The following is a 72089-nucleotide window of genomic DNA, read 5'->3' as shown; positions in this document are numbered from 1 at the left end:
TCTGGGGACAGAAAGCTGCTGAAACTAGCAAAAAAGTATAGCCAATATTAGTGTGTCACAGAAAGTATCAGAGAGCAGCATCAAAGCCTGGTACAGAGTAAGTAAAAGAACCTGAGGGGGAGTAACAGACCCTGGGGGGAAAAACAACACCAGAGCACAGAACTAGAAAGTAGCAGAAGAATATCAGACAGAGCTAGACCTGGAACTGCCAAACCCAGGGATATCGAGCAGCCTCTCAGCCTGGCGCATGAAGAGTCTGTACTATGGACTGACCGCTCTTGAGACAAAAAGTAGTAGAGTTTGGGACAGGCAATAACCAAAGCTGGGGCAGCGAGTTCAGCTACAGCCGCGTCACGCATGCTGAAGTAAACATACCGCCGCCACAGACTCATAGCCGATTTCAAAAGTCTGCATAAGAGAAAAATTTCTCATAAATCTATGGTGACGAGGCTCTTCTCTCAGAATCTAGATGTGTGAGAAAAGTTTCTCTAATTATGCAGACTTTTGAAATCTTCCAGACGGTCACCTCAAAATTTGCTTGCGGTCCACTGGTAGACCGAGATCTACCTCTTGCCCACCCCTGCCTTAGAACATCAGACCCCTGGTGAGCCAGTCTCTTAAAATTGCATGCTCTGTCTGAACCATGAAAGTTTACTTCTGACTTCTACACCCCATAGAGCCATGCACAAAACACTTAATTTAGCTATTCTAATTCTAAAACTTCCACATTGCCTATTTTAATAAATAAAAAAAATAAAAAAGGCAGGTTTCAAGTCTATATACACATCAGTAGTTCTCAACTTAAGTTTCCTCAAGGCCCAATAAGTTTTAGCCAGACCTGTCCAGGGCCCGGTAAGCATTGGGAGTGGGTTGGAAGAAATATATATACATACATACACACACACTGCAATTAACGATTATTTTCATAATCTATTAAATCAGCCGATTATTTTTTTTCGACTAATCGGATAAAAAATAAATAAAATCATTTTTTCCTATATTTAAAATAAAAATACACATACTGAGTGTTATAAATATAAACTTCAGACTACAAATTTACATTAACACAACTGTTGGTCCAATGTTTAAGCAGCAGAACACATTTTTATAATTAAGCAAAACACAAACTGTTTGAAAAGTGGTAGAACTAGTAAGAGATAAACCACCACTGTTTATAACATTCTGTTATTCACTCTTTCAGAAACTTTGCATTGAAATGCAAAAATGTCAACATGACCACATGGTCCTGGCTGAGGCTGGCTCACTTTTGCAGCTATTTTGCCTGCAGCAGAGAAGAGGCTCAGATGGTGTTGAGGTGCCCGAGATGCATGAGGAAGGGTTTTGCCAATTTCACCAAGGTGGGCTATTTATGTTTGTTAGCTCTCCACCAATGCAAGGGGCCTCTTAACAATGAAAGCCTGGACTTCATTCTGACATAAAAATATCTTGAATATCTATATGCAATAGCAAACAACCAGCTATAAGGTTAGGGGAAAAAATATCTAGTCCACTCTTAAAGTAACAGATATATACTTACAGAGGTTGAATTGGGTATATATTCCAATTAATTAAAAATATAAAAAAAACAAAAAAGGAAAAAGGGCTAAAGACTAAATATCAGTAACAGGACACAGACTTACACATTTATCTATAGAATACATATAATCAGCAATAGCAAGCAATCCACAAAAAACTGTGCAAACAGGTAATAGTGGCAAATTCATATAACAAATGCCATCAATCTAGGGTTAGGTGTAAATAACAAGCTTGGTACTATATCATGCAAAGCATAGTCCCAAATCAACCGATTTAATATCAACAATCCAAATTATGACTCCAATTTTATTTCTGGGTTGCACATAAGCCAGGAATAGTTGTAAACTTAAAAAGAAACTTACACTAGGGATGCGACGAAATTTCGGCCGCTGAAACGTTTCGGCCGAAAATGGCATTTTTGGCTATTTCGGTTTTCGGTTTTTTTGCCTGTTATTTTCTGTAAAATTATTGTGTAGCATATTTCAAATTTGATGCTATCCTAGAGCTGGTGTTTGAGTTCATTTCTTCACTTACTGTTTCTCATATAATAATAGTTTTCTAGGACTATACTTTATTTGGCTAATTGTTAAAAAAAAAAAATACTGTTAAATCTGATTCTGTGACACACAACTAAATACAGAATAATACAGTATATTGATATTTAATATTGTTTTAAGTAAGGATGCACCAAAATTTGTTTGCAGAAACATTTTGGCTGAAAATGACATTATCGTTTTTTTGTTCTTGGTAAGATTATTGTGTAGCCCATTATTGTTTTAAGATATTTTCGTCCAATTTTAGTGTGTTGCTTTCAATAAAAGTGTGGTTATTTTATTTTACTTTATTGGCTTGCAGGTTTTGAATTCAGATTCATTCATAAAATAGTCTAATTATGCAAAAAAACTAAAAAAAAAAATATTTTAAAATAATTTGAAAAAAAAAAAAAAAAAAGAAATATTTGGCTAAGTGCATCCTGGATTTTCGGATTCAGTTTCGGTCCAGAATTTCAATTTCGGTACATCACTAACTTACACTGTCCTGAAAAAGTGAAAAGTAAAAATGTCTGTAGACATCCTTTAGGCTAAGGGCATAACCATAAAACACAATACCATGTGCAGGAGCTCACTGGAATAAAGCAGCTGGTGCTGCACACAGACAACTAATTGCGAACCAACTAATTAATTATGAGATTCGTTGACAACTATTTTCATAATCGATTATGCCGATTAGTTGTTGCAGCTCTATATATATATATCTGTATGTGTCTGGAGGCTATGTCAGGTCGCGGCCTAACAGCAGGCCCGGCTGTTGAGAAACACTGATATACATTGAATTTACATGTTCTAATAAACACCCACATATGGCAGTCAATTAATCTGTGTAGTCAAGTCAGGCCAGTAAAACTATAAACAATAAGAGAAGCAATCTGCCAGAACAAACAGATCAGTGTTTTTTTCTATGGCCCGGTTACTACCTAGGAGTAGCTTCGTTTTGCCCAATTGTACTATTTACAGAGGAGAACTTTAATGAAATATATCAGTTTAATCCCGCCTAATAAGCTCAGTCAAACCGCAAAATACCTGGCAATACTCCACTGAACAAGGGAAATGGCAACCCCAGACAATACTTTCGGCTTCCTTTGGTCCTAGTCAGTGAGGTGCAGCCATATCCCTCTAAGCACATTGGGCAAGAAGTCCGTGCCTGGTTTCCCTCAGGGTCATAATACAAATACCTACAGAAAGAAGAAATCCGCCAGGAAACAACAACAGTTCAGTGACTTGTTCTATGGCCCGGTTAGCACCTGGGAGTAGCTTCTTTTAGCCCAATAGAGCTTTTCAAAGAGGAGAACTTTCCTAAAATATATGTCTGATTCCGCCTAACAAGGCCAGTCCAGCACTAAAATACTAGGAAATTCTCCTCTGTATAAGCTTGTTCTGTATGTATTTGAAATATGACCCTTGGGAAGTCTGAGGGAAACCAGACATTAACTCAGTGCCCAATGCCCTAGGAGGAATATGGCTGCACCTCACTGACAATGCTCCAATGAAGGCCGAAATTATTGTCTGGGGTTGTGATGTTCCTTATTCAGAGATGGTTTGCATGGTATTTGAGGCTAGACTGACCTTGTTTGGCGGGAACAGACGGATATACTTCAAGAAGTCTCTTTACTGTGAAAAGTATTACTGGGCTTAAAAGAGGCTTCTCCCAGGTGGTAAATCGCCATAGAACAAGCTAACACATTATTGAGCTGGTGTTCGTTCCTGAGAGAGAGCTTCTCTTTCTGTATGTAGCGGTAATGAAAACTATGTTTCAGCCACTTCTCAAAACAAAGAGTGAATAAATAACATTTATCAAAATAACTGTACCATCAATATAATTCCAGACCAACAAACCATATTAGAATAAACCGAAATATATCAAGTACCTGGCAGGTTATAACAAAGTTCAAACGTTATAAAGTTTACAGTGATGCAGTTTTTGAAATCAGCAAGCCTTAAATAAACGTGAAACACACTTTTTATTTCATGTATCAGAACATGCAATTTTAAACAACTCTCCAATTTACTTCTATTATCTAAAGTTGAGTTGTTTTCTTGGTATCCTTTGTTGAAAAGGATACCTAGGTAGTATCTGGAGCTGCTGATTGGTGGTTGCACATATATGCCTCATGCTATTGGCTCACCCATATGCATTGCTGCTTCTTACACAAAGGATACCAGGAGAATGAAGCAAATTAAACAATAGAAGTACATTGGAAAGTAGTTAAACATATCTTTCATTATTCAGATAGAGCATACAATTTTAGAGTTTCATGTCCCTTTAATAAAGTTCAATTTGTTTCATGTATTTGCCGGGGGTAAAAAAAAAAAAGTTAGTGTGATGTTAGTTTATATCCTGAACTCATAACTTTCGGAAGAGTTTTAATTTTGATAATTGAAGAAAACGTGTCTAGTTTCCTTAATGTAATAAAAAAGGAGCATCTGGTTTGGTGGCTCTCAGATTTTAAATACATTTAACCCCTACTCTACCATGTAAAATTTATTTAACTACCAAGGGCTCGATTTATCATTCATATTCTCCTAAAAGTTGTCATGAGAAATAATTCTCCTATTTATCATTCAAAGATGTGCCTAAAATTGAGCAAGTTCGACTGTAAAATTCTCCTACTCTGTTCTCACTCTTCTTGGAGAACATGTTCTCAAAAAAAGGGTTAAATTAGATATTTTTAGTCTTATTTCATGGGCTCCATTTATCATTCAAATTCTCCTATTTTTTCTCCTAAAAGTTCTCTTGAGAAATAATTCCCCTATTTTTCATTCAAAAATACTCCTAAAATTGGGCAAGTTCGACTGTAAAATTATCCTACTCTGTTCTTACTCTCTTTGGAGAACATGTTTTCCAAAAAAAGGGTTAAATTAGATACTTTTAGTTGTATTTCATATAGTTCTCCTCATAATTCTCCTAGTTACAAATTTATCATTTATATTCTCCTGTGGAGGACTGAACGTTCTCCTGCAAGTTCCTGCATTTAAGTTCTCCATAGCTATAGTGGAGAACAGCATTAGAAATCTATTCTCTACCAGTTGTAGAAGCAGTTACACAAAAAGATAATTTATGTAAGAACTTACCTGATAAATTAATTTCTTTCATATTGGCAAAAGTCCATGAGCTAGTGACATATGGGATATACAATCCTACCAGGAGGGGCAAATTTTCCCAAACCTCAAAATGCCTATAAATACACCCCTCACCACACCCACAATTCAGTGGGGTGATAAAGAAAGGAGTAGAAAGCATCAACAAAGGAAATTTGGAAATATTGTGCTTTATACAAAAAATCATAACCACCATAAAAAGGGTGGGCCTCGTGGACTCTTCCCAATATGAAAGAAATGAATTTATCAGGTAAGTTCTTACATAAATTATGTTTTCTTTCATGTAATTAGCAAGAGTCCATGAGCTAGTGACATATGGGATATCAATACCCAAGATGTGGAGTCTTCCACTCAAGAGTCACTAGAGAGGGAGGGAATAAAATAAAAACAGCCATATTCCGCTGAAAAAATTAATCCACAACCCAAAACAAAAATAAGTTTATTTCATTTTTGAAAGAAAAAACTAAAATCAAAAGCAGAAGAATCAAACTGAAACAGCTGCCTGATGAACTTTTCTACCAAAAACTGCTTCCGAAGAAGCAAATACATAAAAACGGTAGAATTTAGTAAATGTGTGCAAAGAGGACCAAGTCGCCGCTTTGCAAATCTGATCAACTGAAGCTTCATTCTTAAAAGCCCACGAAGTGGAGACTGATCTAGTAGAATGAGCTGTAATTCTCTGAGGCGGGGCCTGACCCAACTCCAAATAAGCTTGATGAATCAAAAGTTTCAACCAAGAAGCCAAGGAAATAGAAGAAGCCTTCTGACCTTTCCTAGGACCAGAAAATAAAACAAAGACTGAAAGTCTTCCTGAAATCTTTAGTAGCTTCCACATAATATTTCAAAGCTCTTACCACATCCAAAGAATGTAAGGATCTCTCCAAAGAATTCTTAGGATTAGGACATAAGGAAGGGACAACAATTTCTCTACTAATGTTAGAATTCACAACCTTAGGTAAAAATTGAAAAGAAGTCCGCAAAACTGCCTTATCCTGATGAAAAATCAGAAACGGAGACTCACAAGAAAGAGCAGATAACTCAGAAACTCTTCTAGCAGAAGAGATAGCCAAAAAGGAACAACACTTTCCAAGAAAGTAGTTCAATGTCCAAAGAATGGATAGGCTCAAATGGAGGAGCCTGTAAAGCCTTCAGAACCAAATTAAGACTCCAAGGAGGAGAAATTGATTTAATGACAGGCTTAAAACAAACTAAAGCCTGTACAAAACAGTGAATATCAGGAATTATAGCAATCTTTCAGTGAAATAAAACAGAAAGAGTGGAGATTTGTCCTTTCAAGGAACTTGCAGACAAACCCTTATCCAAACCATCCTGAAGAAACTGTAAAATTCTAGGAATTCTAAAAGAATGCCAGGAGAATTTATGAGAAGAACGCTATGAAATGTAAGTCTTCCAAACTCTATAATAAATCTTTATAGAGACAGATTTACGAGCTTGTAACATAGTTATTAATCACTGAGTCAGAGAAACCACTATGATTTAGTACTAAGCGTTCAATTTCCATACCTTCAAATTTAATGATTTGAGATCCTGATGGAAAAACGGACCTTGAGATAGTAGGTTCTGCCGTAACGGAAGTGGCCAAGACGGACAACTGGACATCCGAACCAGATCCGCATATTAAAACCTGTGTGGCCATGCTGGAGCCACCAGCAACACAAAAGACTGTTCCATAATGATTTTGGAGATCACTCTTGGAAGGAGAACTAGAGGCGGGAAGATGTAAGCAGGATGATAACACCAAGGAAGTGTCAGTGCATCCACTGCTTCCGCCTGAACATCCCTGGACCTGGACAGGTATCTGGGAAGTTTCTTGTTTAGATGAGAGGCCATGAGATCTATCTCTGGAAGACCCCACATCTGAACAATCTGAGAAAACACATCAGGATGGAGAGACCACTCCCCTGGATGTAAAGTCTGGCGGCTGAGATAATCCGCCTCCCAATTGTATACACCTGGGATATGCACCGCAGAGATTAGACAGGAGCTGGAATCCACCCAAGCAAGTATCCGAGATACTTCTTTCATAGCTTGGGGACTGTGAGTCCCACCCTGATGATTGACATAAGCCACAGTTGTGATATTGTCTGTCTGAAAACAAATGAACTGTTCTCTCTTTAGCAGAGGCCAGAACTGAAGAGCCCTGAGAATTGAACGGAGTTCTAAAATATTTATTGGTAATCTCGCCTCTTGAGATTTCCAAACCCCTTGTGCTGTCAGAGATCCCCAAACAGATCCCCAAACAGCTCCCCAACCTGAAAGACTCGCATCTGTTGAGATCACAGTCCTGGCCGAACAAAAGAAGCCCCTTGAACCAAACGATGGTGATCTATCCACCATGTCAGAGAGTGTCGTACATTGGGATTCAAGGATATTAATTGTGATATCTTTGTATAATCCCTGCACCATTGATTCAGTATGCAAAGCTGTAGAGGTCTCATGTGAAAACGAGCAAAGGGGATCCCGTCCGATGCTGCAGTCATGAGACCTAAAACTTCCATGCACATAGCCACTGAAGGGAATGACTGAGACTGAAGGTGCCGGCATGCTGCGACCAATTTTAAACGTCTCTTGTCTGTTAGAGACAGAGTCATGGACACTGAATCTATCTGGAAGCCTAAAAAGGTGACCCTTGTCTGAGGAATCAAGAAACTTTTTGGTAAATTGATCCTCCAACCATGTTTCCGAAGAAACAACACTAGTTGATTTGTGTGAGATTCTGCAGAATGTAAAGACTGAGCTAGTACCAAGATATCGTCCAAATAAGGAAACACAGCAATACCCTGTTCTCTGATTACAGATAGTAGGGCACCCAGAACCTTTGAAAAGATTCTTAGAGCTGTTGTTAGGCCAAATGGAAGAGCAACAAATTGGTAATGCTGGTCTAGAAAAGAGAATCTCAGAAACTGATAATGTTCTGGATGAATCGGAATATGAAGGTATGCATCCTGCAAGTCTATTGTGGACATATAATGTCCTCGCTGAACAAAAGGCAGAATAGTCCTTATAGTCACCATCTTGAAAGTTGGTACTCTTACATAACGATTCACAATTTTCAGATCCAGAACTGGTCTGAATAAATTTTCTCTCTTTAGTTAGGTTTGAATAAAACCCCAAACCTTGTTCCTGAGGAGGAACTGGCATGATTACCCCTGAAGACTCCAGGTCTGAAACACACTTCAGAAAAGCCTGAGCTTTTACTGGATTTACAGGGATACAAGAGAAAAAAATATCTCACAGGAGGTCTTACTTTGAATCCTATTCGATACCCCTGAGAGACAATGCTCTGAATCCAATGTTTTTGGACAGATGTTATCCAAAAATCCTTGAAAAACCTTAATCTGCCCCCTACCAGCTGAGCTGGAATGAGGGCCGCACCTTCATGTGGACTTATGGGCAGACTTTGGTTTCCTAAATGGCTTGGATTTATTCCAATTTGAGGAAGTCTTCCAATTGGAAGCAGATTCCTTGGGAGGAGGATTGAGTTTTTGTTCCTTATTCTGACGAAAGGAATGAAAACGGTTAGAAGCCTTAGATTTACCCTTAGGTTTTTTATAATGAGGCAGAAAAACTCATTTTCCTCCAGTGATAGTTGAAATAATAGAATCCAACTGAGAAACAAATAAATTATTACCTTGGAAAGAAAGAGATAGTAATCTAGATTTAGACGTCATATCAGCATTCCAAGATTTAAGCCACAAAGCTCTTCTAGCTAATACAGCTAAAGACATGGATCTAACATCAATTTTGATAATATCAAAAATGGCATCACAAATAAAATGATTAGCATGTTGCAGTAAGCTAATAATGCTAAATATGTCAGGATCCAATTCTCGTTGCGCTAAATTCTCCAACCAAAAAGTTGAGGAAGCCGCAACATCAGCCAAAGAAATAGCAGGTCTGAGAAGATGACCTGAATATAAATAGGCCTTCCTTAGATAAGATTCAAGCTTCCTATCTAAAGGATCCTTAAATGAAGTACTATCTTCCATAGGAATAGTGGTACGTTTAGCAAGAGTAGAAATAGCCCCATCAACTTTGGGGATTTTTTCCCCAAAACTCTATAGATTTTGCTGGTAAAGGATACAATTTTTTAAATCTTGAAGAAGGAATAAAAGAAGTACCTGGCTTATTCCATTCCCTAGAAATCATATCAGAAATAGCCTCAGGAATGGGAAAAACCCCTGGGGAAACCACAGGAGGTTTAAAAACAGCATTTAAACGTTTATTAGACTGAACGTCAATAGGACTGGTTACCTCAATATCTAAAGTAATTAACACTTCTTTTAATAAAGAACGCATATACTCTATGTCAGGATAGGTTAAGTCCAGAGTTAGACCCAAATGCTAGAATGAAGTTAGAATAATACTCTAGCACTGTGAGTATATTCCAGGACCTGACCCTGCGACAGCTGCAATAATATACTCACAGAAATAAACTGGAAGATGGTACAGCAGGGTCAGGAGAAGAAACTTCGGGTAGTTAAGGGTTAACCAAAAGAGTAATCCATAAAGCAATAACCGGCAACTTGAAATCAGGCAGGAAGGGGTTAACCAGAAGGATTTGTCAAACAAGCAAAGTCCAGCAACGTGTTATCAGGCAGATTGGGGTTAAACAGTAGAATTGTCTATCAAGCAAAGTTCCAGCAACGTGTAATCCGGCAGTTTGGGGGTTAAACAGAAGAATGGTCAAAGAAGCAAAGTCCAGCAACGTGTTATCAGGCAGATTGGGGTTAAACAGTAGAAAAGTCTAACAGGCAAAGTCCAGCAACGTGTTAACAAGCAGTTTGGGTTTAAACAGTGAAATGTTCAAACAAGCAATAGTCCAGATAACAGGAATCAGGCAGGAAGGGTTAAGCAGGTTAGGAGTCAAACAAGCCAGCAATTCTTAATCAAGCAAGGGATTCAGAAAGTACTCACAAGCCAGGAATATGAACAAACAGGCCCCGAGGAGAGGAGACGCCGGAATAAGAAGGCCTTCTGACGTCAGCAGAAGGGGCCAACAAGAACAGGGTTGCTAAGCAACCAAGAAAGCGCTACCGCGCTGACACAGGGAAGAAGGAAGCGATCAGCAGCTGAGCAATCGCGACACTCTATTTTAAATAAAACATAATTTATGTAAGAACTTACCTGATAAATTCATTTCTTTCATATTAGCAAGAGTCCATGAGCTAGTGACGTATGGGATATACATTCCTACCAGGAGGGGCAAAGTTTCCCAAACCTCAAAATGCCTATAAATACACCCCTCACCACACCCACAATTCAGTTTAACGAATAGCCAAGAAGTGGGGTGATAAAAAAGTGCGAAAGCATATAAAATAAGGAATTGGAATAATTGTGCTTTATACAAAATCATAACCACCACAAAAAAAGGGCGGGCCTCATGGACTCTTGCTAATATAAAAGAAATGAATTTATCAGGTAAGTTCTTACATAAATTATGTTTTCTTTCATGTAATTAGCAAGAGTCCATGAGCTAGTGACGTATGGGATAATGACTACCCAAGATGTGGATCTTTCCACACAAGAGTCACTAGAGAGGGAGGGATAAAATAAAGATAGCCAATTCCTGCTGAAAATAATCCACACCCAAAATAAAGTTTAACGAAAAACATAAGCAGAAGATTCAAACTGAAACAGCTGCCTGAAGTACTTTTCTACCAAAAACTGCTTCAGAAGAAGAAAATACATCAAAATGGTAGAATTTAGTAAAAGTATGCAAAGAGGACCAAGTTGCTGCTTTGCAGATCTGGTCAACCGAAGCTTCATTCCTAAACGCCCAGGAAGTAGAAACTGACCTAGTAGAATGAGCTGTAATTCTCTGAGGCGGAGTTTTACCCGACTCAACATAGGCAAGATGAATTAAAGATTTCAACCAAGATGCCAAAGAAATGGCAGAAGCTTTCTGGCCTTTTCTAGAACCGGAAAAGATAACAAATAGACTAGAAGTCTTACGAAAAGATTTCGTAGCTTCAACATAATATTTCAAAGCTCTAACAACATCCAAAGAATGCAACGATTTCTCCTTAGAATTCTTAGGATTAGGACATAATGAAGGAACCACAATTTCTCTACTAATGTTGTTGGAATTCACAACTTTAGGTAAAAATTCAAAAGTTCGCAACACCGCCTTATCCTGATGAAAAATCAGAAAAGGAGACTCACAAGAAAGAGCAGATAATTCAGAAACTCTTCTGGCAGAAGAGATGGCCAAAAGGAACAAAAAACTTTCCAAGAAAGTAATTTAATGTCCAATGAATGCATAGGTTCAAACAGAGGAGCTTGAAGAGCTCCCAGAACCAAATTCAAACTCCAAGGAGGAGAAATTGACTTAATGACAGGTTTTATACGAACCAAAGCTTGTACAAAACAATGAATATCAGGAAGAATAGCAATCTTTCTGTGAAAAAGAACAGAAAGAGCAGAGATTTGTCCTTTCAAAGAACTTGCGGACAAACCCTTATCTAAACCATCCTGAAGGAACTGTAAAATTCTCGGTATTCTAAAAGAATGCCAGGAAAAATGATGAGAAAGACACCAAGAAATATAAGTCTTCCAGACTCTATAATATATCTCTCGAGATACAGATTTACGAGCCTGTAACATAGTATTAATCACAGAGTCAGAAAAACCTCTTTGACCAAGAATCAAGCGTTCAATCTCCATACCTTTAAATTTAAGGATTTCAGATCCTGATGGAAAAAAGGACCTTGTGACAGAAGGTCTGGTCTTAACGGAAGAGTCCACGGTTGGCAAGAGGCCATCCGGACAAGATCCGCATACCAAAACCTGTGAGGCCATGCCGGAGCTACCAGCAGAACAAACGAGCATTCCTTCAGAATCTTGGAGATTACTCTTGGAAGAAGAACTAGAGGCGGAAAGATATAGGCAGGATGATACTTCCAAGGAAGTGATAATGCATCCACTGCCTCCGCCTGAGGATCCCGGGATCTGGACAGATACCTGGGAAGTTTCTTGTTTAGATGGGACGCCATCAGATCTATTTCTGGAAGTTCCCACATTTGAACAATCTGAAGAAATACCTCTGGGTGAAGAGACCATTCGCCCGGATGCAACGTTTGGCGACTGAGATAATCCGCTTCCCAATTGTCTACACCTGGGATATGAACCGCAGAGATTAGACAGGAGCTGGATTCCGCCCAAACCAAAATTTGAGATACTTCTTTCATAGCCAGAGGACTGTGAGTCCCTCCTTGATGATTGATGTATGCCACAGTTGTGACATTGTCTGTCTGAAAACAAATGAACGATTCTCTCTTCAGAAGAGGCCAAAACTGAAGAGCTCTGAAAATTGCACGGAGTTCCAAAATATTGATCGGTAATCTCACCTCCTGAGATTCCCAAACTCCTTGTGCCGTCAGAGATCCCCACACAGCTCCCCAACCTGTGAGACTTGCATCTGTTGAAATTACAGTCCAGGTCGGAAGCACAAAAGAAGCCCCCTGAATTAAACGATGGTGATCTGTCCACCATGTTAGAGAGTGTCGAACAATCGGTTTTAAAGATATTAATTGAGATATCTTTGTGTAATCCTTGCACCATTGCTTCAGCATACAGAGCTGAAGAGGTCGCATGTGAAAACGAGCAAAGGGGATCGCGTCCGATGCAGCAGTCATAAGACCTAGAATTTCCATGCATAAGGCTACCGAAGGGAATGATTGTGACTGAAGGTTTCGACAAGCTGTAATCAACTTTAGACGTCTCTTGTCTGTTAAAGACAGAGTCATGGACACTGAATCCATCTGGAAACCCAGAAAGGTTACCCTTGTCTGAGGAATCAAAGAACTTTTTGGTAAATTGATCCTCCAACCATGATCTTGAAGAAACAACACAAGTCGATTCGTATGAGATTCTGCTAAATGTAAAGACTGAGCAAGTACCAAGATATCGTCCAAATAAGGAAATACCACAATACCCTGTTCTCTGATTACAGACAGCAGGGCACCGAGAACCTTTGTAAAAATTCTTGGAGCTGTAGCTAGGCCAAACGGCAGAGCCACAAACTGGTAATGCTTGTCCAGAAACGAGAATCTCAGGAACTGATAATGATCTGGATGAATCGGAATATGCAGATATGCATCCTGTAAATCTATTGTGGACATATAATTCCCTTGCTGAACAAAAGGTAAGATAGTCCTTACAGTTACCATCTTGAACGTTGGTATCCTTACATAACGATTCAATATTTTTAGATCCAGAACTGGTCTGAAAGAATTCTCCTTCTTTGGTACAATGAAGAGATTTGAATAAAACCCCATCCCCTGTTCCGGAACTGGAACTGGCATAATTACTCCAGTCAACTCTAGATCTGAAACACATTTCAGAAATGCTTGAGCTTTTACTGGATTTACTGGGACACGGGAAAGAAAAAATCTCTTTGCAGGAGGTCTCATCTTGAAACCAATTCTGTACCCTTCTGAAACAATGCTCTGAATCCAAAGATTGTGAACAGAATTGATCCAAATTTCCTTGAAAAAACGTAACCTGCCCCCTACCAGCTGAGCTGGAATGAGGGCCGCACCTTCATGTGGACTTAGAAGCAGGCTTTGCCTTTCTAGCTGGCTTGGATTTATTCCAGACTGGAGATGGTCTCCAAACTGAAACTGCTCCTGAGGATGAAGGATCAGGCTTTTGTTCTTTGTTGAAACGAAAGGAACGAAAACGATTATTAGCCCTGTTTTAACCTTTAGATTTTTTATCCTGTGGTAAAAAAGTTCCTTTCCCACCAGTAACAGTTGAAATAATGGAATCCAACTGAGAACCAAATAATTTGTTACCCTGGAAAGAAATGGAAAGTAAAGTTGATTTAGAAGCCATATCAGCATTCCAAGTTTTAAGCCATAAAGCTCTTCTAGCTAAAATAGCTAGAGACATAAACCTGACATCAACTCTGATAATATCAAAAATGGCATCACAGATAAAATTATTAGCATGCTGAAGAAGAATAATAATATCATGAGAATCACGATGTGTTACTTGTTGCGCTAAAGTTTCCAACCAAAAAGTTGAAGCTGCAGCAACATCAGCCAAAGATATAGCAGGTCTAAGAAGATTACCTGAACACAGATAAGCTTTTCTTAGAAAGGACTCAATTTTCCTATCTAGAGGATCCTTAAACGAAGTACCATCTGACGTAGGAATAGTAGTACGTTTAGCAAGGGTAGAAATAGCCCCATCAACTTTAGGGATCTTGTCCCAAAATTCTAATCTGTCAGACGGCACAGGATATAATTGCTTAAAACGTTTAGAAGGAGTAAATGAATCACCCAAATTATCCCATTCTTTGGAAATTACTGCAGAAATAGCATTAGGAACAGGAAAAACTTCTGGAATAACCACAGGAGCTTTAAATACCTTATCTAAACGTTTAGAATTAGTATCAAGAGGACCAGAATCCTCTATTTCTAAAGCAATTAGTACTTCTTTAAGTAAAGAACGAATAAATTCAATTTTAAATAAATATGAAGATTTATCAGCATCAACCTCTGAGACAGAATCCTCTGAACCAGAGGAATCATCAGAATCAGAATGATGATGTTCATTTAAAAATTCATCTGTAGGGAGAGAAGTTTTAAAAGATTTTTTACGTTTACTAGAAGGAGAAATAACAGACATAGCCTTCTTTATGGATTCAGAAACAAAATCTCTTATATTATCAGGAACATTCTGCACCTTAGATGTTGAAGGAACTGCAACAGGCAATGGTACTTTACTAAAGGAAATATTATCTGCTTTAACAAGTTTGTCATGACAATCAATACAAACAACAGCTGGAGGAATAGCTACCAAAAGTTTACAGCAGATACACTTAGCTTTGGTAGATTCAGCACTTGACAGCGATTTTCCTGTAGTATCTTCTGACTCAGATGCAACGTGAGACATCTTGCAATATGTAAGAGAAAAACAACATATATATATAAAGCAAAATTGATCAAATTCCTTAAATGACAGTTTCAGGAATGGGAAAAAATGCCAAAGAACAAGCTTCTAGCAACCAGAAGCAATAAAAAATGAGACTTAAATAATGTGGAGACAAAAGTGACGCCCATATTTTTTCGCGCCAAATAAGACGCCCACATTATTTGGCGCCTAAATGCTTTTTGGCGCCAAAAATGACGCCACATCCGGAACGCCGACATTTTTGGCGCAAAATAACGTCAAAAAATGACGCAACTTCCGGCGACACGTATGACGCCGGAAACGGAAATAGAATTTTTGCTCCAAAAAAGTCCGCGCCAAGAATGACGCAATAAAATGAAGCATTTTCAGCCCCCGCGAGCCTAACAGCCCACAGGGAAAAAGTCAAATTTTAAGGTAAGAAAAATGTTAAATTAAAATGCATTATCCCAAATATGAAACTGACTGTCTGAAAATAAGGAAAGTTGAACATTCTGAGTCAAGGCAAATAAATGTTTGAATACATATATTTAGAACTTTATAAACTAAGTGCCCAACCATAGCTAGGAGTGTCACAGAAAATAAGACTTACTTACCCCAGGACACTCATCTACATATAGCAGATAGCCAAACCAGTACTGAAACGAGAATCAGCAGAGGTAATGGTATATATAAGAGTATATCGTCGATCTGAAAAGGGAGGTAAGAGATGAATCTCTACGACCGATAACAGAGAACCTATGAAATAGACCCCTTAGAAGGAGATCACTGCATTCAAATAGGCAATACTCTCCTCACATCCCTCTGACATTCACTGCACGCTGAGAGGAAAACCGGGCTCCAACTTGCTGCGGAGCGCATATCAACGTAGAATCTAGCACAAACTTACTTCACCACCTCCATCGGAGGCAAAGTTTGTAAAACTGAATTGTGGGTGTGGTGAGGGGTGTATTTATAGGCATTTTGAGGTTTGGGAAACTTTGCCCCTCCTGGTAGGAATGTATATCCCATACGTCACTAGCTCATGGACTCTTGCTAATTACATGAAAGAAATAAGTAGATTTGTCAGTGTCAATGTCTGAGGAAGGATAAATTATTATGTTGTTGGTCATTTGAAATTTCATCAGCTAAATGAGAAGTTTTAAAAGACCTTTTACGTTTATTAGAAGGTGGAAATGCAGAAAAAGCCTTCAGAATAGAATCAGAAACAAATTCTTTAAAATTTACAGGTATATCATGTACATTAGAAGTTGAAGGAACTGCAACTGGCAATGTACTATTACTGATGGAAACACTATCTGCATGTAAAAGTTTATCATGACAACTATTACAAATGACATTTGGTGGAATAATTTCTACACTTTTACAACAAATGCACTTAGCTTTGTTAGAACCGATGTCAGGCAGCAATGTTCCAGCAGAAACTTCTGAGGCAGGATCAGATTGGGACATCTTGCTCAATGTAAGAGAGAAAACAACATATAAAGCAAAATTATCTATTTCCTTATATGACAGTTTCAGGAATGGGAAAAAATGCAAAAGCATAGGCCTCTGATAGAGAAAAAAGTAAGAGGCAAACATCAATGGGGTACTGAAATAATGAAAAAGATTTGGCGCCAAGTATGACGCACAACGTAACGTAAACTTTTTTTGGCACCAAAAATAACCGGAAATGACACACTTGCGTCACTAATGACGCCGACGTGTGAAAGGTATCGGCGTCACGTATGACGCCTGAAATGACGAAGTTGCGTCATAAACGTATTTTTTCGCGCCAAGAATGACGCAATAAAGTTTCGCATTTGACGCACCCGCGGGACTAATACCCGCATAGCAAGAAGAAGTCAATTGAAAAAAAAGACTAAACCCCAGGTAAGAAATACATTTCTTAAAATGTTTAAATTACCCAAATATGAAACTGACAGTCTGCTGAATGAAATATATTTGCCATGAGTCAGGTTCATGTAAGTACAATACATATATTTAGAACTTTATATAAATGCATAAAGTGCCAAACCATAGCTGAGGTGTCTTAAGTAATAAAAAACATACTTACCAAAAGACCCATCCACATATAGCAGATAGCCAAACCAGTACTAAAACAGTTATTAGTAGAGGTAATGGTAAACTGAGAGTATATCGTCGATCTGAAAAAGGAGGTAGGAGATGAATCTCTATGACCGATAACAGAGAACCCATGAAATAGACCCCCGTTAGGGAAATCATCGTATTTAATAAGTGATACTCCCTTCACGTCCCTCTGACATTCGCTGTACTCTGAGAGGAATCGGGCTTCAACAATGCTGAGAAGCGCATATCAACGTAGAAACCTTAGCACAAAATTACTTCACCACCTCCATAGGAGACAACGTTTGTAAAACTGAATTGTGGGTGTGGTGAGGGGTGTATTTATAGGCACTTTGAGGTTTGGGAAACTTTGCCCATCCTGGTAGGATTGTATATCCCATATGTCACTAGCTCATGGACTCTTGCCAATTACATGAAAGAAAAAGGGCTCTAAAAGGTTCAAAAATGATCTATAACAAAGCACAATAATAATGGTTATTGGAGCGCAATAATTAATTTATGATGGAGTGAAAAATATATATAATGGAGCGCCAAAATAATATATAACAGAACACAAAAATGATATGTATTGGGGCATAAAAATAAGATATACAAAAGCGCTAAAATTGAAGCACAAAAACAATGAAAATGTAGATCTAATTTCTTATATGAAAGTTTGCTGAAGAGGGGCGTTAGAGCTACTATGAAGGCTGTATAAATATTTCTATTGGTTTATAAATGATTGACATGGAGAATAATTGCTTATTTTTTGTGATAAATAAGGAGAAAATACTAATCCAACTGGAGAAATTTATCATGATTTCTCCTCAGCTCTCCTAAGGAGAATAAGCTACTTTTTTGTGATAAATGCGAGCGCAGATGTGAAAAATTCCCCAAATGATTGATAAATCGAGCCCCAAATATAGGACACAGTCTTTTTTATCTAGCTTGCTCCAAAAAGTACCTCTCTCCTTTACTTGGACTCAAAATATACACCTATAAAAAACACACTGCAAAAAAAAAAAAAATTGTACAGCTGACCACAAAAAAATTTTCTCATTATTAAAAGGGATAGGAAAGTCAAAATTAAACTTACATGATTCAGATAGAACATGTGATTTTAAGACACTTTTAAATTCACTTATATTTTCAAATGTGCTTTGTTCTTTTGGTATTCCTTGTTGAGAAAAAAAAAAAAAAAACGCACTAATCCTACACCAGTGGGAGCTACTGCTAATTGATGCCTGCACACATTTGTCTCTTGTGATTGGGTAACTAGATGTGTTCATCTAGCTGCCAGTAATGCAATGATGTTCCTTCAGCAAAGGATAACAAAAGAACAAAGCAAATTTGATAATGGAAGTAAATTGCAAAGTTGTTTAAAATTGTATTGTCTATCCAAACCATGAAAGAAAATGTTGGCGTTTCCTGCCACTTTAAGGTAAAGCATACAATTTTAAACAACTTTCCAATTAACTTCTATTATCAAATTTGCTTCATTCTCTTTGTATCATTTGTCAAAAGAGCAGAAACGCACTACTGCTTTCTAAATAAACACATGGGTGAGCCAATGACAATCAGTATATATATATATATATATATATATATATATATATATATATATATATATATATATATAAAAATATATATATATACACCAATTAGCAACTAAAATCTAGGTTGCTGCACCTGGGATTACCTATATAAAACTTTCAACAAAGGATAACAAGAGAAGAAAGCAAATTAAATAATATAAGTAAATTGGAAGGTTGTTTAAAATAATTGTATACTCTGTCTAAATCATGAACGTCTAATTATGACTTTACTGTCCCTTTAAGTTCCAAAAACATTTGTAAACCCTTGTTCAAGTGTCAAAACAAAACGGACACAACATTGACGCAATTAAAAAAAGGCATACACAGGTATCCACCAATTGACAGTAAAATCCACAAAACCATATATGTTGCATATTTATGACTATGGTTAAACAATAAAAAATTTGGTGTAGACAGTGCCTTTAATACTACTACAAAAAAAATCAATAAAATAAAAGGCAAAATATCAGGATTTATAAATTCAGCGTGTCACAGCACCTCAAATGTTGCTTGAGGGTTATACCTTTATGCTATACATTACATGCTTCAACGACACACAGTCAACAGGCCCCCGTCCTTCATTACCTGTATACATAGGCTTATATCAGGAGGCTTAATTTAAGTCTATATTTACTACGTAGTATGCTGCGGAAATATCTATATTAAGGCAGTGATTCCATAAACAAGCATTATATAACATCTACCCCATGTGTGTGCTCTCCCTGTGTTTACATACACAATACACGTCCAGGTTCACACTCTAACGGCCGAGCAATGTTCCCACCTGATCGGACATGTTGGCAACTCTCCTCCGGTGACTATCAGCTACGTGAGGTAGTTACCCGCTTCCCTGCAACCGGGCACAATAACAGCACAGTAGAATCAGACTGGAAGGGAGTTCCGGTTCTAGGGAATTACATCACTTCCCGTATGTGTAGGCCGAATCTACCGGAAGGTGATTGATATTCTGCCATCTAAAGGTTATGTGTGTTATTGCAGCCACGGTTCCTACTACTAGAATAGTATACTAGCGGCATTTATCAATGTTTATAAGAAGCTGCTCTTATGCCAGGTTATAATTGTGAATTTTGGCTGCATATGCTAGAAAGCTAAATATAGTAGACATTTGCATGCGAGCATTTACATAGAAAACACCAGAATGCATTCTACTAAATGCTGATGCAGTAAGAAAGGCTCGCGCAATTTGTACTAGCTCATTTTTTTTCTTAGTAACATTTAGGAAAAAACAACGTTGAGAGCTGCCATGTCATTTATTACACTCACTGCCCACCCTTTTTAATTCACAATCAGGTTGATTACGAATTATGCACGCTATAGGGAATTATTTCACACTCTATAGCGCAGCCAAGTTTTGAAACAGCCAGCTTGTGCATGTGATATATGGTTGCGTTGAGCTCCATACCGCACAAAATACAAGTGCTGTCCCCATAGACATCAATGGGGAGAGCGAGTTAGAAAAAAACCTAACCACCTGCGATTGCGGAATGAAAAGCTCCGTAACACAGCCCCATTGATGTCAATGGGGATAAAAATGTTACGTTTAAACCTAACATAAACCCTAAGTCTAAACACCCGTAATCTGCTGCCCCCAACATCGCCAACACCTACATAATGTTATTAACCCCTAATCTGCCGCTCCCGATATCGCCGCCACCCCTATTAACCCCTAATCTGCCGCTCCCAATATCGCTGCCACTATACTAAAGTTTTTTTAACCACTTTTCCCTTGCACCCCAACATCACCCACACTATAATAAATCTATTAACCCCTATTTCACCGCTCCCCGATATCGCCACCACTAAATAAAGCTATTCACCCCTAAACCTCTGGCCTCCCACATCACCACCACTAAATAAACCTATTAACCCCTAAACCGCCAGCCCCCCATATCGCAACAACCTAAATTAAAGTATTAATCCCTAAACCTAACCGTAACCCTAAACCTAACACCCCCTAACTTTAACATAATTAAAATAGAGCTAAATTAAAGTTACAATTATTAACTAAATGATACCTATTTAAAACTAAATTCGGATTATCCTAAATTATGAAGGTATAATCTAGATTTTATTAAAGACACAGAGACAAGTATTTTGCATTCTCTTTCTTTACTACTTAAATGCAGTTTTTTAAAGTATACATAAAAATACAACAAACTGTCAAAAATTTTTAAAATGAGACAGTAAAACAAATAACAGATCAGTGACCAATAAAATTAGAGAACTGATTAAACTAAAACCACATAGCCAATCAGGTTACTAATGAGTCCTATAAACTGTCCAATATACAGTAAGACATCCTCTTTCTTATAGCTCCAGATGAGAAGATAGCAGACACCCATGAAGAGAAGAAATTTGAAGAGAAGAATCATCCATGAAGAAAATTCCGTCTTATCAGGAAGGAATGAAAAACCAGAGGAAGACTGTACAAGATGAGGAAAACTTGCTTGAAGTTTCGTCTTTCCACAGAGATGTGATGGAGCAAAACCACTTAGGAAAATATCTTTATTATTGGTTGGTAACTGAAATAAATATACAAGTCATGTTAGTAATATGATAAAACAAATACGGGTGGGAACAAATATATAATAATATAAAACAGAGGAGGGAAAATACTCGTCTCTGTGTCTTTAATATAATCTAGATTATACCTTCATAATTTAGGATAATCCGAATTTTATTACAAGACCAGAGACTCATATTTTGCTAGTTTAAAGCAACTAACAAAATAAATTAAGCGAGGCGTGTTCAATGGGTTTAAAATAAAATTGTTTAAAAATAGAATCACAAGACCAGTCAGCTGCATCCAAAATTTGTTGAAGGATGGCAGCTTTCAAAAATGCTTTAGAAGCGGCTGATCCTCTAACAGAGTGAGCGGAAAAAGATACATCAATACCTGCTTCACTCATAACCCATTTAACCCACCTGGCTATAGAAGTAGAGGATACAGGATAATGAGGAGGAATAAAAGATAACAAAAGTTGATTGGAAGCAGGAATACGAAAAGAAGAAGTTCTGCGTTCATACTCCTTGAGACATACAACCACACAAAGAAGAGGTTCAGAAGGTAAGTAAGGATAGAATATTGAGGTTGAAAAATATTTAGTTCTCTTAGATATGAAGAAAGTAACACCTTCAGGGGTAAAACATTTAGAATTAAAATCTAAAGCTCTGACATCAGAAACTCTACGAAAAGAAATTAAACACAAAAGGGTAGCCAATTTAGCAGTAAGTTGTTTCAAGGATAAAAATTCATTAGAAGGCCAAGATTTAAAAAGGGAAAAAATAAGATCAACATCCCAAAAAGAAGAATATTTAGGAGTCGGAGGTCTTTAAAGTTTAATTGCTTTCATTAATTTACAAATTAAAGGATGTTGTCCCACAGGGAAATTATTTATAAAAGAATGTTTATCCGAAATGGCAGATCTAGAAACATTGATGGTTCTGTAAGCTAATCCTGAATCAAAAAGCGATGTGAGGAAATTAATTATGTAAATTATATCCACTGAAAGGGGATCCAAACTTCTTTCCACGCACCAGCCAGACCATCTGGTCCATGCGGAAAAGTAGCATTTTTTGGTCCCGGGGGCCAATGAGTCTGCAAGGAGTTCCTGAGCTTGTTGTGATAAACCTTGGAGAGATGAAGATTGCCCGAAATTGACCATGCTATGAGACGAAGAGATCCTTGAAGGATAAGATCGTGAGGATGACCTTCTGGATCTGACAAGAGTAGAGGGAAAACCGGAAGAAGAACAGGATGGTTGACAGACAATTCTAGAAGAGATGCGTACCAGGGTTGAGATGGCCAAAGTGGAGTGATTAGGAGAATTGAGAGGAGATCCTGACAGACTACTGATATGGTTCTCTGAATCATAGAGAATGGGGGGAAAGCATAAGCTGTCTGAAGAGGCCAGGGGTGGAGAAATGCATCGATTGCCAAAGCTTCCGGATCTGGACGCCAACTGAAATAAGGACAAATCTGGTGATTCAGTCTCGAAGCGAACAGATCCATCGAAAAGGGACCTCTGAGAGATTGAAGCGAATGAAAAACTTGATGATGAAGTTTCCAATCGCTGGAATCTGTCAGATATCGAGATCCCCAATCCGCCGCGACATTGGATAAACCTGGAATGTATTCCGCTTTGACGGAAATATTTCTGTCCAAGCAAAGATGAATAAATTCTTTCGTAATAATTGACAAATCTCTCGATTTTGTACCACCGAGGCGATTCAAATAGCGAACTGCAGAAATATTGTCCATTCTGAGTATAATGGACACAGGAAAAGAACTTTTGACAAAACTCTTGACTGCAAAAGAGCCTGCCAAAAGTTCTAAGCAATTGATATGAAAACGCTTTTCTTCTGAAGACCATTTTCCTCCTGTGATTGAAGGACCACAACGAGCGCCCCAACCCGAACGACTGGCATCGGATTCTATGATTAGATCCGGAGATTTTCCGAAAATGGCTCTCCCGTTCCAAGCTTCTATATGGGATAGCCACCATGAGAGTTCCTCTTTGGCTTCTGAAGAAAGAGGGATTAAGTGGGAATATGAAAGACCTTTCTGAAGATGAAAAATTTTTAAACGTTGAAGTTCCCTGTAATGAAGAGGAGCAGGGAAAATAGCCTGAATAGAGGATGAAAGTAACCCAACTATTCTGGCTATAGTCCTGATGGGAACCAATGATAAAGAGTTTTTGAAATCTCTTTCTTGATATTCACAATTTTGTCTCTGGGAAGGCTTAGTGTAGATTTCGAAGTGTCTATTTGGAAACCTAAAAAGGTTAGAGATTTGGTTGGAAAAAGAACAGACTTCTCTTTGTTGACCAAGAAACCTAAATTTTCTAGAATGAAAATAGTAAGTTGGAGTTGAGACTTTAACATGACAGGGTTTTGATTCATAATCAAAATATCGTCTAAATAGATGATGAGACGAACACCTCGAAGACGAAGCCAAGTAATTATAGGTTTCATTAGTTTGGTGAAAATCCAAGGAGCTGAAGATAGACCGAAAGGCATGCAAGTGAAACTCCAATACTTTTCCTCCCAAACAAAAGTTAGAAATTTCCTGTGTTCTTGAGCTACAGGAACTGTAAGATAAGCATCTGTCAGATCTAATCTGACTAGATAATCGTTGTCTAGAAGGCAATCTCTGAGAAGATGAATACCTTCCATTTTGAAATGTTGATAAACAACGAAGGCGTTTAAAGATCTTAGATTTATAACTGGACGAAATTGGCCATTTTTCTTTTTTACGAGAAAAAGATTGCTGAGAAAACAATTTTGAGGATTTAAAACTGGTTCTATTGCTTGTTTTAATAAAAGGTTTGAAATTTTGTTTTGAACCAAATTTCTGTCTGAAACTGAAAACTTTATTGGAAGGGGAAGAAAATTTTGAAATGGAGGAGAAATAAAATCTATGAAAAGACCTGAAACAGTGTGAAGAACCCATTGATCTGAAGTGATCATGTTCCAATTGTGTGTGAAAAGAGATAATCTGCCTCCTATTATGTTTTGGGAAGAAATCTGAGAAGGAAGAAAAGAAAGATTTACCTTGAGGTGTGCGGGATCTTTGCCTCGAATGCTTAATTCTTGGGTTCCAGAATCTTCCTCTAGATGGAAAGAAGCCTGAGGAGACTGGATTCTGATATTGTCTGGTTATGGAATTGTTGAAAGGCAAATTGAGACCTGTTTGGGAATGAAGCACGGCCGGGAAAGCGGCCTCTACCTTTCCCAGCCTGTTCAGAAAAACAATCCTGGTGAAAGATCTTTTTCATTGATATTCTCACTTTATTAAGATTGGAGAACGTATTTACGTAACTGTTTAATTCCTTTATAAAAGTATCTCCAAACAAAAGGCCATTTGTATCGGTATGAATTTCATTAATTGCAAAATCACACACCCTGGGGTCAATTCTTCTAAGAATATTACGTCTGCGTTCAGTGTATATAGCAGAATTGGCATTCCCTAAAAATGAGAGCATTCTCTGAAGCCATTCTCTGGCAATGACCGGGTCTAAAAGGGTATTATCATATACAGCTTGTTCCGATAAATCAAAAAGTTTTGCTAAAGGACCAATTGTGTCAAGCATTTTATCCTGACAAATTTTCCAGGCCCTGTCCACTCCTTTCTTTAATTTGAAACCTGGAGACCGTATAAATTTTAAAATTTTTGGATCTACTTCAGGGGTATTGCTTGCATTGTTTGGGAGAATTGGTCTAGGACTTTCAGCCCTCATTTTATTCCTAGAATCCCTTTTTAAGGGTTGGCGAAGCTGGTAATCAATAAAATCTGCAATATCAGATGAAGGGCACCACTCTGCAGATTTAGGATGATGCAAATCATCCGCATTAAACCTAGGATTACCTAGGCAATCAAAAAACTCAACTTTTTTAGTATCCAGATGTTTAGATTTTTTAAGAGATTTTTTGAATTTTTTAATCTTCGGAGAAGCCGAAGAATTTTCAGATGAGGAATGAGATAAATAATCCTCAGATTTAACCGAATCCAGGGAAGAATCTGAATTAATTTCTGTATCAGAACAAATCTCACAATTATCATCATTGGCCAAAGCCTCTCCCATTAGTGACCTCTTGGGAGTAGAGGAAATAGCAGGTGTTTTTCTTCCTTTCCTGCAAGGAACGGCAGAACCAGCAACAAGTTGACAAGATTTTTTAACTAATTTTTTACTAGTTTTAATACCACTGGAAATAGTTATTTTTCTTTTTAAATCCTTTTTTGAGGATTTATTTATTAAAATGGTTATCTTTTCCAACATAGAATTCATTGAATTATCAATCATCTTTTGAACGCCTTCAGCACTAAGTGAAGGGTTCAAATCAGATGATTGAGACATAGTGAACATAAAAATATAATATTATAAAATACAGGTAGGCCTCAGTTTACGCCGGGGTTAGGTTCCAGAAGGAATGGTTTGTAAATCGAAACCGTTGTAAATTGAAATCCAGTTTATAATGTAAGTCAATGGGAAGTGAGGGAGTTAGGTTCCAGGCCCCTCTCAAAATTCTCATAAGTAACAACTAATACATTATTTTTAAAGATTTGAAATGAAGACTTTAAATGCTAAACAGCATTATAAACCTAATAAATAATCACACAACACAGAATATATAATTAAACTAAGTTAAATGAACAAAAACATTTGCTAAACAGCATTATAAACCTAACAAAATAATCACACAACACAGACTTCACTTGCATTTTTCTGCAAACAGTTCTTTCTATGCATTTCAATTTGGACTGATTTATAGACAGGAATATCTTGTGCCTTTGAAATCTGCTCAATAGCTCAGGTCTGGTTAAACTGATTAATTTCAGCTTGCTTGGCTTTGCTGCAACACAAGCAGACAGCTCCACCTACTGTCTATTTTAATAAATGCACTGCTTCTCAATGCTTTTCAATAGCAGTCACATGACTGGAAAAAAAGGTTGTTATTCTGAAACGGTGTAAATTGAACCGTTGTAAAACGAGGGCCACCTGTACAATAAAACTATTATATATAATATAATATTATAAAACTAAAGTGAATAAAACACTAATTAATATTAACTAATTAAAATAAACTGACATATATGTAATATATAAACTGAGAATTGACCCCAAAGAATATGAGCAAATAAATAAATATTGTATATTAAAAACTAAAAGTGATAACAAATGTGGCCATAAGATGGAGACATAGACCAGTACATTAACGGAATGAATAAACAATGAGAAAACACTCTTTACAAAACGTAAGGGCTCTGAATTGCGACAAAGTTACAACAGCGAAGACGGCAGCAGTTGTTTGAGGGCGGGAAACAAACTGAAACTGCGCAATGAGAAGGAGGAAAACTGCGCATGCGCACTGAAACCGACAAGCACAAGATGGACGTCGGAACAGAGCAGCACAGCGCAACAGGAGAAAAACTAGACAGGTAAGAAGATTAAAAAATAAAGCGAAACTAAAAACGGAAGTAAATAGAAGAAAAAATAAAGACAAATAAATAAATATAAACCAACGAAAAAAGTAACAAAATAAAACGGACAATAAATAAATTTAACAACGATCAAATACACTAAAACAATGAAAAACTGTAATAAATTACTTGAATAATAAAAGAAATGAATAATAATAACAAGAAAAACCTTATTATTTATTAACACTATTAGAACAATACTTATCTTTCTGAGCAGTAAAAGAAAGAGGATGTCTTACTGTATATTGGCCGGTTTATAGGACTCATTAGTAACCTGATTGGCTATTTGGTTTTAGTTTAATCAGTTCTCTAATTTATTTATTTTTTGTAAAGATTTTTATTGAGGCAATTGCAAACAAATTACAGGCAGTATAGAATGCTTCATCTCAATACGACATATACAAACAATTTGGCATCCATATGACATTTATAAACAATCAAATAAAAGAATCAAGGACCTATCAAGCCCAGTCCCAAAAATAAACATTACAATAATCCTGTCTAAACAACCTATAAAATATTTATATTATAATATCACATCACAATTGTTGACTTTACTCATATAGTTGCCATAATTTGGGGGAAGGAGCTTATAGAAACAATACCTCATTTTAAATATTAGGGGGGTATATCAATAGCTTCTATGAATAAACACATTTAATTTCAATTCAGGGAGATACATATGGGGTCTGTGCCCCTAAGCCTAACCAGTAAGCTGAAGGGGGAGGCGGAGCTAATGTTAGAAGAGCCTCAAATGTAAACTGATAGATCTAGGTTACTAGGTGCTATGAATTTATAGGTGGGACTTTTGGTTGGCAGTGAGAGTGGGGTATGCTTAACTGGAAGCCAGGGGACTATAACTCTAACAGAACCATAACATATGTACATGTGTGGTACATCTCATTGGTGTCTAGAGTACATTATACTATGGTGTAACAGATACATTGCAGGGTATAGACAAATACATAGCCAATGTCCTAGACCAGGAATAGCAACTGGGACAGGAGTACTCATCTAAATACCTCTATAGGAGTTGCCTTCATTTTTATGCTTAACTAAACAGACTTCCACAGAGATATCTATTATGGAGATAGACTGCAAAACCTGTTTAATTAAACCTTTGTACCATATACCATCTCATATAATTGTACTATACCCCTAACCAACTTTAGGTAATTAAATCATCTAAACATTATAATGTCACACAAAACGTACATCTAAATATATAACCAGTTCTAGCGTATAATATATAGTAAAATGTAAAGAGTAAGATAAATGGTATTTTAGTAACATATACAACATATACATGGCAAAGAACTATCCATAGCCAATAACAAACCCAACAAGTTATTGTGAGACTATCATAGGTGCGGCCAAGCCAAGGGCCTAGAATCCCATCTGTCAGCAGTCAAAAAGATATGTATTTGAAACCTTAGCCAGCAATGTTGTTTAGAAAATTTCCATCTCATAAGGATTATAAAATAGCACAGTCTAAACCGTTAACACAGCATGAGGGGGGAAATGATTGTTATATATCTGGTATCACACTCATAAGCCTCTATACACACATATATAAAATATAAACAAAAACAAATATTGTTAGCAGCCAATCTCCCTTTCAGGAGTGTATACTTAAGACATCTATGAGAACAATCGAATGCTATGGGGAAAAAAAAAAAGTATTGTTGAGGTGAGCCTGTTACGTCTAACTAAATGAAACCATACACTGTTAACACATCAAAATATGGGAGTAAAGTGTGCTGCCTCAACTTTAAACATACTGTATAGCTAGCATTAACTGTAAAAAAAAAAACGTCTTAATGATATCTGGGTAGACAAACATAAATGCTCTGTTTAATCTATATTATGAGATGATAGTTAAATTCAAGTCTAGTACAGACTTAGTCCCCAGCCACATGGTAGAAAGTCTGTGTGGTTGCAAATGTTCCGGTACACTGTAAAGAGCCCCCAGCTCATCCCAGTAAGTCAAGTATATATATTGATGGCTAGCCCACACCGGTTCTCAGGGCAATGTTATGGGGTGCAGAGTATACAGGGCCGCAGTAGATCTCTGAATAAACTTACCTGCATGACAGCCTGCAGCCTGCATCCTGTTTTGATAGAAGAGTTCGGTTCACTGGACCAGGGGAGGCAGAGGAAGATAGTACTGCAGGGCTGCATATCTGTTGCTACAACGGCTTCGGAGTAAAACAGCCACGGTAGGGTTAGAGGATCTCCGCTCATCTGTATATACGAGCGCCCGACACTCCCCCCTCTCCAGGGCAGCCCAACAAAAGAGTAAGGTGTCAATATCAGGCAGTCAGGGCCCCTCTCTCCCCACCATAGCCCGTCAGGCAGGGTATGAAAACGATCCCGGTGTTGCTCTGTATGAGTATTAAACTGTCACATGTATAAGCCAATTGGGGTATCTCCCGTATCTCCGGGTCTGCCGCTTTCCCCGTGGCCAAGCTGTCCCACAACATCTCACCACATTCGGGATCCCACTCCCGCTGCTCTGCGATCAATGGTGCATCTGTAGGTACTTGACTATGATCCGGGGATTGCACCACATTGGGTTTAGTAATCTTTCCAAGCCGCTCCAGCTGCCTCCCCAGCTCCACCTTGAAATCTGCAAAGAGGGCCTGCAGCACTTGCTGGATATCCTCCATGCTAGGCAGCAGCAAAATCCAAGTAAAGTTCTCTCAATAGGTCCTGAATATAGCGCAAGGGCTTAGAATAACGATAGTATCTGTGTACTTTCAAACCTTAATCAGGTATATAGGGGGGGTAGATGAAGGTCTAGGCCGCGGGAGGGCCTCCGCTGTATACCTCCTCTAGTATGGTCTGCTGGGCTGAATTGTCGTAGGAAAAAAATATATAAGTTCGTTCCTCAGGTGTTTAAATAAACTATTCCCCTCAGGGATGCTGTAAATTGTGTGGTAGTTAGGCAATAACCAGCGGATTGAATTGCACTAAATAACAGCCCAAGTTTTAAGCAGCCATCTTGGGCGATGGTCAGGCACGCCCCCCAGTTCTCTAATTTTATTGGTCACTGATCTGTTATTTGTTTTACTGTCTCATTTTCAAAATTTTTGACAGTTTGTTGTATTTTTATGTATACTTTAAAAAACTGCATTTAAGTAGTAAAGAAAGAGAATGCAAAATATGAGTCTCTGGTCTTGTAATAAAATACAAACTTACCTGTGAAATAAAACCTAAGTTAGCTGCAATATAACTAATAGTTATATTGTAGCAAGCTTAGGTTTTATTTTTATTTCACAGGTAAGTTTGTATTTATTTTAACTAGGTAGACTATTTAGTAAATAGTTATTAACTATTTACTAACTACCTAGTTAAAATAAATACAAACTTACCTGTGAAATAAAACCTAAGATGCCTTACACTAATTACAAAAAATAAAAAACACTAAAATTACAAAAAATAAAAAAACCTACCATTACAAAAAATAACAAACAAAATTATCCAAAATAATACAAATTATTCCTATTTTAATAACCTTTCAAAAAAATAGAAATCCGACCCCAAAATAAAAAACCCTAATCTATAATAAACTACCAAAGGAACTTAAAAGGGCCTTTTTGTGGGCCCTTAAAAGGGCCTATTGTAGGGCATTGCCCTAAAGATAACAGCTCTTTTCCTACAAAAGAAAAACAAACACCCCCTAACAGTATACAAACCCACACCCCCCAAACACACAAAATAAAAATAAAGTTAAACCTCATCTACCTATTGCCCTGAAAAGGGCATTTGTATGGGCATTGTTCTTAAAAGGGCATTCAACTCTTTTTCCTGCCATTAAAAGGGCATTCAGCTCTTTTATGATATGCCCAACCCCTAATCTAAAAATAAAAACCCACCCCAAAACGAAAAAAAAATTACACAAAATAACAAACGAATTAGCCAAAATAATAAAAATGTATTCCTATTCTAATACCCATTTTAAAAAAAAAACCTCCAAAATAAAAGAAACCTAATCTAATAGGGCGGAATAGGGGTTAATATCTTTATTATAGTGTGGGCGATGTTGGGGTGTGGGGGAATAGGGGTTAATAACTTTAGTATAGTGGCGGCGATGTCGGGGAGCAGCGGAATAGGGGTTAATAAATTTTTTTAGTGGCGGCGATGTCGGGTGCGGCAGATTAGGGTTTAATAAGTTTAATATAGTGTTTGCTATGCGGGAGGGCCTCGGTTTAGGGGTTAATAGGTAGTTTATGGGTGTTAGTGTATTTTGTAACACTTTAGTTATGAGTTTTATGTAACAGTTTTGTTGCGTAAAACTTATAACTACTGCTCTCAGATTGCGAAACAGATCTTGTCGGTATAGGGTGTAACGCAAGCTTTTTAGCATCACCGCAAAACTCGTAATGGCTGCGCTATGGAAGTCCTATGAAAAAACGTAATTTTTATGAGTGCGGGACTGACGTTGCGTTACAGGCTAAATGGCTTGCGGTACAGCTATACGGACAAGACTTGTCATGGCTGCAGTGCTGTTTTAACACTGAAATTACCAGTTTTTCAGCGCTAAAACCCGAACGCAAAACTTGTAATCTAGGTGAGAGAAAATAATGTTGGGGGATATAAGAGGGCAGTTAGGACAAAGCCTATATAATCAAATATTATTTTCACTTAGGGGAACATGTTCTAAGTATTTTCAAATAGATATATATATATATATATTCATATATATATATATATATATTGGTATATATATATATATATATATATATATATATATATATATATATATATATATTGGTATATATATATATATATATATATATATATAGGTATTAATACATATTTGACCAAAAATCATCAGATATCTATAGAAATATTTAAGAATAAATAGAACATATTCTTCTATGTGAGGAACATTGCAATGTGAAATATTCATAATTCATGCCGGGTTTAGCACACTTGTATAAATGTGATCAGTTTTAGTGTGCGAGCATGGGTGGTAGTTTTGGGGCGGTTGCAGTTTCCAGGCTCTATTGAAGATTATGGGAGAATATGTTAACTCAGTCGTGATATTCTGAGTTACACTTTTTACATACGTTTTACTTTAAACTTGTAATATGAGCACAACCCAATGTGCGCAAAAAGCCTCCATCTAGTGAAGATAACGTCTGAGCGGCAGCACAAAATAGCACTCTACTCATAATCTAGCCCTAAATAGCAAAAACTGGTTTCAATTTCAAATAAGGCAACCAAATGTTCTACCAGTCTTGGCTTTATCCTTTCTAAATACAGTTTAAAGAGATCTAGAACCAAACATTTTTCATTCATAGTTTAGATATTGCGTACAATTTTTAACAACTTTCCAATTTGCTTTTGTTATCTAATTTGCTTCCTTCTCTCTTAATCCTTTCTATAAAATCATTCATAGGTAGGCTCAGAAGCAGCAATGCATATACTGGGAGAGATCTGCTGATTAGTGGCTACACATATACTGTATGCCTCTTGCCACTGCCTCACCCAATGTGGTTAACCTGTTCCCAGTAGTGTATAGCTGCTCTTTCCGCAAAGGATACCAAAGGAATTAAGCAAATTTGATAAAGAGCAACTGTTGTTTAAAATAATATGTTCTATTTAAATCATGAAATAAAAAATGTGGGTATGTCCTTTTAAGCCAAAGCATTTGTCTTTGATTATTATTATTATTCTTTATTTATAAAGCGCAAACAGATTCCGCAGCGCTGCCCAATTGCCCATGGGTACAAGGATAAAAGTGCAACGGAGAAACAATACAATAAAAGACAAAATTTTGCAGACAAATACAGGGGGAATTGAGGACCCTATTCCCATGGGAACTTACAATCTAGATGGGTAGGAGGATGGGAAACAGGAGGTGGGAACTGCAAATGTGAAAATTATATTAGGGAGGAGATAGATGAGGGCAACTGTTAGGTAAGTGAAGTTCATTTGTTAATGAGTCGGGTGATAAGCTTCCCTGAACAAAAAGGTCTTTAGGGAACGTTTAAAGGAGGAGAGGTTAGGTGAAAGTCTGACAGCTTGAGGAAGTGCGTTCCAGAGGGTTGGTGCCGCACGAGAGAAGTCCTGTAGTCTAGCATGAGAGGAGGTGATGGTAGAGGACGCAAGGAGCAGGTCATTGTTGGGTCTTAGGGGGTGGGCTGGAGTATATTTGTTGATGAGTGAGGACAGGTAGGGTGGGGCAGCATTGGTGAGGGCTTTGTAGGTCAGGGTGAGAACTTTGAATTTAACTCTGCTGTGAATGGGGAGCCAGTGAAGGGACTCACAGAGAGGTGCAGCAGAAACAGAGCGTTGAGAGAGGTGGATTAGCCTGGCAGATGTATTTAGGATGGATTGAAGGGGAGAGAGGCGGGAGAGGGGGAGGCCAGTTAGTAGGTTATTACAGTAGTCAAGTCGGGAAATTACCAGGGAGGGGATTAGCTGTTTAGAGGTTTCAGCACTCAGAAATGGACACATTTTGGAGATGGTTGCGGCAGGATGAAGAGAGCAATTGGATGTGGAGAATGAAGGACGACAGATTTGAGTCAAGTGTGACTCCAAAGCAGCGGACTTGAGGTGATGGGGAGATAGTGGTGCCGCCAACAGTGATGGAAAAATTAGAAACTGGAATAGAGTTAGAGGGGGGATTAGAAGTAGTTCGGTCTTGAACATGTTTATTTTTAGGTGGTGAGAGGCCATCCAGGAGGAAATGCCAGATAAGCAGTCGCTGATGTGAGAATTGACAGGAGAGAGTGCAGGGGTGGAAAGGTAGATCTGGGTATCATCAGTATAGAGGTGATAATTGAAGCCATAGCTGTTGATAAGTTCACCCAGTGAAGAAGTGTAAATAGAGAAGAGTAGAGGACCCAGGACAGAGCCTTGAGGTACTCCAAAAGACAGAGGCAATAGAGAGGAGGAGTCACCAGCAAAAGAGATGGAGAAGGATCTGTTAGAGAGATAAGAGTAAATCTAGGAGAGGGCAGTGTCACAGAGCCCAAGAGAGCTGTCCATAGGAAAAAGGGATGGTCAACAGTGTCAAAGGCAGCAGAGAGTTAAAGTAAGATGAGTATAGAGTAGTAGCCTTTGTTTTAGCAGAAAGGAGATCGTTGGTAACCTTGGTGAGGGCAGTCTCAGTTGAGTGTTGGGGACTGAAGCCAAATTGCAGGGGGTCGAGCAATGAGTTGGAGGACAGGAAGTGGGTTAGCCGATTGAAAACTAGTTTTTCAAGGATTTCTTAAGCTAGCAGGAGCAGTGATATGGGGCGGTAGTTTGCAGGAGAGTTAGGGTCAAGGGAGGGTTTTTTGATGATGGGGGTGAACTTTGCATTTTTGATGGAGGCAGGGAATGAGCCGGTAGAAAGGGATAAGTTGAATATGTGAGTAAGAGCCAAAGTGAGGTTGGGAGACAGAGAAGGTATTAGATGTGAAGGAATAGGGTCAAGTGGGCAGGTAGTAAAGTGTGAGGAAGACAATAGGGAAGCCACTTCACTCTCAGTGGTTGGGAGGAGGGTGCAGAGAGTGACAGAGGGGAAGACTGGGAGTGAAGTTGGGAGATTGCAGGCTTGTGTTGGGATGTTTCTTCAGATGGTAAGTGTTTTATTGAAAAAGTAGTCATCCAGGTCTTGAGCACTGAATGCAGATGAGGAGGGTGGTGCAGGTGGGTAGAGGAGAGAGTTGATAATGGAGAAGAGTCTTTTAGGGTTTGAGGAGTGAGTGGATATAAGAGAAGAGAAGTAGGTTTGCTTAGCTAATTGAAGGGCAGAGGTGTAAGAGTAAAAAATGTGCATGAAATCAGGTTCAGAGCGGGATTTCCTCCAGGCACGTTCAGCAGTGTGGTAGCATTTTTGTAGGTGGTGTGTTTGCTGTAAGTGTCAGGACTGGAGCTGATGACGTGTGGCTTTGCAAAGTTGGGGCGGAGCAAGAGTGTCAAGTGCAGAGGGGAGAGTTTTGTTATAGTGGGTTATAGCAAGGTCAGGGCAGGATATCGTGGAAGTGTGGGGGAGGTGTATTTTACTAAGGTTGGAGAGTTGGGGAGGGTCCACAGTGTGCAGATATCTACAGTTGCGGGGGCGAGGGGGAGAAGTAGGTTTAGCCTGTATATTAAGATTAAAGGTGAGCAGATGGGGGTCTGAGATGGGAAATGAGCGACAGGCAACATCAGGGAGAGAGTAGAGATAGGAAAATACCAGATCAATAGAGTGTCCATCGCGGTGGGTAGGGAATAGGGTGGATTGTGAGAGGCCAAAGGAATTAGTGAGTGAGAGAAGTTTAGAGGCAGCAGGGGCAGATGAGTTGTCAATGGGGATGTTGAATCCCCCATAATTAGCGTAGGTGTATTTGAAGAGAGAAAGTAAGGAAGCCAGGCAGAAAAGTTGTCAAGGAATTGGGAGGATGGTCCAGGGGGGCGATAGATAACTGCCACTCTGAGAGAAGGGGGAGAACAGGCGAATGCAGTGGACTTCAAAGGAAGAAAAGGAGAGGGATGGAAATAGTGATAGGTACTGATAGGAGCAGGAGGGGGAGCGTAAGATGCCAACACCGCCACCATGTCTCTCACCTGGCCTAGGTGTGTGGCTAAAGTGAAGACCACCATGTGTGAGAGCAGCAATGGAAGCAGTGTAAAAGGAAGAGAGCCAGGTTTTAGTAATTGCTTAAAGGTTGAAAACGTTGGAAACAAACAGGTCGTGAACAGTTGTAAGTTTGTTACAGACAGAACGAGCATTCCAGAGGGCACAAGAAAAGAGAGGGGATAAGCGCTGTAGGTTAATGGAGATGAGATTGTTGGTATTGCGTGACCTAGAGTTTTTGCAGTGGGAGACTGAGCGAGAGTGTAAAATTGTGGTGATTGCTGCAGGGCCAGGGTTAGGAGAGACGTCACCAGCAGCAAGCAGTAGTAGCAGTGAGAGTGACAGAAGGTGAGAGTGAGACTTGTAGGAGCATGTATGAATAGACACAGGAGAGTTAGAGGGGGAAGTATTTCTAAGGAGACAGAGTAGTTGATGAGAGGACAGCATAGAGGATGAGAGAAGGGAGGGTAAGATATGGATAGTATGGGGGTTGTTGTTATAGGGACATGCAGTGAGTTTTAGGAGAAGGGCAGACAGAAAGAGCAGAAAATACATAGAGAACATTGTACAGGCGTATAGTTAGTAAGTTTACCTGTTAGTGGGACTGCAGTTTCCACCTCCAGTTTCTAACTCTAGTGAGTAACTCTGCCACTTCTAATAAAGAGCCACTTAGAATCAGAGAGCCACTGCTCAAATGAGCCTGTAGGCTGCTGTATGTAGTAGTGAGTGTAATGAAATGATTTGATTATTATTTATACAGAGAGCTCAATTATGAACATATTCCCTATGTAGCTAAGACCAATTGTCTAATCAAATATGTGATATCATTATAACGTTGAGTTATGGACATTCAGATCATTTGTTATGATCTGAATGCGGAAGAAGGCAGTCACTATGGTTGCCAGCCATCCTTCATAAAAATACTGGACAATCTGTATGTCACTGGGCACAATGGTTTGTGGGGTCACACAATACCCCCCCCCCCCAACCAAAGCTCTACCTTAGGCCCCACTCTTGATACAACCATGTATATTTTTTACAGCAAAGCAGTCATTTTACTCTTTGACTGCCAGTAACATACACATCAATAATTGTAACTCTTTGGTTGCCAGTAACACGTGTAAATGGTAGAGATTTGATCCCCTTGTCTGCCCCTCACTTTTTGCTGCTCCATATTTGTAATGCATTGAGGCATAGGAGGAATTATACATTTAATACTTATGCACTGTATAAAACTGGACATTTAAGCGTTCAGTATTTTTGCGAAGATTGCATTGGCAGCCTGCTAAAATACTGGACACCTGGCAACCCTATTCAAGAGGTATATCTATGAACTGCTCCTGATTTTCAAAGCCTTGTAAATTTGTATTTAAGTATCATCTAACAGCCCCCTGATCACATGACATTTTATTAATGATCTATTGACTTTCATTTTAGCCAATTAGTGCAGTGTCTGCCACAATCCACGGGCATGATCACAATGTTATCTATATGGTTTACATGAGCTAGCTCTCCCCTGTTGTGAAAAGCAAATAAAAAAAGCATGTGATAAGAGGCAGCCTTGAAGGGCTTAGAAATTATCATTTGAGCCTTTCTAGGTTTAGCTTTCAACTAAGAATACCAAGAGAATAAAGCAAAATTGGTGATAAAAGTAAATTGGAAAGTTGTTTAAAATTACATGCCCTATTTGAAACATGAAAGTTTCTTTTGGACTTGACTATCCCTTTAAAACCCTTAAGGACCAGGGCTGTTTTAACACTTTTGTGGTGTTTGTGTTTAGCTGCAATTTTCCTCTCTCTCATTTACTGTTCCCATACAAATTATATATTTTTAGCTCTAGTGGAGTTATTTGAAGGGTCAGTTAACTATAGATATATCAAAAGATAATTTCTAGCAATTATACTCTTTACCTGTTGGATAGATATCACATATCTATAGATATTTCCATTCCCCTTTAGTTTAGTTTATTTCTACAATGTTAACTTCACATATTCCTAATGGTTTTGTCCTTAAAGGGACATTAAAACCAAAATTTAATTTAATGATTCAGAGAGATAATACAAATCTTTTAAAACAACATTTAAATTTATTTCTATTATCTAATTAGATTCAGTCTTTAGATCTCCTTTGTTAAAGAAATAGCAATGTACATGGGTTAGACAATGACACAAGGCATCTATGTGCAACCAACAATCAGCAGCAACAGATCCTATCTAGATATGATTTTCAGGAAAGAATATCAAGAGATAAAAGCTAATGAGATAATAGAACAAAATTTGACGTTGTTTTAACATTGTATTATCCATCTAAATCAGGAAAGAACATATAGCTTAATGTCCCTTTAAGGTAAAGTTGTATAAATACAGCCATTGGAAGATATTTCATTCACAGTGGGGCAAACAATACAGAAGGTAATACAAATATGCTTTATTCTCATGTTATCCTAAGTTTGAGAAATGGAGATGCATAGGTTTATGATCAGCAAAGCATTACTGGGAAATATCTACTTATTTGTGGGTGGGCAACAATGCATATTTACAATGTTTAGACAGATGTATTTTGATAAATTTAAAGATTGCATATTAGCTCATTAAAGGGACGGAAATTCAAAAGCGTTTCTTTTAGGATTTCGAAATAAAATATCTTTGTAAACATTAAAATGTACTTATATTTTCTAATTTCCTTCATTATTTTGATATACTTTCCTTTACAACCATATCTAGATATGCTCAGTAGCTGAAGATTGTTGGATGCACAGAGATGCCTTGTGTGATTAGCTCAACCATGTGCATTGCTATTTCTTCTGTAAAGGATATCTAAAGAATAATCTTAATAGATTGAGTTGATTTTCAAAACTGTATTCTCTCTCCGGATCAAGGGTGTAATGTCCCTTTAAAAATAAAGACGCCATTGCCCAATAACATGTGAGCAGTTCAAATGCAAGCTTGAGGTTTATTTACTAATAATGAACAAACATGTATTTTAATATTTAAAAACAGATTATCCAAGTTCCGTCCATTATAAATACAAATTACGCATTTCAGAAATAAAGCTTAGGAAACGTATCTGGCAACACGAGATTTGCATCTTTAAAAATAATAGTATAAAGCCACTCACTAGCACACAATCGATTTGCACTATAAAGACATTTTATTGAGCAATGTCAATACTTCACAATAAGTCACAATATTTCTTTAATAAACAATAAATACATACAATGTTTACTATTTTCAAATAAAATTTATTTAGATTAAATAACCGGATCGAGATTAAACATCGAAATGTGTAAAACATTTACTAATGTGACTGGATTATATTTAATAAAAATCAAATAAATATTAATTTTACATTTGATCTCTAACGGATCACGTATATTAAATCTGCGTCACACATATCCGCATAACAGTCCCATGAGTTACAAATAAGTCTACATGAAAAATGTAGTAACAGCACCCCCAGGAGAAAATAAGAATACATGATCTCTTTATTTATACATTAATTTAGGAAACAATGAACTCACGTGAATACAAATATAATTTTACTTTGTCAATTAGACATATTTTACAGATATGGATGTTGTTGCTGGAACCTCTAGCCCGTGTTCGTCACAGCATAGTATGTCTCATTTTAATTTACCTTTGTCTTACAAACTTGGACATAACATTACATAGTCCATTCACATTGATCTATATTTATATGAATACTCTAATTCTCTTTTCTCCTGTTAAGTGTGGTCAGTCCACGGGTCATCATTACTTCTGGGATATTATCTCCTCCCCTACAGGAAGTGCAAGAGGATTCACCCAGCAGAGCTGCTATATAGCTCCTCCCCTCTACGTCACCCCCAGTCATTCTCTTGCACCCAACGAATAGATAGGATGTGTGAGAGGACTGTGGTGATTTAATTAGTTTATTACCTTCAATCAAAAGTTTGTTATTTTATAATAGCACCGGAGTGTGTTATTCATTCTCTGGTAGAATTTGAAGAAGAATCTACCTGAGTTTTTTCTATGATTTTAGCCGGAGTAGTTAAGATCATATTGCTGTTTCTCGGCCATCTGAGGAGAGGTAAACTTCAGATCAGGGGACAGCGGGCAGATTAATCTGCAAAGAGGTATGTAGCAGTTTGTTATTTTCTGACATGGAATTGATGAGAAAATCCTGCCATACCGTTATAATGTAAACTCAGCCTTAAATGCAGTAGATGTAGCTGGTATCAGGCTGTCATGTATGTATATTTTACACTTCAGTATTCTGGGGAATGGTACTTCACTGGTTTTATACTGTATGCATAGATTTTACCTAATTTGCAGGGACTTGCAATAGGTTTTATATAACAATTGATTTATTGAGGTTAAACGTTTTTTTGCTGGCATGTAAAAATGTTTATTTCTCTGAGGTACTGGGTGAAAAAATGTTGTGGGCACTATTTTTTCCACTTGGCAATAGTTTTGTTTAATTTAAAGCAGTTCACTGATCTCTCTCACTGTTATGTGTGAGGGGGAGGGGCCATTTTTGGCGCTTTTACTACGCATCAAAAAATTCAGTCAGAGGTTCATTTTCTTCCTGCATGATCCGGTTCATCTCTTCAGAACTCAGGGATCTTCAAATCCTTTTTTGAGGGAGGTAATCATCACAGCAGAGCTGTGAAGAGTGTAGCTGACTGTGATAAAAAAACGTTTATTTGTGTATTTTTTCTGCTGACAGGGTTAGTTATCCTTTGCTTGGGAACAATCCTTTGCTAAAATTGTATATTTCTTACAAAGATTTGATGCTATAACTTAATTATTTTCAACTGTCATAATTTTTTCTGTGCTTCTTATAGGCACAGTTCGTTTTCATATAATTGTAAATTACTTGAAAAAGCATTTCCAAGTTGCTAGTTAATTGCTAGTGTGTTAAACATGTCTGATTCAGAGGAAGATACATGTGTTATATGTACTAATGCCAAAGTGGAGCCCAATAGAAATTTATGTACTAACTGTATTGATGCTACTTTAAATAAAAGTCAATCTGTACAAATTGAACATATTTCACCAGATAACGAGGGGAGAGTTATGCCGACTAACTCGCCTCACGTGTCAGTACCTGCATCTCCCGCTCGGGAGGTGCGTGATATTGTAGCGCCGAGTACATCTGGGCGGCCATTTCAAATCACATTACAGGATATGGCTACTGTCATGCAAGCGTGATCACTCTGGGGTGAGAACAGAGTGCGCTGATAATATTAGGGCCATGTCAGACACTGCGTCACAGGCGGCAGAACATGAGGACGGAGAACTTCATTCTGTGGGTGACGGTTCTGATCCAAACAGATTGGATTCAGATATTTCAAATTTTAAATTTAAGCTGGAAATCCTCCGTGTATTACTAGGGGAGGTGTTAGCGGCTCTGAATGATTGTAACACAGTTGCAATACCAGAGAAAATGTGTAGGTTGGATAAATATTTTGCGGTACCGGCGAGTACTGATGTTTTTCCTATACCTAAGAGACTTACTGAAATTGTTACTAAGGAGTGGGATAGGCCCGGTGTGCCGTTCTCACCTCCTCCGATATTTAGAAAAATGTTTCCAATAGACGCCACCACACGGGACTTATGGCAAACGGTCCCTAAGGTGGAGGGAGCAGTTTCTACTTTGGCTAAGCGTACCACTATCCCGGTGGAGGATAGCTGTGCCTTTTCAGATCCAATGGATAAAAAATTAGAGGGTTACCTTAAGAAAATGTTTGTTCAACAAGGTTTTATATTGCAACCTCTTGCATGTATTGCGCCTGTCACGGCTGCAGCAGCATTTTGGTTTGAGTCTCTGGAAGAGACACTTGAATCATCTACACTAGATGAGATTACACTCAAACTTAGAACCCTTAAGTTAGCTAACTCATTTATTTCAGATGCCGTAGTACATTTAACTAAACTTACGGCTAAGAATTCCGGATTTGCCATTCAGGCACGCAGAGCGCTATGGCTAAAATCCTGGTCAGCTGATGTTACTTCTAAATCTAAATTGCTTAATATACCTTTCAAAGGGCAGACCTTATTCGGGCCCGGGTTGAAGGAGATTATCGCTGACATTACAGGAGGTAAAGGCCATGCCCTGCCTCAGGACAAAGCCAAACCTAGGGCTAGACAGTCTAATTTTCGTTCCTTTCGTAATTTTAAAACAGGAACAGCATCAACTTCCTCTGCACCAAAACAGGAAGGAGCTGTTGCTCGCTACAGACAAGGCTGGAAACCTAACCAGTCCTGGAACAAGAGCAAGCAGGCCAGGAAACCTGCTGCTGCCCCTAAGACAGCATGAATCGAGGGCCCCCGATCCGGGACCGGATCTAGTAGGGGGCAGACTTTCTCTCTTCGCCCAGGCTTGGGCAAGAGATGTTCAGGATCCCTGGGCGTTAGAGATCATATCTCAGGGATACCTTCTGGACTTCAAATCCTCTCCCCCAAGAGGGAGATTTCATCTGTCAAGGTTGTCAACAAACCAAATAAAGAAAGAAGCGTTCCTACGCTGCGTACAAGATCTTTTATTAATGGGAGTGATCCATCCAGTTCCGCGGTCGGAACAAGGACAAGGGTTTTACTCAAATCTGTTTGTAGTTCCCAAAAAAGAGGGAACTTTCAGGCCAATCTTGGATTTAAAGATCCTAAACAAATTCCTAAGAGTTCCATCGTTCAAGATGGAAACGATTCGAACAATTTTGCCCATGATCCAAGAGGGTCAGTACATGACCACAGTGGATTTAAAGGATGCTTACCTTCACATACCGATTCACAGAAATCATTACCGGTATCTAAGGTTTGCCTTTCTAGACAGGCATTACCAGTTTGTAGCTCTTCCATTCGGATTGGCTACAGCTCCAAGAATCTTCACAAAGGTTCTGGGTACTCTTCTGGCGGTACTAAGACCGCGAGGAATTTCGGTAGTTCCGTACCTAGACGACATTCTGATACAAGCTTCAAGCTTTCAAACTGCCAAGTCTCATACAGAGTTAGTACTGGCATTTCTAAGGTCGCATGGATGGAAGGTGAACGAAAAGAAGAGTTCTCTCTTTCCACTCACAAGAGTTCCCTTCTTGGGGACTCTGATAGATTCTGTAGAAATGAAGATTTACCTGACAGAAGACAGGTTAACAAAGCTTCAAAATGCATGCCGGGTCCTTCATTCCATTCAACACCCGTCAGTAGCTCAATGCATGGAGGTGATCGGCTTAATGGTAGCGGCAATGGACATAGTACCTTTTGCACGCCTACATCTCAGACCGCTGCAATTGTGCATGCTAAGTCAGTGGAATGGGGATTACTCAGATTTGTCCCCCACTCTGAATCTGAATCAAGAGACCAGAAATTCTCTTCTATGGTGGCTTTATCGGCCACACCTGTCCAGGGGAATGCCATTCAGCAGGCCAGACTGGACAATTGTAACAACAGACGCCAGCCTTCTAGGTTGGGGTGCTGTCTGGAATTCTCTGAAGGCTCAGGGACTATGGAATCAGGAGGAGAGTCTCCTTCCAATAAACATTCTGGAATTGAGAGCAGTTCTCAATGCCCTTCTGGCTTGGCCCCAGTTAACAACTCGGGGGTTCATCAGGTTTCAGTCGGACAACATCACGACTGTAGCTTACATCAACCATCAGGGAGGGACAAGAAGCTCCCTAGCAATGATGGAAGTATCAAAGATAATTCGCTGGGCAGAGTCTCACTCTTGCCACCTGTCTGCAATCCACATCCCGGGAGTGGAGAACTGGGAGGCGGATTTCTTAAGTCGTCAGACTTTTCATCCGGGGGAGTGGGAACTTCATCCGGAGGTCTTTGCCCAGATACTTCGACGTTGGGGCAAACCAGAGATAGATCTCATGGCGTCTCGTCAGAACGCCAAGCTTCCTCGCTACGGGTCCAGATCAAGGGATCCGGGAGCGGTTCTGATAGATGCTTTGACAGCACCTTGGACCTTCGGGATGGCTTATGTGTTTCCACCCTTCCCGATGCTTCCTCGATTGATTGCCAGAATCAAACAGGAGAGAGCATCAGTGATTCTAATAGCACCTGCATGGCCACGCAGGACTTGGTATGCAGATCTAGTGGACATGTCATCCTGTCCGCCTTGGTCTCTACCTCTGAAACAGGACCTTCTGATCCAGGGTCCATTCAAACATCAAAATCTAACTTCTCTGAAGCTGACTGCTTGGAAATTGAACGCTTGATTTTATCAAAACGTGGTTTTTCTGAGCCAGTTATTGATACCTTAATACAGGCTAGGAAGCCTGTTACCAGAAGGATTTACCATAAAATATGGCGTAAATACTTATATTGGTGCGAATCCAAGAGTTACTCATGGAGTAAGGTTAGAATTCCAAGGATATTGTCTTTTCTACAAGAAGGTTTAGAAAAGGGGTTATCTGCTAGTTCTTTAAAGGGACAGATTTCAGCTCTGTCCATTCTTTTACACAAACGTCTGTCAGAAGTTCCGGACGTTCAAGCTTTTTGTCAGGCTTTAGATAGGATCAAGCCTGTGTTTAAAACTGTTGCTCCGCCATGGAGTTTGAACTTAGTTCTTAATGTTTTACAGGGTGTTCCGTTTGAACCCCTTCATTCCATTGATATCAAGTTGTTATCTTGGAAAGTTCTGTTTTTATGTTAAAATAATTTTTATTGAAGTAACTTTTTCAAACATAATATACATCTTATGCAGTTAATTACAAAATCTGTTCCTCAGGCATTGATGCACAGCAACCAGTATATACCATTATCAATTTCACAGTCTTATCATTGAACTCTGTCATATATTATGAATTCTCGATGCTAGTGCATCATACCCGGTATGTTTCTCGTCAAAAACTACCAATACATAACTTGTGTTCTTATTACAAAAAAGTGAAAAAAGAGAAAAAACTAAAAGAATTAACACTAAAAAAAACAAACAAAAAAAAACCAAAATGAACAGATCAATAAAACGTTTGGTCATTTATGGTCTATCAATCGTACATTACTGCAGTTTCTTAGAAACAGGTCCCCCTATGTTTTCCTAGTTTTCTGTGGTTGCAGGGGCTTTTAATGCCTCATCTGATCCTATAGCTTCGTGTCTTCTCTATCTTCTGCATTTTGCCTAACTCTGTTCCTATCTTTCTTTGAGATCTTGTTCCTTATTTGTATATATGGTGTTGGGTGGGGTTCTTTAGGTTGGGTGTAGTATCCAGTAGAACCAGATCTTGTGAAATGTGTCAGTCGTGCCCAGCATCGTCGCTGCCGCTTCGTGTAAGGAGTATGTCATTTTAAATCTCTCTAGAATTTCGTTCCATGTCGGTACTCCCTCTTTCCAATATTTGGCAATACTCACCCTTGTTATCGTGCAGAGTATTTTAATAAGAATGTTGATGTGTTTGTTAAAATTTGGTATAGGGGCATTCAGTAGTCCCTGGGAGATAGATAACTGAAAGTTCTGTTTTTAATGGCTATTTCCTCAGCTCGAAGAGTTTCTGAGTTATCTGCCTTACATTGTGATTCTCCTTATCTGATTTTTCATTCAGACAAGGTAGTTCTGCGTACTAAACCTGGGTTCCTACCTAAGGTGGTCACCAACAGGAATATCAATCAGGAGATTGTTGTTCCATCTTTGTGTCCTAATCCTTCCTCGAAGAAGGAACGTCTGCTACACAATCTAGATGTAGTCCGTGCCCTGAAATTTTATCTACAGGCAACTAAGGATTTTCGTCAAACGTCTTCCCTGTTTGTCGTTTATTCTGGTCAGAAGAGAGGTCAAAAAGCTTCGGCTACCTCTCTCTCCTTTTGGCTTCGTAGCATAATACGATTAGCCTATGAGACTGCTGGACAGCAGCCTCCTGAAAGAATTACAGCTCATTCTACTAGAGCTGTGGCTTCCACTTGGGCCTTTAAGAATGAGGCTTCTGTTGAACAGATTTGCAAGGCTGCAACTTGGTCTTCTCTTCATACTTTTTCCAAATTTTCCAAATTTGACACTTTTGCTTCTTCGGAGGCTGTTTTTGGGAGAAAGGTTCTTCAGGCAGTGGTTCCCTCCGTATAAAGAGCCTGCCTGTCCCTCCCGTCATCCGTGTACTTTTGCTTTGGTATTGGTATCCCAGAAGTAATGATGACCCGTGGACTGACCACACTTAACAGGAGAAAACAAAATTTATGCTTACCTGATAAATTCATTTCTCCTGTAGTGTGGTCAGTCCACGGCCCGCCCTGTTTTTTATGGCAGGCTTAAAAAAATTTTTTTTGGGATTATACTCCAGTCACCACTACACCCTTGGGCTTCTCCTTTCTCGTTGGTCCTTTGGTCGAATGACTGGAGGTGACGTAGAGGGGAGGAGCTATATAGCAGCTCTGCTGGGTGAATCCTCTTGCACTTCATGTAGGGGAGGAGATAATATCCCAGAAGTAATGATGACCCGTGGACTGACCACACTACAGGAGAAATGAATTTATCAGGTAAGCATAAATTTTGTTTTCTTGTTATTTTCAAAGAAGAATCACGAATCAGAGTTGGGATTCCATTGTAATACAAATCTCAATTTATGAGTATTTGAAGATATTCCTTTGATTCTTGATATGTTCATTTTAATGTAATCTTAGGGTCATGCCCATTTTATATTCTGCCCCTGGGTAGTGCTTGACATTTTTTTGGATACATTTAGACAACATCAACACATTTTTACATACAGGGAGTGCAGAATTATTAGGCAAGTTGTATTTTTGAGGATTCATTTTATTATTGAACAACAACCATGTTCTCAATGAACCCAACAAACTCATTAATATCAAAGCTGAATATTTTTGGAAGTAGTTTTTAGTTTGTTTTTAGTTTTAGCTATTTTAGGGGGATATCTGTGTGTGCAGGTGACTATTACTGTGCATAATTATTAGGCAACTTAACAAAAAACAAATATATACCCATTTCAATTATTTATTTTTACCAGTGAAACCAATATAACATCTCAACATTCACAAATATACATTTCTGACATTCAAAAACAAAACAAAAACAAATCAGTGACCAATATAGCCACCTTTCTTTGCAAGGACACTCAAAAGCCTGCCATCCATGGATTCTGTCAGTGTTTTGATCTGTTCACCATCAACATTGCGTGCAGCAGCAACCACAGCCTCCCAGACACTGTTCAGAGAGGTGTACTGTTTTCCCTCCTTGTAAATCTCACATTTGATGATGGACCACAGGTTCTCAATGGGGTTCAGATCAGGTGAACAAGGAGGCCATGTCATTAGATTTTCTTCTTTTATACCCTTTCTTGCCAGCCACGCTGTGGAGTACTTGGACATGTGTGATGGAGCATTGTCCTGCATGAAAATCATGTTTTTCTTGAAGGATGCAGACTTCTTCCTGTACCACTGCTTGAAGAAGGTGTCTTCCAGAAACTGGCAGTAGGACTGGGAATTGAGCTTGACTCCATCCTCAACCCGAAAAGGCCCCACAAACTCATCTTTGATGATACCAGCCCAAACCAGTACTCCACCTCCACCTTGCTGGCGTCTGAGTTGGACTGGAGCTCTCTGCCCTTCACCAATCCAGCCACGGGCCCATCCATCTGGCCCATCAAGACTCACTCTCATTTCATCAGTCCATAAAACCTTAGAAAAATCAGTCTTGAGATATTTCTTGGCCCAGTCTTGATGTTTCAGCTTGTGTGTCTTGTTCAGTGGTGGTCGTCTTTCAGCCTTTCTTACCTTGGCCATGTCTCTGAGTATTGCACACCTTGTGCTTTTGGGCACTCCAGTGATGTTGCAGCTCTGAAATATGGCCAAACTGGTGGCAAGTGGCATCTTGGCAGCTGCACGCTTGACTTTTCTCAGTTCATGGGCAGTTATTTTGCGCCTTGGTTTTTCCACACGCTTCTTGCGACCCTGTTGACTATTTTGAATGAAACGCTTGATTGTTCGATGATCACGCTTCAGAAGCTTTGCAATTTTAAGAGTGCTGCATCCCTCTGCAAGATATCTCACTATTTTTGACTTTTCTGAGCCTGTCAAGTCCTTCTTTTGACCCATTTTGCCAAAGGAAAGGAAGTTGCCTAATAATTATGCACACCTGATATAGGGTGTTGATGTCATTAGACCACACCCCTTCTCATTACAGAGATGCACATCACCTAATATGCTTAATTGGTAGTAGGCTTTCGAGCCTATACAGCTTGGAGTAAGACAACATGCATAAAGAGGATGATGTGGTCAAAATACTCATTTGCCTAATAATTCTGCACTCCCTGTATGTGCAGATTAGAGAAATATACATCTCATATGCTTTGATAATTTCTTCTTATTATTAAAGGGACATGAAAACCAACATTTAACTTTTATGATTTAGACACAACATGTGATTTTCAAAAAATGTATAATTTTTTTCTATTATCTTCCTTGCTTCAGTCTATTGTTATCCTTAGTTGAAAATCATATCTAGGTAGGCTTAGGATCAGCAATGCATTACTGGGAGTAACCTGCTGATTATTTGATGCACAAAATTGCCTATTTTCATTTGTTCAACAAATGTCTTCAGATAACATATCTGCATAGTTGCTCCTTAATAAAACTTTCAAAGACAATGAAGCAAACTAGAAAACAAAAAGTATATTTGAAAGGTTTTTAAAATCACAGGCTGGATTTGAATAATGCAAATTAATACAATTACACATTTGGAGCTTCATGTCCCTTTAAGAGCAAAGGATAATTAAAGAATCCTGGTGATATCCTTAAATTACATATTTGAATGTAATTGCATGCTCCATCCCATTCATTACATCAACATATGGACTAGACAATTCATTAACAGAGACATTGTGAATTAAAGATATTTTAATATTTAATATTAAAGGGACACTGAACACTAAATTTCTCTTTTGTGATTCAGATAGAGCATGCAATATTAATAAACTTTCTCATTTACTCCTATAATAAAATTTTCTTCATTCTCTTGGTATCTTTATTTGAAATGCAAGAATGTAAGTTTAGATGCCGGTCCATTTTTGGGGAACAACCTGGGTTGTTCTTGCTGATTGGTGTATACATTCACAGACCAATAAACAAGTGCTTTTCATGGTTCTGAAACCAAATATTGCTTAGCTGCCATATTTTTCAAATAAAGAAAGCAAGAGAATGAGGACAAATTGATAATAGGAGTAAATTAGAAATATGCTTAAAATTGCATGCTCTATCTGAATCACAAAATTAAAGATTTGGTTTCAGTGTCCCTTTATTAATAAATATCTTTATTAATCCTTACACTGTTTGGATGAAACAATATTGATATCTATATCACATATTCACTCTTGGACTTCCTTTATATATATAAGCATACTCTAACAGCACCACGATGACATATTTTTACAAATATCTTCTGTTTTGCATTATGATAAATATGTGTTGTGTCCTAAAACAGATTACTGTACATTGCCCAAATGGATCGATGTGCCACATGGCTTAGATTCGATTTGTCACCAGTTGTTATTCCAAGTGTTGCGTGTGTGTATTATTTTCAAAACATGGATCAATAGTTATATTTAGATATGCCATAGAATCATATGAGAAGAATTGGCTGTCTAATATAGTAAGAAATCAAACATATGTGAAAGACATCATTTTCTTTACAATCACCTTGATTAACTCATACATTTATGGTTCATATTAGTGCTCTATTCTTCACATTTCTAAGTATATTATTTGTTATATTCTCGATTAATGTGATTTAGTGATATCCAAACTGTGTTCGCTAATATATTTTAATATCATTAATAGATGTAGTTGTTGTGGCAAGCATAGAGGGATCCAGCAGCAATGGTGACCTGCCTTTGCAGGATTCTGGTAAGTCCATTGACTCATTCATATGTCATTGAAGGTGTATTTTTCAGAAATATTATGATGATGATTCTGATGAAGCATTCCATTTGAATAAAACATATAATTTACTCCTTTGATTATATATAATTTTTTTATTTTTTAAGATTCTCAAAGCTTCTTAGTCTACACCTTTGTGCTTCAGAATATGGCTAGCATGTGTTTCTTTTTAGTATAAATTTAGAAAACAATCATCAAGTGATACACACATGAGAACTTTTAAATGTTCCATTTACTCAGCTTTTAAGAATATTTTAAAAATACAGACGCTAAAATGTAATTACTACCCATCGATAATTACAAATCTAATTTCATTTGTATGCTCCATCAAAATGATGTAATTCCTAAATTTGGTTCAGTATCTCTTTAATGCAACATTGATGTGTGTCCTTGAGCAACAGTAACATATGTTAGAATATAGGATTTTAACGTGTACACAACATATTATGTTTTACAGAGATTGATGTAACATGTGAGATGGAGGAGGAAGTGGCATCCTTGGAGTTTGATGGTATGTCAAATATATCTAACATGTATCGAACATGTATTATTGTTTAAAAAACATTGTCTTGAAGAAAAAGAAAGTCTACAGCTTTGGCACTTTAAAATTTATTATTCCATTATTTTTACAATACACTACTGCCCCCTTTCTATATCATGCAGCATGAACATATGTTTGTATTTTTCGTAAATTTATGTATGATTTGTCATTAACCTTTTAACGCTGTTATGCCGTTCCATTCCGTCATAATTACACTGGGCTTTAGAGCAGTTATGACGGAATAGAACGGCATAACGGTTTTCAGCCCCTGTGCCCCCTCCGATATTTTGTTTGTTCTGGATCCGGTTGGGGGATGTGCCTAGCACCTCTGGCACTCCCCTAGGATCCAATCAGGATGGAGGGGTGTATTGATTGTCCCCTGTAACACTGTAGCAGCCAATGAGTGGAATCATTGGCTGTTACAAGTGTATCTGCTTCCTCTCTGCCCTCAGTGCGATCTGAGAGAGAGAGGAAGACAGTTTAGTGTTTGTGGTGCTGTAGAAAGCTAGAGAGGGAAAAAATATAAATACAATATATATATATATATTTTTGCTGCTGATCACAGAGCTGCTACTGGGATCAGCCTAATATAACTTGGTTAGCCAGTTAGGGCTTTGATCAGTGTTGATCAAAAGCGTTGGGGGTGTATTTGTGGGGGTTACAAATATATATATATATTTTTTGCTGCTGATCACTGAGCTGCTACTGTGATCAGCCTAATATCACAGTGATCAGCCTGTCAGGGCTTTGATCAGCGCCCAAAAGTTTATTTGTGGGGATCTTTAGTTAATATTAACCCCTTCCCTGCTGTTCCCAATCACTACCCTTCCCAGTTCCTTTTTTTTTAGTTTATAAAAAAAATATATATATATAAAAAAATAAAATTAAAAAAATCTGAGGGAATAGGGTGGGTGGGAATAGGTGGGTGGTAATTGGGAGGTGGTAATTGGGGTGGTTTAATGGGATTTTGGGGAAGGTGAAGTGGGAATTGGTGGTGGTGAAGTGGTAATTTGTATTGAAAAAAATCCCTTATGGCACGCTATTCAGCAGAAGAGGCTTATGCCATTCTTGCCAAAGATTCAGGGAGTGAAACCCTCTCTGCTCTGTCTGACAGCGCAACCCTTACGGAATCAGATATAGAGCCCCTGAGTGATACATCTAATGCTGGTGCTCCCTGCCCGCCACCTAAAAGGAGGCGTCGCACAAATGACCAAAATTGGCTACCCCCAAATTTCACTGCCCCAGAAATGCCAGAATTTACTGAGACTCCTGGCATCACAAGGGATGTTCCAGTATGTGAGCCAATAAACTATATGTCCCTGATTCTGACAGATACCATGTTTGAGCATATAGTTGCTCAAACAAATATATATGCCAGCCAGTATCTGTCCAAAAATCCCCAATCTCTGTATGTCAGAAAAAATACCTGGCACCCCACTGACATACCAGAGATTAAAAAGTTTTGGGCCCTGACATTAATAATGGGGATTGTGAAGAAACCTAGCATTCGTTCATACTGGAGCCAGAACCCCATCCTGGCTACCCCTCTTTTCCAGGGGTTATGAAGAGGGACAGATATGAACAATTGCTGCGGTTTCTCCATTTTAATGATAATACCAAGTGCCACCCCCAGAAATGACCCCCTGCATGACAGGTTATATAAACCTTGGCCCCTGATAAGCCACCTGTCCCAAAAATTTAAAGAAGTTTACATACCTGAACAGGACATTTGCATTGATGAGTCCCTCATGAAATTTAAGTGGAGATTGCTTTTCAAGCAATATATACCATCCAAGAGGTCCCGCTATGGGGTAAAAATTTTTAAGCTCTGTGAATGCAGTACTGGGTATACCTGGGCATTTCGCATCTACCAGGGAAAGGATAGCCACTTGGATCCACCTGGCTGCCCAGATTCAGTTGGCACAAGTGGGAAAATTGTGTGGGATCTCCTACTACCCCTGCTAAATAAAGGGTACCATTTGTGGCTCGATAATTTGTACACCAGCACAGAGCTATTAAAAATTTTATTTTGAAAACATGGCCTGTGGCACAATGAGAAAAAATCGCAAAGGTTTCCCCCAGAAGCTGACATATGGAAAAAAAAGTAGGGGCACAATCTTTACGCCACAATGAGCTACTGGTCCTTCGGTACACTGATAAAAAAGATGTGTACATGCTCTCCACAATTCACGATGAATCTACAGTGCCAGTGTCTGTGAAGGGAAGATCTGCACAGATCCTAAAGCCGAAGTGCATTGTGGAGTACAACAAAAACATGAGGGGGGGTAGATTTAGCTGACCGGTGCCTGCAACCATATCTAATTCAAAGAAAAACTAGAACTTGGTACAAAAAAGTAGCCTTTTATATTATGCAGATCGCAGTATATAATGCATATGTGCTGTACAAAAAATCAGGCACAGGGAAACCTTATACTTTTTTGGAATTTGTGTTAAATGTAACATCTGATATTTTGTTTAACCAGACCCCTAATCCTCCCACTGTTCAATCTAAAAATGTTAAGGAAGTCTGTGGCAGGCATTTTCCCACTAGGATCCCCCCCACTGCCTGCAAATTAACACCCCAGAAAAGATGCAGAGTCTGCTATAAAAAAGGAGGGAGGAGGGATTCTAGTTACCATTGCCCTGACTGCCCCTCTCAACCTGGCCTCTGTATCATTGATTGCTTTCGAATATATCACACAGAGTTAAACTTTTAATTTGAAAGCAACCTGTATGTGTTCCTAATTTATTTTATTTTATTATTCTGTATTCCTAACTTCATAAATCCCCTGACCTTGTCCTGTCCCTTTATATGTTAAGCCCATCCACTCTAAGGCCATTATAAGTTATACAAAACAACTAAAATACTCCTTTTAGAATATCCTGAGTTATCCACTTTTGGAAATGGTATGTCATGAGGGGGGTAATTTTCATTCCTGGGCTGCCATACTGTCTCAAAGGCAACATAGGTCCAGAAAATCAATGTGCCAAATTTCTATGCAGACCCTATATTGGGCCCTGTAACTTCCTAAAACCACATAAAACCTGTGCATAGGGGGTATTGTTGCACTAATGGGAGATCACTGAACACAGATATGGGTGTATTATAGCAGTAAAAAATATAAGGATGATGATCTAAATAGAAAAAAGGCAGTGTCTGTGTGAAAAAAAGCAAATAAAAAAATATGACCACTAAATTTGACCAGGTTTTGTGACTAAGTGGCTACAAAAAAGACTAAACATAGTCCTTTTTCAATACCCTGGGTTGTCTACTATTTCAAATGGTATGCCATGGTGGGGTAATTTTCATTCCTGCGCTGCCATACTGTCTCAAAGGCAACAAAGGTCCATAAAATCAATGTGCCAAATTTCCATGCAAATTGGCAGACCCTATATTGGGCACTGTAACTTCCTGAAACCACATAAAACCTGTACATAGGGGGTATTGTTGTACTCATGGGACACAAAGATGGGTGTATTATAGCAGTAAAACATAAAAGGATGATATAAACAGCAAAAAGGCAGTGTTTTTGTGATAAACTAAAACTAAAATATGGACATTACCTTTGGCCAGATGTTGTGACTAAGTGGCTACAAACAAAGACTAAAGATAGTCCTTTTCAATACCCTGGGTTGTCTACTTTTATAAATGGTATGCCACGATGGGGTAATTTTCATTCCTGGGCTGCTATAATGTCTCAAAGAGGACAAAGGCCCAGAAAATGAATGTGCCAATTTTCCATGTAAATGGGCAGATCCCATATTTGGCCCTGTAACTTCTGTAAACCCCGTAAAACCTGTACATGGGGGGTACTGTTTTACTCTTAGGACATTGACAAACACAAATATGTGTGTTTTATAGCAGCAAAACATAAAAGGTTGATGACAGAAACAGCCAAAGTGCAGTGTTTGTGCAAAAAACGCATACAAAAAAAAATGAGCTCTACATTTGGCCAGATGTTATGCCTAAGGGGCTTCACAAAAAGATGTGACATGGCCCTTTTGGAATACCCTAGGGTGTCTTCTTTTGAAAATGGTATGCCATGATGGGGTAATTTTCATTCCTGGGCTGCTATAATGTCTCAAAGAGGACATAGGCACAGAAAATTAAGGTGCCAAATTTCCATGCATAAAAACTGAAATGGGCAGACCCCATATTTGGCCCTGTAACTTCTGTAAACCCCATAAAACATGTACATGGGGGGTACTGTTTTACTCGTAGGACCTTGACAAATACTTATATGTGTGTTTTATCACAGTAAAATGTAAAAGCTTGATGACAGAAACAGCCAAAGTGCAGTGTTTGTGCAAAAAACGCATTAAAAATAAATGAGCACTACATTTGGACAGATGTTATGCCTAAGGGGCTTTTACAAAAAGATGTGACATGGCCCTTTTGGAATACCCTGGGGTGTCTTCTTTTGAAAATGGTATGCCATGATGGGGTAATTTTCATTCTTGGGCTACTATAATGTCTCAAAGAGGACATAGGCGCAGAAAATTAAGGTGCCAAATTTCCATGCATAAAAACTGAAATGGGCAGACCCCATATTTGGCCCTGTAACTTCTGTAAACCCCATAAAACCTGTACATGGGGGGTACTGTTATACTCGTAGGACCTTGACAAACACTAATATGTGTGTTTTATAGCAGCAAAACATAAAAGGTTGATGACAGAGACAGCCAAAGTGCAGTGTTTGTGCAAAAAATGCATTAAAAATAAATTAGCACTACATTTGGACAGATGTTATGCCTAAGGGGCTTCACAAAAAGATGTGACATGGCCCTTTTGGAATACCCTGGGGTGTCTTCTTTTGAAAATGGTATGCCATGATGGGGTAATTTTCATTCTTGGGCTGCTATAATGTCTCAAAGAGGACATAGGCACAGAAAATTAAGGTGCCAAATTTCCATGCATAAAAACTGAAATGGGCAGACCCCATATTTGGCCCTGTAACTTCTGTAAACCCCATAAAACCTGTACATGGGGGGTACTGTTATACTCGTAGGACCTTGACAAACACTAATATGTGTGTTTTATAGCAGCAAAACATAAAAGGTTGATGACAGAGACAGCCAAAGTGCAGTGTTTGTGCAAAAAACGCATGCAAAAAAATGACCATTACATTTGGCCAGGTGTTGTGATTAAGGGGCTTCACAAAAAGATGTGACATGGCCCTTTTGGAATACCCTAGGGTGTCTTCTTTTGAAAATGGTATGCCATGATGGGGTAATTTTCATTCCTGGGCTGCTATAATGTCTCAAAGAGGACATAGGCACAGAAAATTAAGGTGCCAAATTTCCATGCATAAAGACTGAAATGGGCAGACCCCATATTTGGCCCTGTAACTTCTGTAAACCCCATAAAACTTGTACATGGGGGGTACTGTTTTACTCGTAGGACCTTGACAAACACTAATATGTGTGTTTTATAGCAGCAAAACATAAAAGGTTGATGACAGAAACAGCCAAAGTGCAGTGTTTGTGCAAAAAACACCATGCAAAAAAAAATGACCACTACATTTGGCCAGGTGTTGTGACTATGGGGCTTCATAAAAAGATGTGACATGGCCCTTTTGGAATACCCTTGGTTGTCTACTTTTGTAAATTGTATGCCATGATGGGGTTATTTTCCTGGTGACACGCCGGAAGTTTCAGCAAGTTGGGTTGCTGTTGAGTACTCAGTACGCGCCTAATAGCACTGTCTGAGTGCTCCTACAGAATGTGAGTACCCTGTTGTGGGCCTTTTATTCTCACTCATCTGTTTATATTGGTACACACATAACGCCTCTCTCTTTTCCTTCTTTTTGCACAGACGCCTGCCATTTGTGATGTGAGGAGAGTGCTGCTGCCGTCCTATATTCCTGGAATACCCCCTGTGATTTCCACCTAGCTGATACCTTTTGGGACTTTTTCTAATAAGTGACTTGATATTCCTTTTTTGGCTATCATTGCTAATTGAGAAATTTCTCAATACACCTACATATGGCCTTTTTTTGTTTTTCCATTACTATCATTATTATTATTTATTTTTATTTTTGATATTAATACTCTCTGTATGTTATGCTTTATTTAGTTATTGCTCTAAAGCGCCCGCTATCGAGTTATTTCTACTGAAATAGCTATTTTCTTTACTTTTGTAAATTGTATGCCATGATGGGGTTATTTTCATTCCTGGGCTTCTATAATGTCTCAAAGAGGACATAGGCCCAGAAGATGAATGTGCCAAATTTTCATGTAAATGGGTAGACCCCATATTTGGCCCTGTAACTTCTGTAAACCCCATAAAACCTGTACATGGGGGTACTGTTGTACTTGTAGGACATTGACAAACACTTATATGTGTGTTTTATAGCAGTAAAACATAAAAGCTTGATGACAGAAACAGCCCAAGTGCAGTGTTTGTGCAAAAAACACATTAAAAATAAATAAGCACTACATTTGGCCAGATGTTATGCCTAAAGGGCTTCACAAAAAGATGTGATATGGCCCTTTTGGAATACCCTGGGGTGTCTTCTTTTGAAAATGGTATGGCCATGATGGGGTAATTTTCATTCCTGGGCTGCTATAATGTCTCAAAGAGGACATAGGCACAGAAAATTAAGGTGCCAAATTTCCATGCATAAAGACTGAAATGGGCAGACCCCATATTTGGCCCTGTAACTTCTGTAAACCCCGTAAAACCTGTACATGGGGGGTACTGTTGTACTTGTAGGACATTGACAAACACAAATATGTGTGTTTTATAGCAGTAAAACATAAAAGCTTGATGACAGAAACAGCCAAAGTGCAGTGTTTGTGTAAAAATTGCATACAACAAAAATGACCACTACATTTGGCCAGGTGTTGTGATTAAGGAGCTTCACAAAAAGACGTGACATGGCCCTTTTGGAATACCCTTGGTTGTCTACTTTTGTAAATGGTATGCCATGATGGGGTAATTTTCATTCCTGGGCTGCTATAATGTATGAAAGGCAACTTAAGCCCAGAAAATGAATGTGCCAAATTTCTATGTAAATGGGTAGGCCGTATGTTGGGCCTTGTAAATTCCAGAAATCTCAGAAAACCTGTACATGGGGGGTATTGTTATAATGGTCAATGACCATTATTTCTTTTCCCTTACTGCTGCCTGTCATATGCTGCCTTTCTTTTAGCGTGTTGGAATATTTTGCCACACGGCATATTTGGCTTTGTCTAGCCCTGTGATCAACATGTACTAAAATAAAAGGTATATATTAAGGCATATTCAACTGTTGTGTCTCATTGCTGCCGGGTGCGCTGGACTTCTGCTGTTATAGTATAATTAGACATAAATTGAATTTTTTTAAATTAAAAAAAGCTTTGATAAACTTTTTCTTTATTTGATTAATCTAAATGTTTCCGATCTTCAGTTTTGTGAAATCAACATCCACATTTTCGAATATATAAATTATATTGCTTAGATGTTGTATATCTATTCGGTATATATGACAATATTTTGTATTTGTTATCACTGCCCTTTTCACAGTGTGTCATAAACCAAATAAATATATTTTTCAAGATTGAGAGGGTTTTGATTTGTGTTAAGATCTTAAAGAGACAGTATACTTTAAAATAGTTTTTCCATTAATGTGTTTACAATTAGTTTTTGGACCAGCTACAGAGTATAAAATGTATGTGATTTGCTTGTTAAGGCTTCTTTGTGTATATGAATTAGCTGATTTTGTGTTTTGAAGCCACAACCTAATAAAATGGATTGAACTTGTAGGTATTATCAGATCTCATTACTTTTTCCTATTTTGAAAATATACATGCTTCTTTATCTCATATCACTCCATATACCAATTACCAATACTTGGAGAGAACAATTGAAAATTAACTTTTTCTTACCTTATCTCTTCTATAACCCACTGGGAGTGTAATTTCTTCTGCTTGCTGTGTTTACACAGCTTGGCCTCAAGGCCAAAAGTTTTAAGGATAGGTGTGGATACCACAGGCTAAATAAACTATTTCAGATGCCAATGTAAGGACAATGGAAATACAATTTAATACACTCCTGCAGGTAAAGTGGATCATTGTGAACCAATTAAAGGGGAGAACATTGTTGAGAAAACTGTCCCTTTAATGGTTTATCTATGAAGAACATATTTAATGTGTAAATCTTCTATATAGAATATTTAATTATAATAATGATTTGTCTTTTTATTACTACAATGTCTCTTTGCTCTCTTTTTATTATGTGCTGGAATTAACAATAATTTTCATACTTTATTTTTGTTTAGGTTGTGACTCAGCATGGTTAACGCTAGAGGCTCTAGCACGTATAGAGCAGACCATGCTGAGGAACAGTCTGTTGCTGGGAAGGATGCACAACACCATGCATACCCAGCTGCGGATGCAGCGCTTGACTCTAGAGTGCGTTCTGCGTCTAGAGTCAATGCATGAATCCGCAGCTGGTAATGCACAGGACGATGAGGGTCATGCTGATACCCCATAAGTGGAGAATCTGGAGATGCTCCGAGGGCGCAGATACAAATCTTCCGTCCACATGTTACTTTGTTTGGATTTATTGTTGCCATTTGGCCTTTTTTGATTTTTTGTTGTGTCAGTTGCACTCTTTCACCTTGTCAGATGGCTCCAATGGGTCTGTGTTTGCCCTGTCAACTCCCTCCAAGGACTGTGATACACTATGGCACCCTGTCAAATGGCTCCAGTGGGGCTGTGTTTGCCCTGTCAACTCCCTCCAAGGACTGTGATACACTATGGCACCTTGTCAGGTGGCTCCAATGGGGCTGTGTTTGCCCTGTCAACTCCCTCCAAGGACTGTGATACACTATGGCACCTTGTCAGATGGCTCCAATGGGGCTGTGTTTGCCCTGTCAACTCCCTCCAAGGACTGTGATACACTATGGCCCCTTGTCAGATGGCTCCAATGGGGCTGTGTTTGCCCTGTCAACTCCCTCCAAGGACTGTGATACACTATGGCACCTTGTCAGATGGCTCCAATGGGGCTGTGTTTGCCCTGTCAACTCCCTCCAAGGACTGTGATACACTATGGCACCTTGTCAGATGGCTCCAATGGGGTCGTGTTTGCCCTGTCAACTCCCTCCAAGGACTGTGATACACTATGGCCCCTTGTCAGATAGCTCCAATGGGGCTGTGATTGCCCTGTCAACTCCCTCCACGGACTGTGATACACTATGGCACCTTGTCAGGTGGCTCCAATGGGGCTGTGTTTGCCCTGTCAACTCCCTGCAAGGACTGTGATGCACTCTTTCACCTTGTCAAATGGCTCCAATGGGGCTGTGTTGGCCCTTGTCAACTCCCTCCAAGGACTGTGATGCACTCTTTCACCTTGTCAGATGGCTCCAATGTGGCTGTGTTGGCCCTTGTCAACTCCCTCTAAGGACTGTGATACACTCTTTCACCTTGTCAAATAGCTCCAATGGGGCTGTGTTGGCCCTTGTCAACTCCCTCCAAGGACTGTGATGCACTCTTTCACCTTGTCAAATGGCTCCAATGGGGCTGTGTTGGCCCTTGTCAACTCCCTCCAAGGACTGTGATGCACTCTTTCACCTTGTCAGATGGCTACAATGGGGCTGTGTTGGCACTTGTCAACTCCCTCCAAGGACTGTGATGCACTCTTTCACCTTGTCAAATGGCTCCAATGGGGCTGTGTTGGCCCTTGTCAACTCCCTCCAAGGACTGTGATGCACTCTTTCACCTTGTCAGATGGCTACAATGGGGCTGTGTTGGCCCTTGTCAACTCCCTCTAAGGACTGTGATACACTCTTTTACCTTGTCAAATGGCTCCAATGGGGCTGTGTTGGCCCTTGTCAACTCCCTCCAAGGACTGTGATGCACTCTTTCACCTTGTCAGATGGCTACAATGGGGCTGTGTTGGCCCTTGTCAACTCCCTCTAAGGACTGTGATACACTCTTTTACCTTGTCAAATGGCTCCAATGGGGCTGTGTTGGCCCTTGTCAACTCCCTCCAAGGACTGTGATGCACTCTTTCACCTTGTCAAATGGCTCCAATGGGGCTGTGTTGGCCCTCGTCAACTCCCTCCAAGGACTGTGATGCACTCTTTCACCTTGTCAGATGGCTACAATGGGGCTGTGTTGGCCCTTGTCAACTCCCTCTAAGGACTGTGATACACTCTTTTACCTTGTCAAATGGCTCCAATGGGGCTGTGTTGGCCCTTGTCAACTCCCTCCAAGGACTGTGATACACTCTTTCACCTTGTCAAATTGTTCCAATGGGGCTGCGTTGGCCCTTGTCAACTCCCTCCAAGGACTGTGATGCACTCTTTCACCTTGTCAAATGGCTCCAATGGGGCTGTGTTTGCCCTTGTCAACTCCCTCCAAGGACTGTGATGCACTCTCACCTTGTCATATGGCTCCAATAGGGCTGTGTTTGCCCTTGTCAACTCCCTCCAAGGATTGTGATGCACTATTTCACCTTGTCAAATTGCTCCAATGGGGCTGTGTTTGCCCTTGTCAACTCCCTCCAAGGATTGTGATGCGCTATTTCACCTTGTCAAATTGCTCCAATGGGTCTGTGTTTGCCCTTGTCAACTCCCTCCAAGGATTGTGATGCACTATTTCACCTTGTCAGATGGCTCCAATGGGGCTGTGTTGGCCCTTGTCAACTCCCTCCAAGGACTGTGATGCACTATTTCACCTTGTCAGATGGCTCCAATGGCGCTGATTTATCAATATGACTTTTTGTAAAGTTATCTTATTTCTTTATGTTTTATGACATAATAATAAAAAAAATGTCATTAATATATTATTTGTCCTCTTTATTCATGTCATTTATTAAAATCTATATTTTATGTGGTTTACCAAAAAATGGTCTTTCATGATTCAGATATATAATACAATTGTCAATAAATTCAATATTTACATCTCTTATTTAATTTGCTTCATTTTCTTGACATAATTAGCAGAAAGGTTTATCTTTGCAAGATCATGATTAGCAGAGAACTGAGGTTCTAGATGTAGTTTGTTGGTTGTATATATACAGTATATATATTGGTTGCTTTTGGCACATCCCATGTGTTCATTTATAAACTATTTGTGAATTGATGCACCTTTAACAAATGATCCCAAGATTATTAAACTGAGATAATCGATGTAAATTATTAATTTGATGGAAATAGTATCCTCTCTATGAATCCTGAACTTAATTGTTTGTATTTCATGTCCCTTTAAGTGATGTTGACCACAATTCTTAAGGAATTGATATTCATTTCTAATGTATTTTTGTCCTTTTTACATCAACATAGACATATAATATTTTAAAAACAGACTATTTTCTCTTGTAAGGTGTATCCAGTCCACGGGTTCATCCATTACTTGTGGGATATTCTCCTTCCTAAAAGAGTATGCACCCTGAGTGGCACCCTATAATAAAATGAACAGGCACGGAAGTTTTTCTAGCTTATGTTCTGTCTCAGCTGAGTGCATCTCTTTCTCTCTTTTTATTTATGCCAATTGCTCTTGGGTCTCCCTAAGAGTAAAAGGGGAAACCAGACGTGGACTCCTTGCACACATGCCCTTAGAGAGATGCGACTGCACCTCACTGACGAGGCCCACAGAAGGCCGAAACGATCGTCTGGGGTTGTTGTTTCTCTTGTTCAGAAAAGAATTGCCTGGTATTTCGGTGCTGGACTGTCATTGGGCAGGGTCAGACTGATATGCTACAGGATATTTTTTTTCTCTGTGAAGGGGCATAGTGTGCTAAAAGAGTATGCACCCTGAGTGGCACCCTATAATAAAATGAACAGGCACGGAAGTTTTTCTAGCTTATGTTCTGTCTCAGCTGAGTGCATCTCTCTCTCTCTTTTTATTTATGCCAATTGCTCTTGGGTCTCCCTAAGAGTAAAAGGGGAAACCAGACGTGGACTCCTTGCACACATGCCCTTAGAGAGATGCAACTGCACCTCACTGACGAGGCCCACAGAAGGCCGAAACGATCGTCTGGGGTTGTTGTTTCTCTTGTTCAGAGAAGAATTGCCTGGTATTTCGGTGCTGGACTGTCATTGGGCAGGGTCAGACTGATATGCTACAGGATATTTTTTCTCTGTGAAGGGGCATAGTGTGCTAAAAGAGTATGCACCCTGAGTGGCACCCTATAATAAAATGAACAGGCACGGAAGTTTTTCTAGCTTATGTTCTGTCTCAGCTGAGTGCATCTCTCTCTCTCTTTTTATTTATGCCAATTGCTCTTGGGTCTCCCTAAGAGTAAAAGGGGAAACCAGACGTGGACTCCTTGCACACATGCCCTTAGAGAGATGCGACTGCACCTCACTGACGAGGCCCACAGAAGGCCGAAACGATCGTCTGGGGTTGATGTTTCTCTTGTTCAGAGAAGAATTGCCTGGTATTTCGGTGCTGGACTGTCATTGGGCAGGGTCAGACTGATATGTTACAGGATATTTTTTCTCTGTGAAGGGGCATAGTGTGCTAAAAGAGTATGCACCCTGAGTGGCACCCTATAATAAAATGAACAGGCACGGAAGTTTTTCTAGCTTATGTTCTGTCTCAGCTGAGTGCATCTCTCTCTCTCTTTTTATTTATGCCAATTGCTCTTGGGTCTCCCTAAGAGTAAAAGGGGAAACCAGACGTGGACTCCTTGCACACATGCCCTTAGAGAGATGCGACTGCACCTCACTGACGAGGCCCACAGAAGGCCGAAACGATCGTCTGGGGTTGTTGTTTCTCTTGTTCAGAGAAGAATTGCCTGGTATTTCGGTGCTGGACTGTCATTGGGCAGGGTCAGACTGATATGCTACAGGATATTTTTTCTCTGTGAAGGGGCATAGTTTGCTAAAAGAGTATGCACCCTGAGTGGCACCCTATAATAAAATGAACAGGCACGGAAGTTTTTCTAGCTTATGTTCTGTCTCAGCTGAGTGCATCTCTCTCTCTCTTTTTATTTATGCCAATTGCTCTTGGGTCTCCCTAAGAGTAAAAGGGGAAACCAGACGTGGACTCCTTGCACACATGCCCTTAGAGAGATGCGACTGCACCTCACTGACGAGGCCCACAGAAGGCCGAAACGATCGTCTGGGGTTGTTGTTTCTCTTGTTCAGAGAAGAATTGCCTGGTATTTCGGTGCTGGACTGTCATTGGGCAGGGTCAGACTGATATGCTACAGGATATTTTTTCTCTGTGAAGGGGCATAGTGTGCTAAAAGAGTATGCACCCTGAGTGGCACCCTATAATAAAATGAACAGGCACGGAAGTTTTTCTAGCTTATGTTCTGTCTCAGCTGAGTGCATCTCTCTCTCTCTTTTTATTTATGCCAATTGCTCTTGGGTCTCCCTAAGAGTAAAAGGGGAAACCAGACGTGCACTCCTTGCACACATGCCCATAGAGAGATGCGACTGCACCTCACTGACGAGGCCCACAGAAGGCCGAAACGATCGTCTGGGGTTGTTGTTTCTCTTGTTCAGAGAAGAATTACCTGGTATTTCGGTGCTGGACTGTCATTGGGCAGGGTCAGACTGATATGCTACAGGATATTTTTTCTCTGTGAAGGGGCATAGTGTGCTAAAAGAGTATGCACCCTGAGTGGCACCCTATAATAAAATGAACACGCACTGAAGTTTTTCTAGCTTATGTTCTGTCTCAGCTGAGTGCATCTCTCTCTCTCTTTTTATTTATGCCAATTGCTCTTGGGTCTCCCTAAGAGTAAAAGGGGAAACCAGACGTGGACTCCTTGCACACATGCCCTTAGAGAGATGCGACTGCACCTCACTGACGAGGCCCACAGAAGGCCGAAACGATCGTCTGGGGTTGTTGTTTCTCTTGTTCAGAAAAGAATTGCCTGGTATTTCGGTGCTGGACTGTCATTGGGCAGGGTCAGACTGATATGCTACAGGATATTTTTTTTCTCTGTGAAGGGGCATAGTGTGCTAAAAGAGTATGCACCCTGAGTGGCACCCTATAATAAAATGAACAGGCACGGAAGTTTTTCTAGCTTATGTTCTGTCTCAGCTGAGTGCATCTCTCTCTCTCTTTTTATTTATGCCAATTGCTCTTGGGTCTCCCTAAGAGTAAAAGGGGAAACCAGACGTGGACTCCTTGCACACATGCCCTTAGAGAGATGCAACTGCACCTCACTGACGAGGCCCACAGAAGGCCGAAACGATCGTCTGGGGTTGTTGTTTCTCTTGTTCAGAGAAGAATTGCCTGGTATTTCGGTGCTGGACTGTCATTGGGCAGGGTCAGACTGATATGCTACAGGATATTTTTTCTCTGTGAAGGGGCATAGTGTGCTAAAAGAGTATGCACCCTGAGTGGCACCCTATAATAAAATGAACAGGCACGGAAGTTTTTCTAGCTTATGTTCTGTCTCAGCTGAGTGCATCTCTCTCTCTCTTTTTATTTATGCCAATTGCTCTTGGGTCTCCCTAACAGTAAAAGGGGAAACCAGACGTGGACTCCTTGCACACATGCCCTTAGAGAGATGCGACTGCACCTCACTGACGAGGCCCACAGAAGGCCGAAACGATCGTCTGGGGTTGTTGTTTCTCTTGTTCAGAGAAGAATTGCCTGGTATTTCGGTGCTGGACTGTCATTGGGCAGGGTCAGACTGATATGCTACAGGATATTTTTTCTCTGTGAAGGGGCATAGTGTGCTAAAAGAGTATGCACCCTGAGTGGCACCCTATAATAAAATGAACAGGCACGGACGTTTTTCTAGCTTATGTTCTGTCTCAGCTGAGTGCATCTCTCTCTCTCTTTTTATTTATGCCAATTGCTCTTGGGTCTCCCTAAGAGTAAAAGGGGAAACCAGACGTGGACTCCTTGCACACATGCCCTTAGAGAGATGCGACTGCACCTCACTGACGAGGCCCACAGAAGGCCGAAACGATCGTCTGGGGTTGTTGTTTCTCTTGTTCAGAGAAGAATTGCCTGGTATTTCGGTGCTGGACTGTCATTGGGCAGGGTCAGACTGATATGCTACAGGATATTTTTTCTCTGTGAAGGGGCATAGTTTGCTAAAAGAGTATGCACCCTGAGTGGCACCCTATAATAAAATGAACAGGCACGGAAGTTTTTCTAGCTTATGTTCTGTCTCAGCTGAGTGCATCTCTCTCTCTCTTTTTATTTATGCCAATTGCTCTTGGGTCTCCCTAAGAGTAAAAGGGGAAACCAGACGTGGACTCCTTGCACACATGCCCTTAGAGAGATGCGACTGCACCTCACTGACGAGGCCCACAGAAGGCCGAAACGATCGTCTGGGGTTGTTGTTTCTCTTGTTCAGAGAAGAATTGCCTGGTATTTCGGTGCTGGACTGTCATTGGGCAGGGTCAGACTGATATGCTACAGGATATTTTTTCTCTGTGAAGGGGCATAGTGTGCTAAAAGAGTATGCACCCTGAGTGGCACCCTATAATAAAATGAACAGGCACGGAAGTTTTTCTAGCTTATGTTCTGTCTCAGCTGAGTGCATCTCTCTCTCTCTTTTTATTTATGCCAATTGCTCTTGGGTCTCCCTAAGAGTAAAAGGGGAAACCAGACGTGCACTCCTTGCACACATGCCCATAGAGAGATGCGACTGCACCTCACTGACGAGGCCCACAGAAGGCCGAAACGATCGTCTGGGGTTGTTGTTTCTCTTGTTCAGAGAAGAATTGCCTGGTATTTCGGTGCTGGACTGTCATTGGGCAGGGTCAGACTGATATGCTACAGGATATTTTTTCTCTGTGAAGGGGCATAGTGTGCTAAAAGAGTATGCACCCTGAGTGGCACCCTATAATAAAATGAACACGCACGGAAGTTTTTCTAGCTTATGTTCTGTCTCAGCTGAGTGCATCTCTCTCTCTCTTTTTATTTATGCCAATTGCTCTTGGGTCTCCCTAAGAGTAAAAGGGGAAACCAGACGTGGACTCCTTGCACACATGCCCTTAGAGAGATGCGACTGCACCTCACTGACGAGGCCCACAGAAGGCCGAAACGATCGTCTGGGGTTGTTGTTTCTCTTGTTCAGAAAAGAATTGCCTGGTATTTCGGTGCTGGACTGTCATTGGGCAGGGTCAGACTGATATGCTACAGGATATTTTTTTTCTCTGTGAAGGGGCATAGTGTGCTAAAAGAGTATGCACCCTGAGTGGCACCCTATAATAAAATGAACAGGCACGGAAGTTTTTCTAGCTTATGTTCTGTCTCAGCTGAGTGCATCTCTCTCTCTCTTTTTATTTATGCCAATTGCTCTTGGGTCTCCCTAAGAGTAAAAGGGGAAACCAGACGTGGACTCCTTGCACACATGCCCTTAGAGAGATGCAACTGCACCTCACTGACGAGGCCCACAGAAGGCCGAAACGATCGTCTGGGGTTGTTGTTTCTCTTGTTCAGAGAAGAATTGCCTGGTATTTCGGTGCTGGACTGTCATTGGGCAGGGTCAGACTGATATGCTACAGGATATTTTTTCTCTGTGAAGGGGCATAGTGTGCTAAAAGAGTATGCACCCTGAGTGGCACCCTATAATAAAATGAACAGGCACGGAAGTTTTTCTAGCTTATGTTCTGTCTCAGCTGAGTGCATCTCTCTCTCTCTTTTTATTTATGCCAATTGCTCTTGGGTCTCCCTAAGAGTAAAAGGGGAAACCAGACGTGGACTCCTTGCACACATGCCCTTAGAGAGATGCGACTGCACCTCACTGACGAGGCCCACAGAAGGCCGAAACGATCGTCTGGGGTTGTTGTTTCTCTTGTTCAGAGAAGAATTGCCTGGTATTTCGGTGCTGGACTGTCATTGGGCAGGGTCAGACTGATATGCTACAGGATATTTTTTCTCTGTGAAGGGGCATAGTGTGCTAAAAGAGTATGCACCCTGAGTGGCACCCTATAATAAAATGAACAGGCACGGAAGTTTTTCTAGCTTATGTTCTGTCTCAGCTGAGTGCATCTCTCTCTCTCTTTTTATTTATGCCAATTGCTCTTGGGTCTCCCTAAGAGTAAAAGGGGAAACCAGACGTGGACTCCTTGCACACATGCCCTTAGAGAGATGCGACTGCACCTCACTGACGAGGCCCACAGAAGGCTGAAACGATCGTCTGGGGTTGTTGTTTCTCTTGTTCAGAGAAGAATTGCCTGGTATTTCGGTGCTGGACTGTCATTGGGCAGGGTCAGACTGATATGCTACAGGATATTTTTTCTCTGTGAAGGGGCATAGTGTGCTAAAAGAGTATGCACCCTGAGTGGCACCCTATAATAAAATGAACAGGCACGGAAGTTTTTCTAGCTTATGTTCTGTCTCAGCTGAGTGCATCTCTCTCTCTCTTTTTATTTATGCCAATTGCTCTTGGGTCTCCCTAAGAGTAAAAGGGGAAACCAGACGTGGACTCCTTGCACACATGCCCTTAGAGAGATGCGACTGCACCTCACTGACGAGGCCCACAGAAGGCCGAAACGATCGTCTGGGGTTGTTGTTTCTCTTGTTCAGAGAAGAATTGCCTGGTATTTCGGTGCTGGACTGTCATTGGGCAGGGTCAGACTGATATGCTACAGGATATTTTTTCTCTGTGAAGGGGCATAGTGTGCTAAAAGAGTATGCACCCTGAGTGGCACCCTATAATAAAATGAACAGGCACGGAAGTTTTTCTAGCTTATGTTCTGTCTCAGCTGAGTGCATCTCTCTCTCTCTTTTTATTTATGCCAATTGCTCTTGGGTCTCCCTAAGAGTAAAAGGGGAAACCAGACGTGCACTCCTTGCACACATGCCCATAGAGAGATGCGACTGCACCTCACTGACGAGGCCCACAGAAGGCTGAAACGATCGTCTGGGGTTGTTGTTTCTCTTGTTCAGAGAAGAATTGCCTGGTATTTCGGTGCTGGACTGTCATTGGGCAGGGTCAGACTGATATGCTACAGGATATTTTTTCTCTGTGAAGGGGCATAGTGTGCTAAAAGAGTATGCACCCTGAGTGGCACCCTATAATAAAATGAACAGGCACGGAAGTTTTTCTAGCTTATGTTCTGTCTCAGCTGAGTGCATCTCTCTCTCTCTTTTTATATATTCTCCTTCCCAACAGGAAGCTGCCAGAGGACACCCACAGCAGAGCTGTCTATATAGCTCCTCCCCTAACTGCCACCCCCAGTCATTCTCTTGCAGCTCTCGACAAGATAGGAAGTATCAAGAGATATGTGATGACTTAGTGTAGTTTTACCTTCAATCAAAAGTTTGTTGTTTTTAAACGGTATCGGCATTGTACTGTTTTACTCTCAGGCAGAAATTAGAAGAAGAGTTCTGCCTGGAGGTTGATGATCTTAGACTAAGGTCCATTGCTGTTCTTACACATAACTGAAGAGTATGGGACAACTTCAGTCGGGGGAACGGTCTGCAGATTACCTGCTTTGAGCTATGTTCAGTATATTTATTTCTAGAGAGATGAATGAGTTCTATAAAATGCTGACAGAGCCTTGTGTATTTGAGGTAAGCCTGATGCAGTGATTTAACAGCGACTGGGATCATGCTTACAAAACAGGGTAATACTCTTATTACTTAGTGACAGTTAAATGTTTACATGAATTAAAAAATAGGACGTTTTTTCTCTGAGGGAGATAACTCTTTATTTGGGGCCTAGTTTCCACATGGCTAATCAGATACTCCTAGGAGTATTTTCTTAAGGCCCCTGTGGCATCCAGTACATGGTGGGAGGGGCCTATTTTAGCGCTCTAAATGCGCAGTTTTAATTCAGACTGAGACATCCAGCTTCCCTAGAGGAGTCCTCTGGCACCTGAGGACCATTATAAGGGGTTTATTTCTGCACAAAATTTGAGGGCAGGTAGGAGCCTCAACAGAGCTGTGGCAGGGTGCTTAACTGTCTTGTAATGTTTTTTAATGTTTTTAAATCCGGTTTGGGGCCTAAGGGGTTAATCATCCATTTGCAAGTGGGTGCAATGTTGTTTAGTCCCTTACACACACTGTAAAAATTTCAAAGACTTTACTATATTTTTACACTGTTTTGCAGTTTAAGTGTTAGTTTTTTTTCTCTTAAAGGCACAGTAACGTTTTTGTTTAATTGCTGTTTCACAAGCTTGCTTGTCTCATTACTAGTCTGTTAAACATGTCTGACATAGAGGAAACTCCTTGTTCAATATGTTTAGAAACCATGGTGGAACCCCCTCTTAGAATGTGTACCAAATGTACTGAAATTTCTATAAACTATAAAGACCATATTATGGCGCTTAAAGGTTTATCTCCAGGGGATTCTCTGACTGAAAAAAGGGAGATTATGCCATCTAGCTCTCCCCATGTGTCAGAACCTATAACTCCCGCTCAAGTGACGCCAAGTACATCTAGCGCGTCTAATTCTTTTACCTTACATGACATGGTGGCAGTTATGAATGCTACCCTCACAGAGGTATTTTCCAAACTGCAAGGGTTACAAGGAAAGCGAGACAGCTCTGGGGCTAGAACTAATACAGAGCTTTCTGATGCTTTAATGCCTGTGTCCGATATACCCTCACAATACTCAGAAGCCGAGGCAGGTGAGCTTCTATCTGTGGGTGACATTTCAGACTCAGGGAAGGCGTTGCTTCAGTCTGATTCTGAAATGACAGCGTTTAAATTTAAAGGGACAGTCAACACCAGAATTTTTGTTGTCTTAAAAGCTACATAATCCCTTTATTACCCATTCCCCAGTTTTGCATAACCAACACAGTTATAATAATACACTTTTTACCTCTGTTATTAACTTGTATCGAATCATCTTCTGACAGCCCTCTGATCACATGACATTTTATTTATTATCTATTGACTTTCATTTTAGCCAATTAGTGCAGTGTCTGCCACAATCCACGGACGTGTTCACAATGTTATCTATATGGTTTACCTGAACTATCTCTCCCCTGCTGTGAAAAGCAAATACAAAATCACGTGATTAGAGGCGGCCTTCAAGGGCTTAGAAATTATCATTTGAGCCTTCCTAGGTCTAGCTTTCAACTAAGAATACCAAAAGAACAAAGCAAAATTGGTGATAAAAGTAAATTGGAAAGTTGTTTAAAATTGCATGCCCTATTTGAAACATGAAAGTTTTTTTTGGACTTGACTGTCCCTTTAAGCTTGAACACCTCCGCTTATTGCTTAGGGAGGTTTTAGCGACTCTGGATGATTGTCACCCCATTGTGGTTCCAGAGAAATTGTGTAAAATGGACAAATACTTTGCAGTGCCTGTTTACACTGATGTTTTTTCAGTCCTTAAGAGGTTTTCAGAAATTATTACTAAGGAATGGGATAGACCAGGTGTGCCGTTCTCTCCCCCTCCTGCTTTCAAAAAGATGTTTCCCATAGATGCCGCAGTACGGGTCTCGTCGCAGACGGTCCCTAAGGGGGAGGGAGCAGTCTCTACCCTAGCTAAGGGTACAACTATCCCCGTCGAGGACAGTTGTGCTTTCCTAGATCCTATGGATAAAAAATTGGAGGGTCTCCTTAAGAAAATTTGTATTCATCAAGGTTTTATTCTCCAGCCTCTTGCATGCATAGCCCCAGTTACTGCTGCAGCGGCTTTTTGGTTCGAGTCTCTTGAGGAGGCTCTGCAGGTGGAGACTCCGCTAGACGACATTCTAGACAGGATTAAAGCTCTTAAGTTAGCTAATTCCTTTATTTCTGACCCCGTTTTTCAGTTAACCAAATTAACGGCTAAGAATTCAGGTTTTGCCATTTTGGCGCGTAGGGCGCTATGGCTTAAGTCCTGGTCAGCAGTCGTTACTTCAAAGTCTAAGCTTCTTAACATCCCCTTCAAGGGACAGACCCTATTCGGGCCCGGTCTGAAGGAGATCATTTCTGATATTACTGGAGGAAAAGGTCACGCCCTTCCTCAGGATAGGTCCAATAAGAGGACCAAACAGAATAATTTTCGTTCCTTTCGAAACTTCAAGAGTGGCGCAGCCTCAGTTTCCTCTAATGCAAAACAAGAGGGAAATTTCGCCCAGTCCAAACCAGTCTGGAGACCTAACCAGGCTTGGAACAAGGGGAAGCAGGCCAAGAAACCTGTGGCTGCCTCTAAGACAGCATGAAGGAGTAGCCCCCGATCCGGGACCGGATCTAGTAGGGGGCAGACTTTCTCTCTTTGCCCAGCTTAGGCAACAGACATCCAGGATCCCTGGGCGCTAGAGATTGTTTCCCAGGGATATCTTCTGGAATTCAAAGGTTCATCTCCAAAAGGGAGATTTAATCTCTCACAACTATCTGTAAACCAGATAAAAAGAGAGGCATTCTTACGTTGCGTTCAAGACCTACTGGTTATGGGAGTGATCCACCCAGTTCCAAGAGAGGAACAGGGGCTGGGTTTTTATTCAAACCTGTTTATAGTTCCCAAAAAAGAGGGAACTTTCAGACCTATCTTGGATCTCAGGATCCTAAACAAATTTCTCAGGGTCCCATCCTTCAAGATGGAGACAATCCGAACCATCCTCCCTATGATCCAGGAGGGTCAATATATGTCTACCGTGGACTTAAAGGATGCTTATCTCCACATTCCGATTCACAGAGATCATCATCAGTTCCTCAGGTTCGCCTTCCTAGAAAGGCATTACCAGTTTGTGGCTCTTCCCTTCGGGTTAGCCACGGCACCAAGAATCTTTACGAAGGTTCTAGGGTCCCTTCTGGTGGCTCTAAGGCCGCGGGGAATAGCGGTAGACACTTACCTAGACGACATTCTGATTCAGGCGTCGACTTTTCAAATCGCCAAGTCCCATACGGACATTGTTCTGGCCTTTCTAAGGTCTCACGGGTGGAAAGTGAACATAGAAAAGAGTTCTCTCTCTCCTCTCACAAGAGTTTCCTTCCTAGGAACTCTGATAGATTCAGTAGAAATTAAAAATTTTCTGACAGAAGTCAGGATATCAAAACTTCTAACTTCTTGACGTGCTCTTCATTCCACTTCTCGGCCATCAGTGGCTCAGTGTATGGAAATGATCGGCCTAATGGTAGCGGCAATGGACATAGTTCCGTTTGCCCGCCTACATCTCAGACCACGGCATCTTTGCATGCTCAACCAGTGGAATGGAGACTACACAGATTTGTCTCCTCTGTTAAATCTGGATCAAGAGACCAGGGATTCTCTTCTCTGGTGGTTATCTCGGGTCCATCTGTCCAGGGGAATGAGTTTCCGCAGGCCAGAGTGGACTATAGTGACGACAGATGCCAGCCTTCTGGGCTGGGGCACAGTCTGGAACTCCCTGAAGGCTCAGGGTTCGTGGACTCAGGAGGAAGCCCTCCTTCCGATAAACATTCTGGAACTAAGAGCGATATTCAGTGCTCTTCAGGCTTGGCCTCAACTAGCTGCGGCCAAGTTCATCAGATTTCAGTCAAACAATATCACGACTGTAGCCTAT

Source organism: Bombina bombina, chromosome 1 (assembly GCF_027579735.1).
Source record: "Bombina bombina isolate aBomBom1 chromosome 1, aBomBom1.pri, whole genome shotgun sequence".
Lineage (NCBI taxonomy): Eukaryota > Metazoa > Chordata > Amphibia > Anura > Bombinatoridae > Bombina > Bombina bombina.
This window is presented reverse-complemented; position numbering follows the sequence as displayed.